This window comes from Colossoma macropomum, unplaced genomic scaffold (genome assembly GCF_904425465.1).
Source record: "Colossoma macropomum unplaced genomic scaffold, Colossoma_macropomum, whole genome shotgun sequence".
NCBI lineage: Eukaryota > Metazoa > Chordata > Actinopteri > Characiformes > Serrasalmidae > Colossoma > Colossoma macropomum.
In genome coordinates this window covers 3033119-3089921 of record NW_023495456.1, presented here as the reverse complement: position 1 = coordinate 3089921, position 56803 = coordinate 3033119, and the positions used below count along the sequence as shown (strand labels likewise).

General features: G+C 42.3%; 3 protein-coding genes across 5 annotated transcripts; 2 read left to right on the top strand and 1 right to left on the bottom strand.

Moving 5' to 3' along the window:
• Nucleotides 1-6289: 6289 nt before the first annotated feature.
• On the bottom strand, nucleotides 6290-11727 carry paqr7a (progestin and adipoQ receptor family member VII, a). 2 transcript variants are annotated; one of them, XM_036562574.1, is made up of 2 exons: nucleotides 11439-11727; nucleotides 6290-9190 (listed from the first exon to the last, which is right to left on the bottom strand). In XM_036562574.1, the coding sequence occupies exon 2, from the start codon at nucleotides 9165-9167 to the stop codon at nucleotides 8097-8099; it is 1071 nt and encodes a 356-aa protein (XP_036418467.1). In that variant the 5' UTR covers nucleotides 9168-9190; nucleotides 11439-11727; the 3' UTR covers nucleotides 6290-8096. The 2 variants fall into 2 exon arrangements, with proteins under 2 accessions (XP_036418467.1, XP_036418466.1); XM_036562573.1 differs by lacking the exon at nucleotides 11439-11727 and adding an exon at nucleotides 10881-11005.
• Nucleotides 11728-19289: 7562 nt separating this feature from the next.
• Nucleotides 19290-37725, top strand: tmem222b (transmembrane protein 222b). Of its 2 annotated transcripts, XM_036562584.1 has the most exons (6): nucleotides 19293-19534; nucleotides 25407-25491; nucleotides 26756-26787; nucleotides 28069-28165; nucleotides 28261-28391; nucleotides 36704-37725. In XM_036562584.1, exons 1-6 carry the CDS (start codon nucleotides 19419-19421, stop codon nucleotides 36789-36791), a joined length of 549 nt encoding a protein of 182 aa, XP_036418477.1. In that variant the 5' UTR covers nucleotides 19293-19418; the 3' UTR covers nucleotides 36792-37725. The 2 variants fall into 2 exon arrangements, with proteins under 2 accessions (XP_036418478.1, XP_036418477.1); XM_036562585.1 differs by lacking the exon at nucleotides 28261-28391 and having other exon boundaries at nucleotides 19290-19534.
• A 6677-nt stretch (nucleotides 37726-44402) lies between these two features.
• On the top strand, nucleotides 44403-49871 carry tpbga (trophoblast glycoprotein a). The gene is made up of 2 exons (XM_036562608.1): nucleotides 44403-44830; nucleotides 46873-49871. The coding sequence occupies exons 1-2, from the start codon at nucleotides 44580-44582 to the stop codon at nucleotides 47720-47722; spliced, it is 1101 nt and encodes a 366-aa protein (XP_036418501.1). The 5' UTR covers nucleotides 44403-44579; the 3' UTR covers nucleotides 47723-49871.
• The last annotated feature ends 6932 nt before the right edge of the window (nucleotides 49872-56803 follow it).

Sequence of the window (56803 nt, the reverse complement as noted above, 5' to 3'; positions counted from 1 at the left end):
GCTAAACCGTTGTAGGCTGAATGGGTGGAGCTAAACCGCTGTAGGCTGAATGGGTGGAGCTAAACTGCTGTAGGCTGAATGGGTGGAGCTAAACTGCTGTAGGCTGAATGAGTGGAGCTAAACTGTTGTAGGCTGAATAGGTGGAGCTAAAACAGGATGGGTGGAGCTAAACCGTTGTAGGTTGAATGGGTGGAGCTAAACCGTTGTAGGCTGAATGGGTGGAGCTAAACCGTTGTAGGCTGAATGGGTGGAGCTAAACTGTTGTAGGCTGAATGGGTGGAGCTAAACTGCTGTAGGCTGAATGAGTGGAGCTAAAACAAGATGGGTGGAGCTAAACCGTTGTAGGCTGAATGGGTGGAGCTAAACCGTTGTAGGCTTTATGGGTGGAGCTAAACCGTTGTAGGCTGAATGGGTGGAGCTAGAAACGTTGTAAGCTAAATGGGTGGAGCTAAAACGTTGTAGGCTGGGTGGAGCTAAACCGTTGTAGGCTGAATGGGTGGAGCTAAAACGTTGTAGGATGGGTGGAGCTAAACCATTGTAGGCTGAATGGGTGGAGCTAAACAGCTGCAGTGCCAGATGTATGTGTTGATATCATTGTTTTGTTTCAGTGACGCCACAAAGACAGTTCATTTAAAATTGGCTGTTAGTAAACATCTAAAATTTTAAGGCGACCTCAGTGGCCGGTTTGGCAAAATGGATGAATGATGTAACAGAGAGTTACAGTCACTACACAGCTAAACTTACAGTCACTACACAATTACAGTCATTATACAATTACAGTCACCATACAGTTACATTTAGTTACTGTACAGTCAGTCATATTCAGTTGCAGGGCAGAGTTTCTGTTTGTGATTGTACTGAATCTGTAAGTGTTGTTTATGGTGTGTGTGTTTTAACAGTGAAGTGAATTTTATAATGTTGGGTGGGGGCGTTAAGTGTGCCGGCTTTGAGCAGCTCTGTCTAAGAAGTGCTCCTGGTTCCCTAAAGAACCGGCGAAAGTATGTTTTTGTAAATGAGATGTGAAAACTACTTCAGAAAGAACCTCCACATCGTGTAAAGGTTCTAAACCTTTTAAACTAGAACATGTAGATTACAGACCCACTGAAAGTCTAACGGTGCAGAGAACCATTCTTATCTGCCTGAACAGGCCCGTCGCTTTATCTGCGAGATCAGCAGAAGCAGGAAGAGCTTTAACGGCTGCAGCTCCCACTGAGCTCGGCTTAAACCTTTTAAAGGGCTCATACCACCGAAAACTCAACCACCTCACTTTCATTAGGAATGAAAGAGTTTGAGTATTAAATAAACACTGTTAATGTCTCAAACCGCACTGTTCGCTCTGCAGCGCGTACAGAAGCCACACAGGAAAAATAACAGTGATGAAAACTCTCTGAATCTAAGCTGAATCTGCCTATTCAGCTTACAGCAGTCTAGCCCCGCCCATTCTCTCTGCAGTTCAGCCTGACCTGCTCTTTGAATGAGGCACAGGGCAGCCAATCAGAACAGAGCTCATTTACATATATCAGTCTTAAGCCCTGTTCAGGCAGGAGTAGTTTGCCTGAGAGGGTGGATGATGCAATTATTACCAGTTTAGGATTTTTACCGTCTGCGTCTTCAGTAAAGATTCCGGTGCCTTTTACCTTCAACAGAACGAGAAATGACCCCAGACTATATTCATCTCATCTGACTCGACACGTCTGTAAAAACAATCTCGTCTTCTGTGGAAACTGAGTTTCTAAAGTTTGGAGGGTTGAAGAAGCTCTTACTCGTGTCTCTTATGAGGCTTATTTGATTTTTTCCGTTCCACCTTAAATGGTGCAGCAGGTATTATTATTACACCTGAGGTGCCAGACCCCAGCTGGCACATGACCGACCTTCAACGTTGAAATGTGGTTGAAATAATGTCAGTTGTTGTTTCAACGTTGAAACAACCGTTAATGTTAAATGGTTGTGAAATAGTTAACAAAATACTCATAAATCAACGTTGAAATTTCAACTTTAAATCAACATAATGTCTTAGTCATCTTGTTTTACAAATATGATCATTATTATTATTATTTTATTGCCATTTTTTATATTTTGATCATAAGAGCACTTCAGAAATCTAAATTTATATGTTAAAAATAGCAAACAACAGAAACAATAATAGTAACAGGCAAATTAAGTTTGCGAAAAAAAACCCTTGCTTGCCGCCCATTGAAACAGCATGAACACTGCGCTAACTGACAATCAGCGCCTCTACTGAGGCGGGCTGAGTGCACCCGTTTCGAGGCTGCCCGAGTGCGCCTGCGCTGCGGCGACGCGCGCGATTCACCAGCGTTCAGTTGAGCGGGAGCAGCGTTCAGAGCGGCTTCTGGAAACTTCGCAGGCCTTCGACACGGCTCGGTGAGTAAGACTTGGTTTATTTGAACTAACTTAATTCGAACTAACAGTTTTAATCGGACATTTACTTGGACTTAATCCTAAAATCGGATAATGTTGGAGTCTTTATACAGTAAATCGAAAATTAGCGCCCCTTGCTCAGTTAGCTGGTTAGCCGGTGGTCTGCCATGGTGGGCTAGCTGGGCTAACCTAGTCACCTCTGACTGTTTCTCTCACAGTGTGAGACTAAATGAAGCAGTTAAAAGGTCACTGATCTAATTACTGTTGTAAAATCGGAGCGACAGTGTTGAATTCATGCTCTAAGTCTAGCTGATAAACTGAGTTGCTGTCTAAGTTGGTTCAAGTTTAGCTAACGTTAGCAGGCTGGCTAACAGCTCTGCTGGAAGTCCGGTTCGGTTCCGGCTAACTTGTGCTAAACTGTGACGAATTTCAGGAAGAATGAGCGAGTGAAGTGGAGTGGACGGTGCTGGAGTGTCCGATAAGCAGAATCTAATCAGGGTTTGTGGTGTGTGGGGCTGTTAGTTTGCTAGCAGGTAACGGCTCCACAGCCCAGACCGGGTCTGATGCTTCACTCAGATGAAGCAGGAATCTTTAGAGGGAGAGACGCGTCGAGTGACTGGAGCCGGAGAGAGACAGAGCTTTGAAGGTGCAGTAACAGAATCAGCCTGTTTAACTGTGAGAGATGAAGAGAGACTAAAAATGATCATGTAGGAATGAACTAACCCTAACCCTAGACTATTTTTGGTTCATAAACTCACACAGATCAGTCATGATTCAGCCTCAAATAAAGAAATTCAAACAAGAAAAGTGTAGAATACACGTCCTTTAATTCTTTAAGAGTAACATTTTCAGACTGTAACAGTGAATCAAACAATACAAACACTAAACAGACTTCAACACTGCACTTTATCGCAATCATCACTATCACTGCAGCGCTTCTTCACCACAGAGCTGGAACATCATCATCTCTTCTACATTTGTGTCTAGAACATCTGACTGCACACAGGTGAGACCGGGTTTGAGAACCACAGCTGTAGAACTGAGGTTCTGCAGAGTGAGATCAGAGAGAGTTTAATGTGATACAATCAGTAAATTAGAAACTCTGAGTCGAACAGTCAAACAAGTCATTTAGTCAAAACTGAGTTTCAGCTTCACTGAAAGTGACGTGTTAAATAACGACACGCTAATCTGTTACACATGTTGACACTTATTATCCATGTTCTTTTCTGATGCAACACATTCTGTAAACGTGTCTCCAACTGAAACTGACAGGTCCAGTCGGAGAAACAATGTGCTATTTTTAACACGTCTGTTTTGAGTGTACAGAAGCGTTGCGCTGATGTTTCGGTGGTTCTGTGTTAAACGCTGTGCACCGTTTCTGACAGCAGAGCTCGACTTTGTGCATTAAAAAAAAACAAACAAAAAAAAAACCAAATAAATCAGTCACAGTTTAAATTCTCTAATTCTTGAACTGAACTTCAGCTCTCTGTCTCAGATTTCTTGAAATCTAACAGTTTTAATCCGATTTAAGAGATCAGGGATCTGTTCACACTTTAATAATCAGATCACTGCAGTAATCTGATAATGATTTATTACTGCTGTGCGTAAATCAGTCAGTGACTGACTGGAACAATAAAGGCTCTTTTACAGTGAACTGCAGTCACGTTATGCCCATATAAGGAGTTCCGCTCTGAGCTGTTCGTCTCTATTAGAACAATTAACTCTCACTCTGGAGAACAACAGTGTTCTAGAGCGGGAACGTTTAGTCTGTTTGTACGTTTCCCCCAAGTGTCACTGCATCCTCTGAATTACAGTTATGTAATTCATATGTAGTTGTAGTTAATGTATGTAGTTAATATATGTAGTTAATGCTAATACTGCTACATGCAGCTAACGCTGGCCGCTCGGTGTGAATCTGCAGTGTGCAGTTTTCACTCTGCTCAGTCGGAACTCCAGACGCCTGCGACCTCTGACCTCCACACTGGACAGACCAGCCGGTCAGTGTGGGAGATTTTGGTGAGGTCAGTCTGATGAGGTCAGTTCACTGTTAGCTCACATGTAGCATTGTTCATATTTCAGCTCTGTAACGAGGTCGTAATTCAGATCCAGAGACGCTCGTCCAGAGAAATCCTGTAACTATGATCAGACACACGACTGCAGGATCACAAATGACCTCAGAGCTGAAAACACTGATTTACTCTCATTACAGAGCCGCTGAGCTCAGCTTCGCCCTTTAATCATCACCTCAGACGCTGACCTACAGCAGCGCTGACCGACTCACGACACGCCAGTGATTGCCTTTCTCTGACCAACACTGCATCTGTGATTTAAATGCGATTATTTTCTATAAAGGGAACCTTCACCCATTTTTTAATATTTCTCCATAATTCAGTGAGATGTAAACAAAGTCATTGGTGTAAACACTACAATCGATCATTTCACACCAAAACTCTCTGAACGACTCTGTTTACATCTCATTTAATTACGGAGGAAAAATTGGTGGAATTCCTCGTTAAGCTACAGGCCTTTTCTTTACACCAGCCTGTCTGTGTTTTCAGACCTGAAGCTCAGAAGAGTCTCAGCTCAACAGCTGTTAAATTTCTACAATGAAAGCTTAAGACGACAAATAAAATGATCAAAATCACAATTAAACTTAAATATAAAAACAATAATAACAAATTAATCATTCAGCCCTGCCGGCCCACACAAAAACCCCTTAAAGTCGGTTCTACTGACCCAGAACACAGACGGATAATTTGAGTGCTCAGGGTGAAAAAGAGCAACAAGAATTAAACTTAATTTAAATTTAATTAAGAGCTCACAGCAAACACTCATCACGATTCAGAGAAAGAAGTTCCAAAAAACACCAGCTTTCAAGTCCAAACAGGGATTAGAACTGTTACTGTTACTGTTTCTCCCATTATATCAAAAACAGGACTAATAAACAGTAGGGGGCGTCAGCGAGCGAGTCCTCAATGAGTGGGGTGAATGGAGCTAAACGGCTAAAAACCAAAAGCTAAAATAGTTTCTAATCACTCAGAACTTTCCTTTTAATTTAGACAGCAGAAGAACTAAACTCACTACAACAGCAGAGAAAACTTACCTGGATGATCCCTTACTACAGCAAACAGACGCCAACATCACTGATACTGAGCGCTGATTGGTTAGCATTACTGCTACTGAGAGCTAATTGGTTAGCATTACTGCTACTGAGAGCTAATTGTTAGCATTACTGATACTGAGTGCTGATTGGTTAGCATTACTGATACTGAGTGCTGATTGGTTAGCATTACTGCTACTGAGAGCTGATTGGTTAGCATTACTGCTACTGAGTGCTAGATGGTTAGCATTACTGCTACTGAGTGCTAGATGGTTAGCATTACTGCTACTGAGTGCTAATTCGTTAGCATTACTGCTACTGAGTGCTAATTCGTTAGCATTACTGCTACTGAGTGCTGATTGGTTAGCATTACTGCTACTGAGTGCTGATTGGTTAGCATTACTGCTACTGAGTGCTGATTGGTTAGCATTACTGGTACTGAGTGCTGATTGGTTAGCGTTACTGCTACTGAGCACTGATTGTTGTTCTGTGTCCAAAAATTAGTGCATTTTTCTCTACTAAAAACAAACTTTTTTAAACTATAACTTCACCCAAAAGCTTCATATCAATCCATTCATTTTAGACTTGCTCTGGAGCGCCATCTAGTGTCTCACAGGTGGGTCTCCTCTCTACATGCTCTGACTGAATCTTGCCGGAACAGATCCTGAACAATGACCATATAAACACAGTTATAAAATACACTGACCAAAAGGACACTGGTAGAGTCTGAGGATAAAGGGGCAGCTCAGCCTACATTGCCCCCCACCCCATCTGTGCGCCTACCTGCTAAAAAAGATACTGACCATTAACTGACCACAACTACTTTAATTAAATGAAACAAAAAAATTGCAGAAACATGAACACTGATAAGTCTGACTGCCCGTTTCAACACCAGCTTTTACTGCCCTCGTCCACTCAGCCTCACCGTTTCCCCTCGAGAGAATCCCTGGCGCCACCTTAAGGACCATGATGTTTATGGGCTGAGGCTACAGGCTAAAGGCTACACAAAGGCCTCTCTGACTTCTCCGAATAATCTGCTATTCACTGAGCCTTCTGAATAATCTGCACTACACTGACTCCTCCAAATAATCTCTTCCTTACTGACCCCTCTGAATAATCTGCTCTTCACTGACCCCTCTGAACAATCTGCTCTACACTGACCCCTCCAAATAATCTGCTCTTCACTGACTCCTCTGAATAATCTGCTCTTCACTGACCCCTCTGAATAATCTGCTCTTCACTGACCCCTCTGAATAATCTGCTCTTCACTGACCCCTCTGAATAATCTCTTCCTCACTGACCCCTCCGAATAATCTGCTCCTCACTGATCCCCTCCGAATAATCTCTTCCTCAATGACCCGTCCAGATAATCTGCTCCTCACTGATTCCTCCAAATAATCTCTTCCTCACTGACCCCTCCAAATAATCTGCTCCTCACTGACCCCTCCGAATAATCTGCTCTACACTGACCCCTCCAAATAATGTGCTCTACACTGAGCCCCTCCTTCTGCACTGTGTGAGCAAAGTGGATAAGAGTGTTATAAACAGTACTGAAACAGAACCATAATGAAACAGAACCTGTTAAACACTGTGCTTGAACGTTTGTTGTTTACACACAAAAACTTATTTTAACGTTTTATATATAAAATTTAACTAAAAGGTCAGTTTCCCCAAAACTCTCCGGAATGCTGTCGGATACGGAATGTCAAATAACTGCATTGTGACATAGTTTGAGGTTGAATGACCGACACAGTCCAGCAACCAAACACAGAAAGAGAAAAATCTACAAACCTCAGTAACAGAGACGTTGGGTCAGTGTGTGAAATGCTGATAAAAACAGAAACCAGTGACAGATTAGTGAACTCTGACCTGCATTAAACTGAAAACAGTAAAAAAAAACAAAAAAAAACCTTATTATTTTTAGTAAATATCTGCTAATTCCAAATTTGATGCCTGTAAGATGTTCCAAATGTCAGAATAGGAGCATCTTCACACACACTTACATCAACTTTCCTTAAACAGCTCTTAATAATTGTTTAAGGAACTAAAGACTCAAAACTGATTCAGGAATTTTTTTACATTCCTGTTATACGAGTCTTCAGCTGCTCAGTCGTTCGGGGCCTTCAGTGCCGAATTTTGTGCTTTGCATGTGCTGCATGTTTTAAAGAGAGGCAGGCAAGTCAGTCTAACACGCACTCTGATTACCAAAATACAGGTTTCCACTGAGCATCAGTCCGTTTCAGATGAGCTTGAGCCCAGAGAAGTCGGCGGCGTTTCTGGATATTGTTGATATGTGACTTCCACTGTGCAGAGTACAGTCTTAACTGTACCTGGAACATTTTAAATTACTCCTGTTTAAACTTTTTTGGAACATGTTGCAGCCATCAGTTTCAGAATTAATGTGTATTTATAAAAAAACAATACAGTTGACAAGATAAAGTATCAAATATCTTGTCTTTGTACTTTTCTATTTAGTTCAAATACAGATAAAAGTGGACTTTTTTGAATTTTTTGTTATTATTTGGATTTTACACACTGTCCCAACATTTATGGAATGCAGGTCTGTAAGTGCACTTGGCGCAAAAGTGCAAACTACTTTCAAACCGTCTTTCTGTCTTTATTTGGCCTTTTTCTCACATTCCAGCAGTCTTTTAACTTTCTTCATCACGCAAGCAGCAATCTGAGCACTGACAGCCGTCGTCACCACATACAGCAGAGCGAAATACAGCGCTGCTCCATCACCATGGAGACGGGAGTAGATGTGTCTCCGGTCGAGGTAGTCCAGGTACGAGGCGTGGATCTGGGAGAGAGTGCAGAGCGCCAGGAACACGTGGAACAGCTGGTGACCCTGACCCAGAAAATCAAAGTGACCCGGGAACAGGCGCTCAGGCAGAGGGTGGGTGAAGAAGAACGCGCCGCACAGAAAAAAGATCACCTGACCGCAGTGGAACATCACTGCACGGTTGCTTCTGGAGTCGGACAGGTACCAGAGCCCAATGCGATGGAGCACGGGGCTGGTGTTCCAAACGTAGGCCAGAGCCGAGGGCACCACCTGACCCACTTTACGCACCCAGGACGGAAGGCTGTAGTTCTGGTACTTTCCGTAGCAGCTGCCCACACAGAACAGGCAGCTGAGCAAACTCGCCACAGGCATGAAGATCCCGCTCACGTGCTGGTACCAGCTTGGCTCCACGGCGTAATAAAAATGCACCACGGCGCTGCCACACTGGTACTGCGCCACGCCCACGTAATCCAGGAAGTAGAAGCCATAATGGACGAGCTCGGATTTGGCGCCGAGCAGGTGAGCCGTGGCGCTGAAGGTCAGGTAGGTTGCGGAGGATAGGAGGAGAACCAGCAGCGGCCAGCTGTGAGGGTCACCAAGAAAATCCACGCTCTCCGCCAGCCGAGCCGTTTGGGCAAGGACCACCAGAGCCCCCAGCAGGTGCGTCCACACGTTCACGGTCTCGTTATGGCGCAGGAACAGAGACAATAAATAGTATCTCCAGCTCTGACGCAGCGGTCGGTAGCCGGTGTGGACGTAGCGCTCGCGGAAGAAGCTGGGCACCTCGGCGTCTCGCACCGTGGCAGGCACGGACGGCACCGCCTCCCTCAGCTTCTGCGGCACCCGCCTCACCTGCTGCAGGTTAATGAACAGCCAACCGATCTTCTCCATCGCTGTGGTTGCCATGTCAACGTGTAAGAGGCAAGTGGCTTTGGGGGGGGGGAGAACAAACAGATATTTAAGAAATGACTTTGACACACATCTTTTTTCTTCACTGTTTCTTCTGTTTCAACATTTCAGAATCCCACCGAGTGCAAACAGAGAACCAAACAGAGAACGAACCAGAGAACGTTTACACCAACACAGACACGGACCTCCGACCAGGATCCACAGCAGAGGAACGTCAGCTGATCTGGGCTTTGCCCTTTTTTGTTTACCCCTTTAAAGGGCCAGATGAACGAAAACTGAATTTTCTCAAATAAAAACTTAAGTAGTATGTAAACATTATTAAAAGTTTGAAAAAGAAATGAGATCAGCAGGACCTGCTGGACTTCAGACAGTCCTTCCAAGTACGTTTGCCTGTAAATCAATTAGCCATTTTTTAAACTCAGAGTTCAGTGAGGGAGACTGTCATTTACAGTGTAGCCAGAACAGAAAACAGGGACTGAAAAAACTGAATAGTAAAACAGATCAAATGCTACAAAATGAAAATAATGAATCCTAATAATAAATTTAAGAGTGAAAAAAAATAAAATCAGAATAAACTAATAAACTTGTACCAGAACAATAACCTCATAAATAACACATTAAATGAGGATAAAATAAATAAAACACATAGTTAATGAAGTGCATACTTAAAGATGGTGGTTCTTGAAGGGTTATATAGAACCATTTTCTTTACTAAAGAACTCCTGCAGGTCGTTTTTAAGAGTGTAAGAACTGTAAATCCCTATGAAACAGCAGGAAATTTGGACCAGTTATTTTTCTGCTGAGGGCTTTTAAACTATCATTATGAACGTTTTGATTGGCTGTGAATGAGAATGAAATAACGTCATCAATGTTATTATTTACATTACTTTTCACTGGTTAATATTGTCAGTAATGCTGGATTTGTTGACTGAGCTGATTGAACAAACATCATATTTCATGCACTTGTGTTTATTATTGATAAAGTTTGAACCTAAATGATCATTAGAAATGAATTGTCTTTTTGGTGCATAAAAGAATAAAAATGCAGCCGTTTGAAGCGGAAAATCTGTTCTCGTCTGTTAATAAACACTGAGCTTCATGTTTTTAAGACATCTTTATCAGCAGCTGTTTAAAAAACTGAAAAAACAGCCAGGAAAACCGCAGAATCCGCCTCCTTCCCTCCTCACTCCTCAGCTCGGGTTCCTACAGGGGTTTAAATGGAATTATTACCGTTAATATTCATTTCTTATTAAATCAGAACAGAAGTCCGTGTAGCTCCAGCTCTCAGTCTGCACTGAACCTCTGACTCAATAAGGCCCTTAAAACAGAACCACCGTTACAGCCCCGCGGTAATGAAGACTAACGGTGGGCCGACTGTTAAACAGCGACGACCTAAAACGATTATCGTTATTTTATCGATAATTTACAGAATAAACACCATCACGGTGTGTAAACATCTGTTTACTGTGAGTTACAACAGAACACAGTAACAACCTGTTAGCTTTAGAGAGCCTGAAAGTGGTTCTCCGTTAGAATTTCCCGTTCCACCTTAAATGGTGCGGCAGTTATTATCATTACGCCTGAAGCGCCAATATGTAAGTGCTGCACCGTTTAAGGTGGAACGGAAAATTCGAAAAGGAAACCAACTTCAGCTCAGAGAAATCTGACTCCCCCCTTCACCCACTTCAAAGTGCAGGACCAGCAGCTCACCTGGCCGCGTTCCTCCTCCAGGTCAGAGCCGTCCAGCAGGTCCTCGCGCTCTGGGCGGAGATGTCTCCTCTGAGCTGAGCTCGAGCTCCTTCCTCCGCTGTTAGCCTCTAAAAGGCTGCAGAGCTGCAGCGCGACCACTGACCGCTATGAGGCGCTGTGAGGCGCTGTTCCCCCCTCCCCCCATTCAAGAACAAATAAACCCCGTCCCCCGCGCTACGATTGGCTGGTAGGTCGTTCCATGAGCGGTCCTCTGCGCCGATTGGCTAATATTCGATCGTCACAGCCAGTCTGCCCATCGCCCGCCCGCATGAATCTGACAAACTGGCCAATCATAGAGCAGAGGGCGGGGCTAATGTAAATATTGGCGAACGCAGCGGGAGAAACACTGACCTTTAAAATGATCCGGATCGACTTTATTTACAAAAACCTGTTTGTGGAGCTGCTTATAAATCGTGTGAAGTGTAAAGTAGTACTATTATTATTATTATTAGTATTATTATTGTTGTTGTTGTTGTTGTTATTATTGTTTACTGCTTTTAGAGGCTGATCCAAACTCACCATTAGCAGAGCAGAGAGCAGGGCGGGTTCCCCTCAGTTTCGATTCCTCTCAGTGGTTCCTCCTCAAGCTCTTAGGCAACGTGCTAAATACAGGGGGTCCAGGGGAGTCTGGGACCCTCTAATTAACCTCTTAGACCCCATTAATGTTTCAAAGTAAAAATTCTGGGGGTCCCTGAAAATGAAATTATTATGACGTTATGCTGTCATTAGAGTAAAGCAGAACCTCCAATACAATCCAGACTCAGTGAAGCTGAGTGTTGATCTGCTTCTCCCACAATCAGCTTCTGTCTTTCTCTTAACTGCCTAGAGCTGCAGCACTGCTCTGCCTCAGGGTGGCGCTGTAGCAGACTGGTTCACCCAGTTGGTCCTTCATAGTCTACAAACTGTAACTCTGCCTGGATTCCTCTGAAAAACTGACGAAACTGCTTTCAGAAAGTTTCTCCTTTAAAGTCTCGGTTCGCAGAGGTTCTTCCTCTAGTTCTTAAGGATTTTTCCAGGGAACGTTCTGGTAAAGAATCAGTCCAGAGTACAAGCTTAAGTATAAGCTCCCATAACGAGCTGCACTAATAAAGTGATGCATTGTTGTCCACATTGGTCAGACAGATCTGTCCACTGACTGGCTACAGCCTCTATTCGGAGGAATTCTGGGTAAAAGAGCAGCTGCACTTAGTCTGCACTGAAAATGAGGGTCAGCCTCAGTGAGTTTCTGAGCAAAAATAAAGGCTGATTGATTGACTGATTGATTGACCGATGTGCTCCCACTATAGGTCACACAGAGGGCACAGAAAGGGCACTTAGATGGCACTACTGACCACCACTGTAAACCCCAAACAGAGATCACTGCGCTGCTTTACTGCTGAGAGCTACTTCAGTAACTCTCCTCTAACACATAGTTCACTGTTGATCCACTAGAGGACGCTGTTCCTCTACAGACACATCTGTCCTGAAACTCTGAGTGATTTTACACTGTAAGTGATTTTACACTGAGTGATTTTACACTGTAAGTGATTTTACACTGTGACTGATGTTTCTGTTTCATCTAAACTGAATGTAAAGCTGCAGATGTTTAGTGTAAATTAATTGTGTATTTTATGTATTTCCTCCTGTGACTAATTTGAGAATGAGGACTTTTTATGCTGCACAATCAAAAACAAGAACTGACCCAAACAGGAACCAATGTAGTTCTGGTTCTAGCTAATTTTCCACCTGGAATTGCAACAATAACTGCTCTATAGCAGCTAATTTGGCTAACAGCTGTTTCGCTCGCTAGTTATTTTTAGCTTTATTTATGGGCTGATATGAAACAGCACAGCAGGTTCTGCTCAGACTGAAGTGCATTTGCACAGAATCAGAGTTCATACTTTTCTCTGCCGAGTGTGAAAACATGTACTAAAACACTCAAAACGCCCCTTGGAGGCTCACGGAGGTGGTCTTCAGCAGGAACAATGAAGCTGGACCTTTCCGTACTGGACTGAGCAACGGAAAAAAAAACACTAGTTTTCAGCTCACATAAAAAAAAATATATGGACATGTATTTGTATTATTTGTAATAAACTCCAAACACTAACATGTATTTCAGAATGTATTACTATATTAACCAAATATATTTTAAAATGCATTTATTTTAAAATGTATGGGGAAATATTACACACAGAAATGTTCCATACAGAAATAACTGTGTGTAAATGTGTTTATCAAATCCATCTGAAAATGTATGAAAATATCCAGAATCCTGTCTGATGCTCTTCACTGTCTGATACCTTTAGAAATGAATTTGTGTTCCAGTATCTTCATTTTAAATCTGATCACATGATCCTTTAACAGGACAGAAGCGAGTGTTGTGGGTATTGATACTCTGTGAAAATGCAGTTATGATCTGATATCACTTCAGTTTAAACAGATCATTTAAAGATCAGCAGTTTTAAAGAATTCTAATCAGATCAGAATCATCTGGAATTCAGGCTCCAGTTTCAGGAACAGAAAAGAAAAAGATGTTTTGTATTTTAATATTTTGCTACTTTTATGTAAAATAATGAACGGGGGGCCATGGGGGGAGCCGTGGGGGATGGGGGGGTTGATGAGGTCATGAGCTGCTGTCAGATCTGTACTCTATAGACGTTTGTGGGAGTGCGTGGGGGTCTCAGCCGTCTCTCAGGGGATCTAATTTCTGCTCATTATAGTCTCTCAGCTGACGTGCAGGTTCCTCTGGAGAACGTCACGCTGACAGCTCTCTCATCTCATCCAAATGGACGTTCCAGCTCAGCCTCAGCATGACCCTCTCACAGCCGAGCTCCACAGTGAGACGCTAAACCATGTGGTGGGTCTGAAACTGTAAATGTTAAATCCAGGATGTTTTGAGTTGTTCTCCTATTTTAAACCTCAGGAACACACAGCGGTCCCCCCCAGAGCTTCATCTGTGGAGGAGACGGTCTAAAAAGTGCATCTTCTACACGCCAGCTTAATCACCTCAGCCTCGTCTTTTAAAGGGTGATATTTCCAGGAGCTCATTCAGGAGGACAGAAAATCCATACTGTCCTCTAACAGTGTCCACAGGAAACAACACAGAGCTTCAGGAGAACCAGAGCAGATACAGACCCTCCTCAGCGTTCCACTGCCACACAAAATCAAAGTGACGGGGGTTACATGGTCCGTACTGATGGGATTGTATTGAGGATTGTATTGGCTGATGATGTATCAGTGATTCATTAAACATATTTACATATTGTAGTGGATGGGGCTTTGTGCATGTTCTATTGGCTCATCTGTTTACCCATAATCCTGTGTGCTGTTTTAGCGTAAACATTGCAGTACATGTCCTGTTCAATTTAAATGTAGACATCACAGATAATAATAAAAATCCCTGTTTTTATACAGAAATATTAACGTTTGATTCATTAAAGTTTACATTAAATTTAAACCACACGGCACTCGTAGGTCCCGCTAAGGTAGCTAGTAAGACTGAGTGAGCTAACTTTCCAGCTTGTGTGGATGATGATGCATTCTGAAATTATGAAAATCGTAAATCTGTACTTTATTCTCACTGTAAGCAGTAAACAGTGTATCAGACTGTTTACAGCCCACAGCTCTTTTTTCTGATATCAGTTTGTTCTTATTTGATTTGATTGGTATGTTTTTTCCTGTATCTAAACTCAGAGCACACTGAGGGTCACTCCGTTGTTCTCTGTTCTAAAGCTGGTCTACGCTATGAATAACAGTGACCCTCAGTGTATCTGAGTTTAAATACAGGTTAAAGAACAGTTTGGGTAGTAACACGTCCTGGACGCACATCCAGTTTGTGTGAGGTTTTCTTTGGATTGGATAAATTTAAACATCAAAACCTAGAAAAATTCGAAGACACTCTCCACTTCAAAACAATTAAAAACAATAAAGCCTTTTCAATTGTTTTAAAAAAGAAGAGCGTCTTGGAGTTTTTTCAGGTTTTTTGATGTTTAAATAAATTTTGGTTGACTGATTCATTAAATGTTCATTACAATTCCTATATTTCCAAAATGACACAGAAACACTCAGCAGCATCGAGCTGAGAGATCCGGCGTGGCCGACTGCGGTGAGCCATGCACCGTTAGCCATGCAGCTCTAATTACCCTTATTATTCTGCGCTACACTGTGGTATGTATGATAATCTATTCGCCTGCTAGCTTTTGCAGTTATTAATTTGCTGCTCCTGCGAAGTTATGTGATTATCTGGTTTGGGGAATTCTCACTGGTGTCAGAAGTGGGATAACTTGAGGCCACAGGAGGAGCTCAGGTGGTAAATTGACCAAAACATTTGCATTTTCAATTCTGTGTGTTGCATCGTTTGTATGAGCTGTTAACGTCATTGTTTTTCTTCTTTTATAAACCCGAATCAGGAGCAGAGCTCTGCGTTACCTGCTGCTGTGGTGCTGAAGCCGAGTTTAGTCTGTGCGGCCTAATCGGACCCCCTGTTCAGATACTGAAGCTGTTTTCCTGCAGAGTCCTGCGGCTCGGCCGTGATGAGCTCTCAGAATCTGTGTCTCCTTCCCTTCGTTTATCAAAGTCTCTATGTTTCTGCTGAGTCGTTTGTTTTTGCTTTTTGCATCATACATCACCTGTCAGGCCTAATGGGGGCCAGTATGCAGGACACAGCGCTGGACTGTTCCCTCGGGCTTAACTCTCCTCCTCCTCCTCTCTTCTTCTCTCCTGTTTTAGGATTGTCACAGACACAGTGAGGAACCTTTAGAACCTTCTTGGTGTTCAGAGAAGATCTAATGATCCCTGTGAAATAAAAAAATGCACGTCTAACAGTTAATAGTTAATTTAATTTTATAGTTATAGTTAATGGTTATTTTTATTTAATATAATCATCATGTTTAAACTCTGAGTTGTGTACCGCTCATTTCATTGCTAAGTTCTGACTGGAAACAAAAGGATTAAAATCTTCAAGTTCAAGAGGTTTTATTGTCATTTCAGCTCTATACAAGTACACAGTGAAATGAAACAATGTTCCTTTAGGACCTACACAGGAACACAAGTGTGAGACAATACAATAAACACATTGCAGACAATACAGAACAATAAATAAATACAAAAGACTTACAATAAATACAGAACAGAACACAGAGCTGTGCAAATGAGGATGGAACGTACTATGACATATTAGCAGTTTAGATATTCTAGCATATATGAGCATAGCAGTCACTGAGGTAGCGACCAGAGCAGCAATATACAGTATACAGTATTTGGTTGATACCGTACTCTAGCAGCTAACAATATTAAAGCAAAATGTGCAAAAATACAAAGTATTCAGTTCAACAGTCATATCAAGTGAAGTGTTTCAGTAAAATGCAGTAACTATATTTATTGTTCATAATTTGGAACTGCAGGAAGTGGAGAGTGAGTTATACCTATATTGTTATGTATGTGTGTGTGTGGGTGTTATGTAGGTGTGTGTGTGTGTAGGTGTTATGTGTGTGTGTGTGTCCGTGTGGGTGTTATGTATGTGTGTGTGTGGGTCCGTGTCGGTGTTATGTGTATATGTGTGTGTGTGGGTCCGTGTGGGTGTTATGTGTATATGTGTGTGTGTGTGGGTCCGTGTGGGTGTTATGTGTGTGTGTGTGTGTGTGTGTGTGTGTGTCTGTGTGGGTGTTATGTATGTGTGTGTGTGTGTGTGTGTGTCCATGTGGGTGTTATGTGTGTGTGTGTGTGGGTCCGTGTGGGTGTTATGTGTGTGTGTGTGTGTGTGTGTGTGTCCATATGGGTGTTATGTATGTGTGTGTGTGTCCGTGTGGGTGTTATGTATATGTGTGTGTGTGGGTCCGTGTGGGTGTTATGTATGTGTGTGTGTGTGGGTCCGTGTGGGTATGTATGTGTGTGTGTGTGTGTGTGTGTGTGTCCGTGTGGGTGTTATGTGTGTGTGTGTGTCCGTGTGGGTGTTATGTGTGTGTGTGGGTCCATGTGGGTGTTATGTATGTGTGTGTGTGGTTCCGTGTCGGTGTTATGTGTGTGTGTGTGTGGGTCCGTGTGAGTGTTATATATGTTTGTGTGTGTGTGTGTGTGTGTGTGTGGGTCCGTGTGGGTGTTATATATGTGTGTGTGTGTGTGTGGGGGTCCGTGTGGGTGTTATATATGTTTGTGTGTGGGTCCTTGACGGTGTTATGTGTGTGTGTGGGTCCGTGTGGGTGTTATGTGTGTGTGTGTGTGTGTGTGTGTGTGGGTGTGTGTGTGTGGGTCCGTGTGGGTGTTATATATGTTTGCGTGTGGGTCCATGTCGGTGTTATGTATGTGTGTGTGTGGGTCCGTGTGGGTGTTATGTATGTGTGTGTGTGGGTCCGTGTCAGTGTTATGTATGTGTGTGTGTGGGTCCGTGTCAGTGTTATGTATGTGTGTGTGTGGGTCCGTGTCAGTGTTATGTATGTGTGTGTGGGTCCGTGTCAGTGTTATGTATGTGTGTGTGTGGGTCCGTGTCGGTGTTATGTGTGTATGTGGGGTGTGTGTGTGTGTGGGTCTGTGTGGGTGTTACGTGTGTGTGTGTGTGGGTCTGTGTGGGTGTTATGTGTGTGTGGGGTGTGTGTGTGTGTGGGTCCGTGTGGGTGTTATGTGTGTGTGTGTGTGTGGGTCTGTGGGAGTTGAACAATCTGATTGCTTGTGTAAAGAAACCATTGCCCAGTCTGGCTGTGAGGGCCTGAATGCTGTGGTACCTTCTTCCAGATGGCATCTTGAAATGGCCAACAGAAAATTGCCCAATCAAGATTATTCTCTCTGCAGTTTCTAGGTAGGTACAGCTGAGCTGCTCTCTTATTGGTTAGGACTTCAGGAGCTGGACTGAAGGCCTTACACATTAGATTAACTACCAACATAATTGGTTTACAGTAGGATGGTAAGAAAAGAGCTTTATGGAGGTTCTACATACCTATCTATTATATCTATTATAAGCTTCAGATAAAACAGATGAAATGACTTTTACAAGCTTCATATGTCAGTGTTTCATCCAGACTGGCTGAAAAATGTTAATGTACACTACCATTAGCTTAGTGTTAACATGCTATTACAATCCCACAGGGACAAAAATTAGCATTGTAGTTAGTATGTCTGTGTTTAATGCCTCATTGAGTGAGTTTTGACCTCTATGGCCTGACCTGAAGCTCTAGCTCTTACAGTGATAGTAATAATAGCATTTTATGAGCACTTTTAATTGTTTTTCACAGATATGATGTATCAGCAGATCACAGATCGCATTCCTCTTTAATACACACAAACACAGATAGGTCCAGTCAAAGTTACAGTCCAGAAATAACAGCAGGATCAGTGTTGCAGACAGTGCAGTCAGGTTCAGTGTGGAGTGTAGATAATTAACATTAATGAATTAATGAGCCAGAATATTTAGGTTAGACAGCATCTGATCACACGAAGGGTGGAACCCAGGCTGACTCAGTTTCCATTCCTAATAGTAATAATAGTATTAATAGCAATTAGATATGGACAATATGACAATATATATCGTTATCTTGATTAATTATGGCACAATACAATACAGTATGCTTTTCTGATCATATGGTGTTTATCGTCAGTGCTTGTAGTCACTGACCAACTACATGTTCCATTATAAAGAGAGTAAAATTAGTCCAGTTTAACTGGATTTAGTGACAAATACTGAATAAAGATCACCGTGTTCAGTTTTTGATAGTATTTTTTTTTTTAAGTAGCTCTACTGGCTCTTTTTTCTCTGATCAGATGTTTAAAAAAATAAATATTGTGATACATTGTGTATCGTAAAAATTTCCTGAAATATTACAATATTTCTGACATATCGCCCAGCTCTAATAATAATGAACCCAGACTTCAATAAACAAATAAAATGATGATAATTAAATCTGTCAATATCACCCAGACCACAACACTTTATGATATAACTGTCTCAATATAATAGCATTTAAATATAACTGTGAAGGTATAATATAATATAATATAAAATACAAATATATAATACAAAATAATATAATATAATATAATATAATATAATACAAAATAATATAATATAATATAATATAATATAATACAAAATAATATAATATCCTAATCCCATAAAAAATGTTATCAGTGCAGTCACAAAAACAAAACAGTGAACTATTTTAGCCTCTGACTCTGTATGTAGTGAAGCTCTCAGACCCGCAGACTGATTATTATACAGTCACTGACTATTTATAGACATTTTCATTCATAATTTTATTTTTCATTCAAGTACATTTTTAATAATTCATCTTATTATGTTACTCTCTGCTCGGCCCCGGAAGCGCGAGGCTGAACGGAAGCGGAACGACGAGACTGAAGTTAGTTTCTCATTCTAACTCTCCGTTCCACCTTAAACAGCGCGGCCACTACATTACAGAGCCGGAGGCGTCAGAATGTGAGCGCCGCGCGGTTTAAGGTGGAGCGCGGAGTTGTGCGGCGAGTGTGGCGGAGAGGAAGCCGACGGAGCGCCGCGGAGCAGATGAAGGAGATGTGATGGCGGATGTGGAGACAGAATCCATGAAGAACTACCAGATCGCTGCGGAGAAGATCGACCCGAACTCGAGCCGGTACCCCTACTGCATCGTCTGGACTCCGATCCCCGTTTTATCGTGAGTTTATTCGGTTCGATTTCACTCATTTCACCCCCGCAGAGCTCGTGACTCTCGCGCGAAGGTAACGAACTGATCTGGTTTAGAGAACCGACCTGGTTCTCCGTCAGAGAGGAACACGTAGAACCTTTTTATACTCAGAACATCGACACTTCTCAGGACATTAAACCTTCTCAGTCCACTTAAAGAGGAACTCCACCCGATTTTCAAAATTCCCCCATAATCCAGTGACTGAGATGTAAACAAAGCCAAACAGAGCAGTTTGGTGTGAAACGCTCTGTTTTAGAGAAACTTACACACTCAGATGTCTTTACAGTGGTGGTGATGGGAACCAGGGGTCGCCATGACTACAACACAAATATAGACATTTTATTTACTATCCAGAACCACCAGTGAACCTACACGAGTCTTCTGAGTTTATATGGAATGTTGATGATGGAAAATAGTGGAAAATCTGAAATAATAAGTTTTCTTTGGGGACTATTTTGCCTCACAGCGCCCTGCATGTATCCCTCCACCATGAATGGAGTTTAAAAATATGATTTGGACTAAAATCTTCTCAAAACTGTTTTACTCTGTTTATATTTTTCCACTGTCACCTTTTCATTTTTTTGCATAATTTAAAAAGCCCTGCTGCCATTTAGATTGTGTTAAAAAATCTGGTTACATTCTTTCTCCTGTAAAGTTATGGAAGTTTGGAGGAACGAGGTTTGTTCCAGCAGTGACAATGCATACATATACATACATACATACACATACATATATACACCGATCAGGCATAACAACCTCCTTGTTTCTACACTCATTGTCCATTTTATCAGCTCCACTTACTATATAGGTGCACTTTGTAGTTCTACAGTTACAGACTGTAGTCCATCTGTTTCTCTGCATACTTTGTTTGCCCCCCTTTACCCTGTTCTTCAGTGGTCAGGACCCCCAGGTACTATTTGGGTGGTGGATCATTCTCAGTACTGCAGTAACACTGACGGTGGTGTGTTAGTGTGTGTTGTGCTGGTCTGAGTGGATCAGACACAGCAGTGCTGCTGGAGTTTTTAAACACCTCAGTGTCACTGCTGGACTGAGAATAGTCCACCAACCAAAAATATCCAGCCAACAGCGTCCTGTGGGCAGCGTCCTGTGACCACTGATGAAGGACTAGAGGATGACCGACACAAACTGTGCAGCAGCAGATGAGCTAACGTCTCTGACTTTACATCTACAAGGTGGACTGACAAGGTAGGAGTGTCTAATAGAGTGGACAGTGAGTGGACACAGTTAAAAACTCCAGCAGCACTGCTGTGTCTGATCGACTCAGACCAGCACAACGCACACTAACACTCCACCACCACGTCATTGTTACTGCAGTGCTGAGAATGACCCACAGACATACATACATACATACACGTATGAGACGTAACATGATCAATAATCTCAGCTGGAATCCTGTTCGGAAAGTAGGGATGATGTTCTGAACTCTGGACTCTGAGCTCAGAGTAAGACGTCAGATCAGCAGCGTCAGCAGTGATGAAGAAGCGCGTCTCTTTTTAACTGAGATGATCTTCAGCTCCGTCCACACAGACGCAGCGGCTGTTTAAGCTGTAACACTGTCACTGTCCACTCGCGTGATGCTCACAATACTTCCCTTCACAGAGGCGTCCGTATTTTCCCACTTTGTGCTGAGGTCAGAAATGATGTAATTCTGAGCTCCTCTGAGTGAAGACCGTATGAACTCTGCAGCAGGCTGGATCTCTCATCTCCTCTGATCTCCTCTCATCTTCTCTCATCTTCGCTGGCCTCCACTGAGTTTCTGTTCTCTCAGTGTTTAATGTTGTCATTGTTGATGTTCAGAGTTCTGACGTTCTCTCTGTTTGATATGAGGTTCCTGCAGCAGTGCAGTGTCACTGTAGCATGTTTTCCCTGCGTTCCCGCCGCTCTCTCAAGCCGCGCGGTGTGATCAGGACTGACTGCCTGCATTATTGATGTGAGTTTGTCTGGGATGCAGGTTGGCAGGTTGAGTTTCTCCACATCAGTAAAGATGTTAATATCTGCGTGTGAACGTTTTTCTGTTAAGCTCCGTCTCTCAGTGCTGCTCTCCTGTATGTGGGTCAGCAGCAGCGTCCAGAAAGCGAGTGGAGATTAATATATCCGGAACAGGACGGTGTGGAGCGGCTGCCCTGCTCCAGTTTAGGGTGAAGAAGCTTCAGCTGGTTCCTCAGTGACGTTATTTAGGGCAGAATCCAGGAACTCCAGGTGGCTCAGGCTCCTCTCAGTGTTTTGGAGGACGACCGACATATCGCTACGTGCATCATTGCTGGGATTTAAACTGACAGTCACATGATGACAGAGTGAAACAAGGGGTGGGCGATATGGCAAAAATGATCATATTACAATATATTTTTATGATAAACAAAATGTATCACGATACTCAGACAAACAGATGCAGCGCAGTGTTAGAGCCACATTCAAACAGCACCATTAAAACTCTTATTCAGCTTTTCAGATTCTCTACTCTTAGAAAAAAGGGTTCTACATAGTACCAAAAAGGGATCTTTGGCTTTTAACAATAGTAGAACCCTTTTTGGCGCTACATAGAACCATTTTCAAAAAAGTGCTATATAGAACCATATACAACACATTCCCTATCAATTTGAAGAACCATATCACCATGCAGAGAACCATTTAATCATGCAAGCGTTCTTTGACTCTTCATGATTCTTTATAGAATCACTTTCTTAACTAAAGAACCTTTGAAGAACCCTCTTTTTTAAGAGTTGAACAGGAGTAATTCTGTTGTGTTTAATGAATCATGTGGTTGGTCAGTGATCTTTAATTATTGATGAATCCACAGTTGCTCCCAAAACCATAATGTGTATCACAATAATACATTTTTTCACGATAAAGATAAAATATCATCATATTGTCCTCTGAACGTCCAGCGAGTGTAATCAGATCTCTGAGAGCTGCAGAGTTTCTGTGTCTGTATAAAACACGTTCCTCTGTTGTTCCACTCAGATACCGAGAGCTCAGTGTTCAGCTGTTTGTGTGTGGAGGAACGTTCTGTAGTGTGGGTTGTGCTTCTTACCTGAGTGCATGAATCTGATGACTGAAGGAGAATCAGAGAGAACTTAGTCTAAACTTGGTGAAGGAGCGTCTTCTGAGGATGTGAGTGAATGATCTACTATTGTCATCAGATATTCATCAGTATGATGTTGATTCTGAGATCATTTGAGGCCGAAACATCGAGCCGGACCTTCTTTTAGAGTCTGTGTGTGACGTTAATACGTAAAGACGTACGACGTGGTGTGAAAAACTCGACGCCTCTGACTTTTAAATGATTATTTCAGGCTTTACAGGCGACTCACAGCAGAACACACTCAGCATATTTTAGCCTGTTTATATTCTCCTCACTCAGTAACGACACTTATTTCAGTTTTAACAACACAAATCTTACATAGTGCAGCTTTAAACAGAGTAACAACAGAGCACAACTGATGTATATATTTTGTGACTAAATAATAACCTGAACGTTTTCAGCTTTCTTAGATTCTTTACGTGTCAAAAGAAACTAAACAACAGCTTATTTTTTGTGTCGACCTTAAAGAGTTAATTATATCACAGTAACACAGACTGAACTGCAGAATCAGGGCCGGATTCACCAAAATGTTCTCAAAAAAAAACTTGCGAAGGTTCTTAAGACAAACTCTAAGAAGTTCATATGAATGTATTAAATGCGGTTCTCAAAAAAACTTTAAGATTTCAGATATTCTCTAAATATATTCTATATAATTTCCTTAATATTTACTAATATAAATCTCCATTGTTCTCTAATGTCGGCTCTGCTGCAGTTTACATCATACCGTAAACACAAGATACATTTTAAATGTGTATTAACTGTTATTTCCGTTATTTAGTTTAATCCACTCAGAGGAGCAAAATGGAGGAGAAATGTCAAACCAAGTGTTTAAAAAAAATTTGCAAATAAGATCTGAAGCTAATGGAGGAAAAAACAGCCAACAGGACAATATCCTCATTAAATCAGCCTGAGACAGAGAGAGACTGTCAGAAGGTTCAGAAACATTTAAGAACAGAATGTTTTCAAGAATAACACTTGTTCTTAGAATCACTCTTAAGAAAAGAGTTAATGAAAAAATAAGAGAATTCATTTTTTTCAAGAATAATAATTTTTCATAACTTTCTTCTTAAGAATGAAGTTAAATAAGACATTTAAGGAGATTTTCTGTCTTAAGACACTTTTATGAGTCCGGCTCCTGAATATTAAACCTGATAATTATTACAACCACATATAAAATGCATCTGAACCTCATGTTCACGCACCTTCAGCGTCTCCATCGCTCTCCGACTGCGCTGTTCGCCGCCGGACGTGATTTCTGAATGAACGTGGATCTGAATGCGCAGTTCTGGACGAATTCCAGTCGTGTGATGATGGTGTGAAGGACGCTCGGCTGGACTGCAGCTCTCTGATGACGTTAGCTGTGAAGAGTTCTGAGCTTTCAGACCAGCTGTGCTCCCGGAGATATGCCTCCTGCAGACTTCAGTTCTGACCCTGACTGACCCCCCATGACCCGTCAGAGTGTCCAGTCTCATCCACAGAGAGCAGATGTGGCTGCAGGTTTTGAGACACAGAGCTCATCTGATTCCACTCGCTTGCTCAGTCTCGGTTCCGAACAGCTGATCAGGTTCTTCTGCTTCGGAATGAAAACCTGGAGCCGCACTGACCCTCAGCAGGCGAGACTGGACACTCCTGATCTGATCGTCCCCTCAGGACTGCTCGATTAGCTGAATGATGGTATATTAGAGTTTGTTTACATTCTGCTTTAACCTGTCTTTAGAGTTGGATCGTATCTGGATTCTGTTTACACTTTTCACCAGATCCGATTTTATATTCCCGCATTAAAAAAGCACATCAACACATTCATTAACCTGCTGTAAACATGGCTTCTCACCAGTTACTACCAGTTTATTATTATTATTATTATTATTATTATTATTGTTGTTGTTGTTGTTATTAAGTGCTGTCAGGTCAGTTAACACTGAATGATGCCGTCTGCACAGCGTTCTCATTGAGGCCACAAATCGGATGTCAATCTGAATTAAAATTTCAGTTTCCCATGATTTGGTCCTTTCAAATTATTATATTATTATCTGACTCAGGAACATATATGAAATTGGATCAAATTTCAATTGAAAAGATCAGAATTGTGTTCACACTGCTCTAAAAAAACATTAAGGCAGAAAATCAGATTCAGCCTAATAATGTGAACACAGCCAGCAGAAGAACATCTGCTCTGAAACTGGACGTCTGAGCAGTAACATTTTCTGAACTGATGAGCCTGAATTCGTTTTTGGAGCATAAAAGCAGAAAATGATCAACCAGCTTCTAAGACTGAACTTTGGAGGTGTGTCTGCAGATTCTTTGAGGAGCTGAAAGTGAGTCTCCTGAAAAGAACGGAAGCTGGAATAAAGGGAGAGAGAGACTCACTGAACACTGAAAGTAGATTTAGCTGTAAATTTAAATGCATTTAAATAATTAAAGGGTGTGTAATGTTTGTACAGCGCTGTAGAAATTGTATTGAACATGTTAATGGTCTGAGGGATCTGACTGATGTAAGATGTGACTCTCAGATTTGAGTTGGTGGTGGAACCTGCAGGACGGTCGATCTTCAGGAGAGTTAGTGACCGCTCTGTAGGCTGTGGTGGGTTTTGGTGCTACAGTGTTAAAGTAAGCAGTATTTATCGAGTTGTCTGTGCTCACTGTGTCCCACAGTAACGACTAAACACAGAGACATAATCACAGCGTGAAGAATTTAACCTCTACTCTGAGTTTAACGCTCTTTTCTGATGGACGTTTCAGATGGCTGTTTCCGTTCATCGGACACATGGGGATCTGCACATCTACAGGGGTGATTCGAGACTTTGCTGGACCGTACTTCGTATCGGTGAGTCGCTTCAGTAGATCTGATATTGTATTAATAAAGAAATGTCAGATAATAATGTGTAGAAAACAGAACTGGCCTTATTTCTAATAGACTTCAGGAAGTTTAATCAGAGTAATCAACCACAGAGAGATTCGCTGATCAGTGAGTGCAGGGTGATCAGACTCATATAACTGATCAGAAACTGATCACAGACTCTCAGTGTGCAGCGTAATCGAGTGGAGAGTGTTCCTCTTTATTGATCTCCCTGCCTGGTGGCCTCGTTACGCTGCTCATTGCTCCTGCTCTACTGCAGCTCTGCTCCCTCAGGATCCACATAAAGTTCAGCTCTGCACTGCGAGAAGCTGCTAGACTGAAAAAGGAAATCTATAACAGGTTCAGAGAGCAGATCTCTAACAGGAGCAGCTCAGCGCTCTCCGTCTCCTCTCTGCTACTGGTCCTGGATGATATCGGGTATCTGATGAGCTCTTAAGGCCTGAAGACCTGCTGGATATCTGCAGTGACCGCTGGAGGAGTGAACTCTTATAAGAGGCAGTTTCTGTATGAAATGCAGATACAGAGAATCGTAACGTCCACAGAATCACATTAAAGCTGCTCACACAGCGAGATCCTGTCTGGAGGGGGTTCCTGCAGCTCTGAGAGCCTCAGTGCGCTGAATGGAGATCAGCGCTGACGGCCTGAACTGAATCCTCTGCTGTAATGTGAGAGGAGAGGATAGTTGACCTGATGTGACTCGGGCCACTGAGCGCTTAAGTGCACTAAACTCACCTCTGCAGACCGCATTTCAGATAGACTGACATCAGACTGTTGAAGTCTCTGGATAAACAACATCAAGGGCAGAGCTGCTTTGGAAGTAAAGATATGATAGCTCAGCAATTTATGAGTGATAAAGAAAAATTTCATCATTTTGTAAAAACTCAGTGTGTGAGTTATAAACAGAGAGGTTCAGAGTGGTTTGGTGTGAAATGGTTCAGGTGTCTTTACAGTGGTGGTGATGGGAACCAGGGGTCGCCATGACTACAACACAAATATAGACATTTTATTTACTATCCAGAACCACCAGTGAACCTACACGAGTCTTCTGAGTTCATATGGAATGTTGATGATGGAAAATAGTGGAAAATCTGAAATAATAAGTTTTCTTTGGGGACTATTTTGCCTCACAGTGCCCTGCATGTATCCCTCCACCATGAATGGAGTTTAAGTTCTCAAAACTATCATAAAATAGTGAATTCATAACCATCTGTGGCTCTGTGTTCTGTTGCAGGAGGACAACATGGCTTTTGGAAGACCAACAAAGTAAGTTAATTGAGTTCATACGGGACGCTTTCCCACAGAGTTTTATAGTCTTTTCTGAAAGCCTACAAGGACGAACAGTCCTCAGATTGTGTAACTGAAGGTTATTCAGCAGAATTATAAAGCAGCTTTTCCATTCAGTGGCTCAGCATAAGAGGGAGATTCAGGTCTGTTCTGAATGTTCACTGCAGGGTTTCACAGCTACAGCGTATTTCTAATAGTGTAACTACAGCAGCTGTACAGCTCACAGATCACTGTACTGAACGGGATCAGCCTCAGAGTTAAACACACAGTACAGACTTTAACTGATCATGGACTTTAGACTAAAATCCTTTTGCGCTGAGTGACTCTAAACCTTAATAATGATTATTTTATTAAAACTAATGATTGAACATTCCATTTAGTCTCTACCAAAACAATCATAACTCTACCTGACTGGACCAAATGTGTCAGTAGTGCCTGTTTCTGTAGTGTCTGTTTCAGTAGTGACTGTTTCAGTAGTGTCTGTTCCAGTAGTGCCTGTTTCAGTAGTGTCTGTTTCAGTAGTGACTGTTTCAGTAGTGACTGTTTCAGTGACAGTTTTAGCTCATTCTGAGCTCAGAAACTCAGCCAGTACAGACCAGCAAACACAGCTTTGAACAGCTGTTCACACAGAAAATCATCATATTTTACATTAAAACACTAAAAAGTGCTGAACTGCAGAAAATATGATGATTCTTAATGTTCCACACTGATTTTCAGACTTTGGGACTCATTTACTTCAAAACAATGGGATCTAACTGCTCACCATGAGGGACAGGGATGCAGCCTCACTTCCTGCTCTGAAATGCAGGGGCATGGCTAAAATAAGACTCCGCCTACAGACTGAAACTGTGTTTCAGTAGTGATGAGCGTTTTTTGAAAGTGTTTTTATTTAGAAATTAAACTCATGACAAATCTTAATCTTTCAGCTTCACTTTTAAAAAATAACAAAATAAAAATGTTTTTTTTCAGAAGTGTAAGTTTAGGGGTTATGGTTTAGGGTTAGGGTTTAGGGTTAGGGTTTGGGACAGACACTCCCAATAGAAAGAACTCTATAAATGATTGTATGTATGTGGTTTGTTACTGTCTCTATTAATGTCTTGGGATAAATAGATCAGAACTGAATCACTGTTGATATCTGAGCTCTAAAATACTTAGTTGTTTTTAACAGTTTTATGTCAGTGTGAGCTGATTCAGCAGAAGGTCTGTGCAGGTCAGTGTGTGTGTGTGAGGTGGTGTTGATGTAAAGGTGTGTTTGAACAGGTACTGGATGCTGGATGTGAGTAAAGTGTACACCAGTGGCTCCAACGCCTGGGACACGGCAGTTCACGACGCCTCAGAGGAGTATAAACACAGAATGGTAAACAGTCCGTTTAGCTTATTTTCTGACCGTGAGCTCTTATTGTGAAAGTTCGTCTGCTCTTCGTCTTACGGCTCACTGCATTCTCTCCTCAGCACAACCTCTGCTGTGACAACTGTCACTCTCATGTTGCCATGGCGCTGAACCTGATGCGCTATGACAACAGCACCTCGTGGAACATGGTGAACCTCTGTCTGCTCGCGCTCATCCACGGAAAACACGTCAGGTCAGAGTCTCAACAGCTTCACTTGGAACCTTCCTGAGTTTAGTGTTCTTCAGGATCAGCAGCAGATTTGGGCTGTGACTACAACATGTAACCTGAAGTCATATTACAGAAACTCCATAACTTTGAAATCTGATGTGTTTAGTCTCCATGACGACCTCAGTACGGACTGAATTTCGGACAGTAGCTGTTCCAGAATAACAGTTCCTAACTTCATAACCTCATCATGAACTCCAGATAAGAAAACAGCATCACACAAACATCCTAACTAGACTAAACCTCCTAAATCCTGTCCTAACTTTAGGATGAACCCCAACAGGGTCCTCACTTCTGTTTAAGGTCCATTTCTATGGTTTGTAGGCAGCTGTGTCAGGCAGAGTTCAGATCCAGCACACCTGGCTCTAATATTCAGAAGTTCCTGAACTTCGTTTCCTGGATCAGGTGTGTTAGATTAGGAGTAAAGATAAACTCTGCAGGGTGGAAGATCTCCAGGATCAGGATTGGGCACCCCTGCCCTCAGGGTTCTCTGTTTACAGGAACATTATAAAAATGGTGATTACCTGCAGGATTACATCACCACTCATCACCAAACAAGATTTTCCTGACAGCAAGAAAGCGATTGGTTTATTCATCCACTGTCTGATTTGTGTGAACTTCACTCCACCATCACTGTTGCCTCTGTGGTTAGCATAGGAGGATCCAAGCTAACTGGACCTTTGGGTCCCAGCAAACATCAGAAGGATAAGTTTGTCCTCTCCCATATAGAACTGCATCTCCAAAATGCTCTCCGCTCTGGAGAACCAAAAGTCTGAGCAGAGGAACTTTCGGTTCTCCAGAACAGAGAGCAGTCCGGTTGCTAAGTTACGACTCTTTGCGCTGAGCTAACGTACTTTACACGAATACGCTGCTCTGAGGTCAGTGTGCTCTGCTTGTTCGGTTCTGTTTGATAAGGCTGTACACTCTTAAAAGAGACAGTTCTTTAAGGGTTCTGTAGTAAAGAAAATAGTTTTACATAGAACCATAAACACTCAGAGAACCCTCTGCATGATGGTGCTTCAAGGGTTCTTTAGTAAAAAAAAAAATGGTTCTAAATAGAACCATGAACACTCAACCCACTGCATTATTAAAGGTTCTTTGCATGGTGAAATGGTTCTTCAGACTGATGGACAATGTCACCGTAGCATGTGTGCTATATAGAACTTTTTTTCAAAAAGCTTCTATATAGAACCATCTACAGTACATTCTCCATCAATCTGAAGAACGATTTCACCATGCAAAGAACCTTTAATAATGCAGTGGGTTGAGTGTTCATGGTTCTATTTAGAACCATTTTTTTTTTTACTAAAGAACCCTTGAAGCACCATCTTTTTTCAGAGTGTGGAATGCTGGAACACCTGTATGTAGGTGGGGTCTTCCAGGAAGCTGATTCAGAGATTAAGGTAGTACATTCTAGCAGCGCCCCCTAAAGGCCTGTGTGGCTCAGTGCTGGATCTCAGAGTGGGCTGATAATCAACCAGGTAGCTGTAGTTACTAATCCAGTTTCCGTAGACTTGGTTAGTTGCAGTAAAGTTTGTTTGATGTTTGTATCATCACAACATTGTTCATTAATTCTTCAATACTGAAGTACTTTTATCCCGGTAATGTCTCGTTAGCTAATCGCACACTGACATAAAATATCAACAGCACTAATTAGCTTATAACAAGTTTGCTTCTAACAAGAAGTTTGACGTTTTGTTTTCACACCAGTTACGAGTGAAAAATGCAGCAGGTCTGTTTTCTACATGCCTTTAGAAGTGAAGCATTTACAGCAAGCAGCAAAAATAGACTCAAAGTCTAAATTGTATTTGGTGCGTTTGGGTGTGATGCACTACTCACTGCACTGAATCTACCTGCACCATCATTAAATAGAAATAGAAAGACATAGAAATAAATCTGTTTGTGAAGTTATACAGTCCTGCTCATCATTATTGGCACCCATGAAGTTTAAGTACATATTGTGGAATATCCCCTGAAAAAATTAATCAACTGAAACAGTTTTTTTGTATAGAGCACTCATATTTAAAACAAAAGAGCAAACTATAAACAACAATTTAAAACAAAAAACAATGTGAGGGAAAAACAGAAAAAACCTAAAGCTTGCTGTGACACTGGTATTGGCACCCTTTACATTAAATTAGTATGGAAACACATTTTCACTCACCTGTGGTAAATCGCAAATGATAATCACCTGTGACAAATTCAGTGCCCATGTGACATGAATTAGCCAATGAATGATGACTTCAGGGTTTTAAAAAGCCATACGTTGGGCCATGTTCATTTGTTGCAATGGTGAAGACAAAGGAGCTGTCTGAGGACATCAGAAGTGCTATTATTAGCAAACAGAAGACTTCCAAAGGGTATAAGGCCATCTCCAAAGACCTTGGTATCCCAGTTTCAACAGTGCGCAATGTTATTAAGAAGTTTGCCAAGCATGGAACTGTCAAGAACCTCCCTGGACGTGAGGGAAAGAGGAAAATTGACAAGAGAAGTCTTCGAAGGTTGGTGCGAATGGTGGAAAAAACACCAAGGCAAACATCCAAAGAACTGAAGGCCAACCTGGAACAGTCTGGGGTCATGGTTTCAACAAGTACCATACGCCGCACACTAAACCATGCAGAGCTTTATGGGCGAAGGCCAAGGAAGAAACCATTGCTAAAGAAAAGACATAAAAAGGAACGACTGATCTTTGCCAAAGAGTACCTTGACAAACCACAATCATTCTGGGACAATGTTTTGTGGACAGATGAAACAAAAATAGAGCTTTTTGGCAATGCAAAGCAACAGTTTGTTTACAGACGGCGCAATGAAGCTTATAAGGAAAAGAACACCCTACCAACAGTTAAGCATGGTGGAGGATCCATAATGCTGTGGGGTTGCTTTGCTGCGTCTGGTACTGGAGGCCTTGACCGTATCACAGGAATTATGAAATCAGAGAATTATCAAGAGATTTTAGAGCGAAATGTCCTACCCAGTGTAAGAAAACTTGGTTTGAGCCGAAGATCATGGGTATTCCAGCAAGACAATGACCCAAAGCACACATCCAAAAGTACATGGGAATGGTTTAAAAGGAAAAAATGGACTGTTTTAAAATGGCCAGCAATGAGTCCTGACCTCATTCCCATTGAAAATCTTTGGGGTGAGTTGAAATCTGCCATTGGGAAAAAGAATCCTGCAAACATTCAAGAGCTTGAACAAACTGCAAAGGAAGAGTGGGAAAAAATACCAGCTGAGAAGTGCAAGAAGCTTATAGATGGCTACAAGAAACGTTTGGAGGCTGTCATCACAGCCAAAGGGTGTGCAACCAAATATTAACAAGGGGTGCCTTTATTGCTGCACATGCTGTTTATTCTGTTTCTTCTTTAAAATTGCAACATGCAAGTTGAAAAACAATGTTTTTTTTGTTGTATTACTTTGGACCTCCAATGAAAAAATCCTGAAGATATAACTTTGGTACATTTACATTTATTTCTGAAGATATTGTACAGGTTATGCAAAAAAGGAAGGGGTGCCAATAATGGTGAGCAGGACTGTATAAGCAGTAAAATAAATAAAATACAGATATTTTAGTGCAGTAACATTAACATTCTCCTACAATAAATACATCAAATATCAGTTTATATCACTCAAATCTGTCTTCTTTTAAAAGCAAATATCTGCTGAAACCTGAATTATTCCCATATCATCATGCATCCGTAGTTTTATCCATAAAGAACGTTTATTCTCAGACAGATTATTTATTCCACTTCTTCTTCTGGACAGTGAGATTATCAGACTCGAGTTTGATCACTTCTTCAGCTGAATGTTGAAAAAGGAAATTCAGTGAAGAAATCATCAGAGGAACTTTGAATATCAGGAAGTTTTGTGTGTCCGTTTCTGAGTGATGTTCTCTCCTCTGCACAGTCTGGTTCCACATGTCGACAGATTAGCATGATGGGCTGAAATTGAGAGCAGAAATGGAGATAAAGAAGATTCTCCATCTTTACTGAGTCGCTGCGTATAATTATTAAAGTGAACATCATCACATCTCAGTATGAGATGAGCTTCAGGAGACGCGGCTGAGCGACAGTAATAGACGAGGATTATAGACGGAATTAAAGCAGCAGTTCAAGCTTCTAGTTAAAACTGATTCAGTGAGAGACCGTATTCAATTATAGTGCTAATATTCAGCTCATTTACATATTGAACACTTTTATAACAGGAATGTGAATCATGATAATAATTTAGGAATGATACACAGTCAAGTCACATTACTGTGACCAGTGGTCTGGGGAGTGTTTTCGTGGCATTCTCTGGGCTCACTCATCCAAGTGGAAGGCACTCTTAACTGATTTGGGAATGAATCCATCCTTGCTGATCATGTACACCCATACATGCTGATTGTCTTCCCTGGGGCAGATGGGCTCTTCCAGCAAGACAGTGCGACACATCACACGGCTAGAAATGTCTGACATTCATTGGAAACACATGACCAGGACTTCCAAGTACAACGCTTGAACCCAATTGAGCATCTGTGGGACCGCCTCAATCATCGTGTTTACTCTATGGATTCTCCCCCACACCCCCTCCAGCAGCTGTGGGATGCACTGCAGTTAGCATGGCTCCAGATACCTGTGACAACCTACCAGGACCTTACTGAGTCACTCCCAGCCTGTCTGGCTGCTGTCCATGCTGCACACGGCGGTTATTCTGGATATTAGCTGGTGGTCATATTAATGTGACTCGACTGTGTAGATTGTATGATCCTACTGAGGAAAAAGGAGAGGATTGGCTCCTACTAATAGCACCGCTTTGCTACAACGTGCTAGCTAAGCGCTAACTAGTGGCTGCCAGAAAGGGACGATAGGGAATGAACAAAAGATCAGGATTGGAGTCAGTCTGGGAATATTTTAATAGATTACTGTTTATAGTACAGTATCACCTCATTAAGAACTCCTTGTCTCCATGTTGGTGGATGAGCTGTAACTCTGTGCTCTGATGGAGCTCATCTCATCACCGTTACTGCAAATACAGCCCTGCAGGAGGATGAATTAATTTATCTCAATAAATGTATTTATTTACCTAAATAAATACATTAAATTATGTCAATAAAAGCTCCTTAATTATCAAACCCCTCAAATTTCCTCTTGGAGGTGTTTAATGAGCAGCTAACAAGCAGCACAGCAGAGCAGCTGTTGATCGCGTCTCACTGGCTGATCTAACGCCGCGTCCCAAACCACACACTTCTGTACTTCACCCACTGCACTAATGAGTGCACTTCTAATGGGATATGCACTATTTTTACACACTATTTAGTGAGCTAATATGCGGTTTGGGACGAGGTGCTAGTAACACAGCGGGAAATCTCAGCTGTTTAGATTTCAGCTTTCATTTGTTATCAATACAGTAACCAATCAAATAAAATCAAGGCAATAAACTCATCATATCAGTTAATATGCTTTAAAATGATATTTAAAGAGTGTTTAAAGTCGTGTGCTGAGTGAACTTGAAGTTGCCGACCAAAATGGTGGTAGCGCAATTGTTACATTATCAGAACACTTTCAACTGGCTGAATTTGAGCTGATCCAGTTCTGATCCTCTGCTAAAGCAAGATTTACACCACCGTCACTGCTTCTCCACCGTCTCACATCCAGCTGATTTCCTCTCAGTCCGTTGAGGATCTGCAGGAACAGAAGATCTTCTCTTACAGACTTCCTGTTACTGTGTGTCGAGTCGGATAGCAGGTTTGCTGATAATAACTCTGTGATGTTCACTGCAGTTTCACTAAACGTTCATGTCAGATAAACCAGTAAAGCTGGTCTAAAACAACAACGTACAGAATATCTCCACTCTGATGATAACACTGTAACTGCACTGTAAACCTAGAACCACAACAAGAACACAAGAACATTTCAGAATCAAAGAGAGGAAGTGAGTCGTGTGTGGAGTGTTTAGCTGAGAAAACAGTATATTTCATATTTCATATTTTTTTTATAATTCTTATAGTTCTTTGAGCTCTGGTTGCTAAGTGTCTGATCGCAGGACTTCATCACGTTCAGAACCCGCTGTTGGCCCTAAATGCACAGCGGACACTGCACAGCCCAGCGCAGCATCACAAAGCGTCACGTAGCAGAGCGCTGCTGTAGAACGCTAACAGGGAGAACCGATAAACGTTAAGTTCATGTTCATTTTTACTCTCCTGCACTGACGGCTGCTTCAGTCTCAACGTTCTGGAGCTGAAAGAAAGACTGGATTAGGAACATGAAAGGTAACAGACTATTAGCACTGATCTGTTCTTCCATAAGACTGGCTGCTACATGTGATCTCCTGTGTCTCTCTGTGTCTCAGTGTGTCTCTCTGTGTCTCAGTGTGCCTGTCTGTGTCTCAGTGTGTCTCTCTGTGTCTCAGTGTGCCTCTCTGTGTCTCTGTGTCTCTTGGTGGTTCAATTTAATGTATTTGTGGTAAGATGCTGATTGGCGAGCTGAGTAATTGAACAATGCTCGTAGTTGGAACTGGTGTGCACCTCCATTAAAACAATGGTTTGGAATTTTGGGACGTGGCGTGTCAGGTGTGCAGTGGCCTGTAAGTGAGCTTTTCAAAACAACTAAACTTGAATCAGCCAGAAACTAACACAACACAATTCAGCAAAAAAGACATGCAGTGAAACACTTTACAGACCGACTGAACTAAACCACATTAAGCTGCCTTCGGGCTGTTTAACTGTAAAAAGCAGTAGGACGCTGGAGGTGGAGTGTGATGGTGAATTCCAATGAATCAATTATACATTTACATCTTACAAGCAGCTGACAGAATAACGAAATAAATACAGAATGAATTAAGTACTGAAACTTGTATGTCTGATCTGAGATTTTGTGCTCTCTTTTCTTCTGTACACAGTGAGGTTCTAAAGTCTGAGAGCACATCGAAAATCTGAGATACTTCATTTCAATCTGGAAGTAAACAACAAAGTTTTAGAATTTTGAAAAAGTAATTCAATTAATAAACTATTTAAATTTAAAGGTGCAGTAAGATTTAGTGTCATTTTGTGGCTGAGTTGCAGATCAGCAACCAGCTGAATCCCCCTCCCTCACCCCTCCCTTTCCAAGTGTGCAGTAGAGTCAGTGTTTGGCTTGTCCACTCTGAGCTACTGTAGAAACATGGCGGCCTCTGTTGAAGAGGAGCCGCTCACTATGTAGATATGAAGGGCTCATTATAAGATAACAAGAACACAAAGATTCATAATTACAGCTGATTATACATTAATAAACTCATGGTTTTGTTACTATATTCTATTGAATAATAGATCCTCCTAAATCTGACACACTGCACCTCTAACACACCTGTGGAGCTGATCGTGTTGAGCTGTTTGTTCCAAAAGCTCAGTTTTCAGTCTGATCTCTTCAGTGAAGCTGGAGTTCAGACTCTCAGTTGTGTTTGATCTGCTGATCAGAGGATTCTGTCTCTGTTGGTGATCAGAGTCGAGTCGGCTCGACTGCTCACTGTCATTAAAGCAAAAGAATGATAAACGCTGTACTGTTCACTCGGACTGTTACGCTATAATAATATAGAATATAATTTTCTTTAATGCTTCTGTGCAGCTTTTTTATCTGACGTAAAATTGCACATCCATCTGCTGTACTTCTGCTCAACTGAAATACTTTGTTTTGTATACAGATCTCAGGGCAGGCCCCCAAGTACGAATTCACTGTTATTCTAACCCGCACTCATCTGTTTGTCTTTTTTTCATCCCTTGTTTCTCCCATAGAGTCCCATTCATTTCCACCCTCATCCAAGCCCTATTATTTCCTTTACATGACAGCCACCAAAGTACGTGTCTTCACTCAGGGCAGATCCTCAAGCTCTAATCCACAGTCATACTGACCTGCACTCCTCTCTGTGTCCTTTTTTCATCCCTCGTTCCTCCCATAGACTCCCATGCATTTTACACAACAACAGTCAACCACTTCGCAACCCCTTACAAACAAATCATTGCAACCGCCTAGCAACACATTAGCAACCAACCGTTATACCTTAGCAATCACCTAGCAACACATTAGCAACCGTAGCAACCGCTTAGCAACACATTAGCAACCAACCCTTATACCTTAGCAACCGCTAGGAAGAAGGTTCAGCTGCACGTTCATTTTATCAGGAAATGCTCTGTTCTAGTTTGTAATGAAAGCTTTTAATTAAATTAGTAAAGTTTTTCTCCAGCTCTCAGACGTTATTCTCTCTTCTGTTCTCTGTATCTGTTCTCTAGTTTGACGTTTTATGTTCTCCTCTGTGTCGGTTCTCTGTAGCTGTGCTGGCTTTCTGAAGACCTGGCTGCCGTTTCTGATCCTGACCGCTGTGGTGGTCTCTCTGGCTCTGTACGTGAACCTGCGGTGACCCAGCAGGAGTGGATGGTGACGGGGGGGGCAGACCCCCACATCCTGACGGAGATCCAGGTCTCCATGAGGTGGGACTCCAATGACTGTCTGCTGGACCTTCTGGACGGAGGATGAAGACAAACCTCGTCCAATCGTAGAGGAGCCCGAGAGGGAACCCTAACGCTGAGCGTGTTTGTGGTAGAATAGAGAACCTGCCGCGGGTTCCTCGTCACTCGGTGGCGTAAAAACTCTAAACTCGTCTTCCGACGTTACGCTTCGGTGCTGCTTTACGGTTCTGTTTGCTAATGAGATTATTATTCTGTCGTAATCTCGGCGTGCAGCGTCTAATTTCACTTAAGTTTGTTTATCTTTCAGATTGAGGTCAGATTAATAATCTCTGCACATTCAGATTATTTATTTTTATTATTTTCTGATCAAATGAAGCTAAAACACTGATCTGTTCCTGCGTTTATCTGATGCTCTAATCTAATTCAGGTTCAGCGCTGCAGTTTGTTTGCGTATCTTTGTTGTGCTGCAGAACAGCATGCGTTCAAGTGCATTAATAATAATTATATATTAGAATATTAGAGCTGATTCGCTCTTTATGATATTAACAGTTAAGTGGCGCCTCTGTTGCTTTAGATTTAAATAATATCTGTACTAAAATGCCAGCGTACATTTAATTTTGGACGCTTCGGTTCTTATTAGATTTACATTTTGCTTACATTCAGAGCCCTGTTTCCATGGTGATGGATCATTCTCAGAAATCAGACATTAAATTACGCAGATAAACAATATTCATGTAATTGATTGATCGGATGTTGCTCTTTATACGATACAGCAAAACAGAAATTACTCATTTTTCTATTTTAAAGTTTTTTTTAATACGTCTCTCCACATGTTTCTGTATCATTTACCTTTTTTTATTCAGAAATAAAGGAGTTTGAATCACTTTTAACTGTTTATTCTTTACTTCAGTCTTTTTGTTGTAAGATTTCAGAGAATCAAGCAAAAAGTAAAAAGCCCCTATGATGTCAGTGTGCTGCAGTTATGACATAAAATTGCAAAATATTATGTTTTCTAAAATGTTTATGTTTTAAATATGATTTGTATTCATTATACAGATCATGAAATAAAAGTTGGAAAACGATATTTACAGATTTGTGAATATCTGGTCACTTAATTTGGAAAATGTTACTAAAAATTAATTTAAAATAAATTAATTAATGTTTAAATTTGGGTGATGTGAGTTCAGTGGTGCCACATATTTGTTGTCAGAAACAGAACCGGATTACAGTTCACTCACTCACAGTTACACTCAGAGGAAAACAGTAGAGTAAACAACACAGAGCGGAATATTTGTTTTTTATAAAGGTAAAAAAATCCCTTTTAAATAACTAAATAGATTGATCTGTGAATCTGTGCTGAGTGTGATGGTGATGACTGACTGACTGACGGAGTTTATTCTCAGGTTCAGTCAGTCTGTTCATTCAAGGTTGGAGTGGAGATCAGTGAGAGTGAGAGGTCAGTTTAGCCTGCTGACGCTGTCGGTGATGATGAGCTGATGGTGTCAGTGGTGAGCTGATGGTGTCAGTGGTGAGTTTGTGGTGAGCTGATGGTGAGCTAATGGTCATAGGGAGCTGATGGTGAGCTGATGGTCAGCTGATGGTGTAGGTGGTGAGCTGATGATCATCTGATGGTGATAGGCAGCTGATGGTGAACTGATGCTGATGGTAATGTGATGGTGAGCTGATGCTGGTGGTGGGCTGATGGTGTAGATGGTGAGCTGATGGTGAACTGATGGTGATGGTGAGCTGATGGTGATGTGATGGTGAGCTGAGGCTGGTCGTGAGCTGATGGTGTAGGTGGTGAATCTGATGGTCAGCTAATGGTGATAGGGAGCTGATGGTGAGCTGATGGTAAACTGATGGTGATGGTGAACTGATGCTGATGGTGGGCTGAGGGTGTAGGTGAGCTGATGCTGGTGGTGGGCTGATGGTGTAGGTGGTGATCTGATAGTGAGCTGATGGTGATAGGGAGCTGACGGTGAGCTGATGGTGATGTGATGGTGAGCTGATGCTGGTGGTGAGCTGATGGTATAGGTGGTGAGCTGATGGTCAGCTGATGGTGATAGGGAGCTGATGGTGATCTGATGGTGAACTGATGGTGATGGTGAACTGATGGTGATGTGATGGTGAGCTGATGCTGGTGGTGAGCTGATGGTGTAGGTGGTGAGCTGATGGTCAGCTGATGGTCAACTGATGGTGATAGGGAGCTGATGGTGAGCTAATGGTGATCTGATGGTGATAGGGAGCTGATGGTGAGCTGATGGTGAACTGACGGTGAGCTGATGGTGAGCTGATGGTGATAGGGAGCTGATGGTGATGTGATGGTGAGCTGATGCTGGTGGTGAGCTGATGGTCAGCTGATGGTGATAGGGAACTGATGGTGAGCTAATGGTAAACTGATGTGATGGTGAACTGATGGTGATCTGATGGTGAGCTGATGCTGGTGGTGGGCTGATGGTGTAGGTGGTGAGCTGATGGTGAGTTGATGGTGATCTGATGGTGATAGGGAGCTGATGATGAACTGATGGTGATGGTGAGCTGATGGTGCTGTTTATCTTTCTGTGCTGTGAATATTTTTGTGTTTAGTCTCAGCAGCAGAACCGGCTGTAACCCGAGATCCCGCGGTCAGGACACCAAATCCGTTACCATGGATCCCTGTCAGAATCAGATCCCTCCATTGTTCAGAATCAAACAGAAACGAGCTGAGCCCCTCCACCCCCGCCCCCTCTCTCTCTCACTCTCTCTCACTCTCTCTGTCTGTCTCTGTCTGTCTCTTTCTGTGTGTGTGTGTGTAAAGTGCTCTAAGTTGAATGGGTGGGGTTGAACTACTGTAGGCTGAATGGATGGAGCTAAACTGCTGTGGGGGGAATGGGTGGGGCTAAACTGCTGTATGCTGAATGGGTGGGACTAAACTGCTGTAGGCTGAACGGGCGGGGCTAAATTTCTGTAGGCTGAATGGGCGGGGCTAAATTTCTGTGGGCTGAATGGGCGTGGCTAAATTTATGTGGGCTGAATGGGCGGGGCTAAACTGCTGTAGGCTGAATACATGAATATATGTAAAGGTGCAGGTTTTCGTGAACGCTTCATTCAGAGTGGGTGTTTTTGTATTTCAGTCTCTGTATACAGACTGTTTGTACTGAGGAGTGAACAGTGAACTGTATGTACTTCAGCAGTGTTTATATACATTATACACTCAATTATTTTTTATAAATAAATTGGCGAGGAAATTTAGTTTTTGCAGCTGCCTAACAACTGCCACACACTGTCTAAAGATTACCACACACAGTGTAAAGACTCCTAAACACCGTCTAAAGACTCAGCACCATCTAAAGACTACCACACACCATCTTAAGGCTACCACACACTGTCTAAAGCAACCACTAAAAGGACCATATTAAAAAATCTCAGCAAATCTGTGGACCAGCTGCATTTTATTACATTTTTACTTATTATTTTGCCACAACCCGAACAGGACATTGTTTATTCAAAATCTGCCAAAACTACAACAGCAAAACAGCCACTGAATACTTATTCATAAATAATTCTAAATTAAAATTAATTGTTTTAGGTAATTTCTGCCTATTTGCTTGAACTGGACACCAGGCATCTTTTCTTTGTGTGTAACTGCTGGCCCACAGATTATCGTTGGGGGTCAGAATGCACACTATGTTGTAGTGCATGCCGGGGACTGTAGTGCATCTCAGGGTGAGACGGGCTAATAAGAATAGAAGATCAAAATACTTTCATGGGCCTGACTTGGCCCGCAGGCCTTGTGTTTGACACGTGGGGTCTAAAGGCTACCACACCTTGTCTGTAGGCTATGGTTCACTCGACAGGAAACTCCATGCAGTGGTGTGCAGCAGCCTGTAGCCAGGATTGCTGTATTTTGTTTGTTTGTTTGGGGTTTTATTTGAATATTTTATAAATCTTATTCTTAATCTTAAATCCAAACATTAGATTTGACTGAGAAAGCAGTTGCTTTTGGTCTGTGTGGTTGTCAGTCGCTGTGTTTGAGTGCACGCGCAACTGCGTCCGATTGTTCGTTAGCAAGTTCAGTATCTACACCATTGTGTGACTGTGCTGTGAGTTTGAGGAGCTGTGAGAGAGTTAGCGGTCAGCATTAGTGGTCAGTGGTAGTGGTTGGCATCAGTAATTGTCAGCATTAACTGTAGTGCTGGCTGATTTAAGATGATTTTGGAGACTGTTTATTTGTGTTTTGCTGAGAGTTAGAGCAGCTCTGCAGGACGAGCGACTGGGCTTTGCCTGCTTGAGTAGCTGCACCGCTGACCCAGTTGCCCGTGATAAATGGTTGTTGGGGTTCAAACAGATAAATTAGTCGTTATAAAGAGCAGAGTGTATTTTTATGTTGTCTCGCTCACTAAAACACGTCCTGATGCAGCGTTTAACACTGTATCGCTACAACCTCTCTTTTCTGAACGGTTCAGTCTGAATGGACCACTCGACTGAATCAGCACTGACACAGTCAGAACACTGTTTAATAAAACAGTGACGTTTTCAGATCTTAGATATTTACAGTGATTCTGTTCTGATCTATTTAAGGCATTAATTAGTTACAGTAATAAACTAAATATATACACAGTCATCATTTATAGGGTTCTTTCCATTGTGAGGAGTCTGTCCTGAACCAAACCCCTAAACTTACACTTCTGAAAATAATACTTAGATTTATCAAGAGTTTATTTGAGCCCCGCCCCTGCATGTCAGAGCAGGAAGTGAGGCTGCATCCCTGTCCCTCCTGGCCACATGGTGAGCAGTTAGATCCCATTGTTTTGAAGTAAATGAGTCCCAAAGTCTGAAAATCAGTGTGGAACATTAAGAATCATCATATTTTCTGCAGTTCAGCACTTTTTAGTGTTTTAATGTAAAATATGCTGATTTTCTGTGTGAACAGCTGTTCAGAGCTGTGTTTGCTGGTCTGTACTGGCTGAGATTCTGAACTCAGAATGAGCTAAAACTGTCACTGAAACAGACACTACTGAAACAGACACTACTGAAACAGACACTACTGACACATTTGGTACAGTTTGGTAGAGTTATTATCGTTTTGGCTTGTTCAATCATTAGCTTTAATAAAATAAAGACAATGAATGTATAGAGTCACTCAGAGTAGGATTTTAGTGTAAAGTCTAAGATGAGTAAACGTCCCAAACATGTTTCAGCTCTGACCTTAATTCTGGTCAGTTCAGTGATTTGTATGACAGACTGTTGAGTTTGGCTGTGTTTCAGTGCCGTCTGCTTCATGAAAACTGAGTGAAACTGTGAGCTTTTTCAGGAGGGCGATATTAAAGATCGGCTGATCGGTGAATCCATGAAGAAGCTTCTGGAATGTGGATTCCTGCAGTTTAACTCTTCACTGCATTATTCTGCTCCGACTGAGCGGTGAAGAGGTGAAAGAGCCTCACGCTCAGCTCAGCCCCTCAGACGCTGACGCTTTACTTTCTCGCATAAAAACTCTTTCACTAACAAGTAATTTCACTTATTTCTGTTCAATAAAATAATTATCAAATAAAAATGTCTTTCTTTATCAGAGTGGAAAATTCTTTTGCAAAAAAACCCGAGAGCTGCGTTTATCTGCTCATCAGCTCATCATTAACCTTCCTGAGCGGAATCAGGAGAACCGCGGTTCTACATAACAGAACTTAGTACAGTCTGGGCCTTGCTTGGTGATTGAAACCCTATATAGTAATTAAGCATAACATTAAAGGAGAATTCCACCCAAATTTGTGCATAATTCAGATGTTGAGATGTAAACAGAGTCATTGAGAGTGGTTTGACATTAAAGGGCCCATATGCTACATTTTTTATACTTTATTTCTTCTATCACTCTTGACAGTTATCAGGTGTGATGAACCAGTCATAGTTTACTTTTACATGATAATTTCCAGCCTTTCTTCATCCCTCACAGTTAAACAAGCTGTGTGCGTTAGTGTGCCTTTAAGACTGATATATGTAAATGAGCTCTGTTCTGATTGGCTGTCCTTTATTGTAACTAATTGTGGAGTTAAGTTGCTGTAAGCTGAATGTAACATATACAGTCTCTCTCTCTCTCTCTCTCTCTCTCTCTATATATATATATATATGTAAACACCAAATACACACTAGTGAGCACACACACTAGGAGGCAGTGAGCACACTTGCCAGGGCACTTCAGTCATGTACTGTCGGCTCTGGGGATCGAACCAGTGACTTTCTGGTCACAGGGCCCTAACCTCCAGCCCACGACTGCCCCCTGCGATGTTTTTGTAACATCTCAGAAACAATTCATTCAAAACAGGCTGTTTTTGCAGTTTACTGTCCATATTTGGACTGCATGGACTGAGAAGTGAATATTATGTTTTATGTACTACATCAAATTCTCATAAAAGTGAAGAAAATTCACTTTTCCATAAGACCGGCCCTTTAATCCTCTCCAGCAAAGATGAAAAGACCCATGAAACCCAGACATCCCAGACTCATGTTGCCAGTTTCTTGGACCCAGACTGAGCCCAAAACAAGAATTTCCAATGCTGATTCATCATTTAGTCCGAGGCCTAAAGGGGAATTCCACCAATATTTCAGCATCACTGCATGATTCAGTGGTTGAGATGATTCAGTGGTCTGAATGTAAATGTGAAGGATTCCTTTGCGGTGGCTGAGCTTTTAGAGGTGGACGTCTGGTTCCTATCACCACTGCTGTGAACAATTTTGACTCTAGAATGACTTTATGTCTGAGTCCCCACCTTTAAAGTTTGAATTCCCAGATCCAGATTAAGCCTGAGTCCAGACTTAAAAGGGCTTGCATTGCAGATACTTTAGACTGGACCTGATCCCAGTCTGGGAAACCAGCTCTTGGGGCAGTGGTCAGTAATAAACATCAGCCTGAGTGCAGTAAGTGTCTAAAGGACTGAGGACAATAAAGCCTGAGCTCAGATAGTCGCTTTACAGTCTGCATTTGTGACACTCGGCTGTCAAAAGACAAACTGCATCTCAAAGAGGCTCAGACAGCTTTAATTTATTAGCTATTGTCCTCCGAAAGCCGCTGGAGTCCTGCTGTGTTCAAAGGGAAGAGGGGGAGAAGGGGGGCGGGGACAGAATGGTGGTGGTGGTGGGGGTCTTGGGGTCCTGCCATCCTCTTCTTACAACCTTAGAACGGAGAAGTTCAGAAATAAACCTTCTTATTGGAATTCTCCGTTCCACCTTAAATGGTGTAGGCTGAGGCGCTAGAATGTAACTGCTGCACCATTTAAGGTGGAACGGAAAATTCCAATAAGAAGCTGGCGAATAAGGAGCCAACTTCATCCCATAATAATCACTGACGGTGCTGCACACTTCATATATTATATATTTATATATATATATATATATATATATATATATATATATATATATATATATATATATAAAACCATTATTGATTGATTAGTTTATTGATAATCATTATAATGTCTCTTTAACTCTCTCAGTTCTTTAACTCCCTCCATCCGGATGAAGCTCGTGGCCCCTCCTCCCCTGTCGACTGTGGGGCGCGAGGCTGCTTTAACTTCATTGTTCAGCAGCGCTCGCGCTTTTCTGATGTTAATCAAAACCCGGCCGCCTCTGCCTGCGCGCGCACACACACGTGCGAACGGAGAAGTTCACCTAAAACCTAGAAGCCGAAGTGCTGGAGTTTTTCTGAGCGCAGGATGAAACAGAAACGCTGAGACGCTTTTTAGGCTCCTTTGTTCAGTTTTTAAGCGAAAATGCTCCAGTTTGGAGTCCTGCTCCTCCTCCTCGCTCAGCCCGCGCGCTCCTCCTCGTGCCCATCGGGCTGCGAGTGCTCAGAAGCGGCTCAGACAGTGAAGTGCGTCTCGAAGGAGCTCCGCTTCGTCCCGGCCGGGATCCCCGCCTACACGCGCAACCTGTTCATCACCGGGAACCGGATCAGCCGCCTGGGACCGGACAGCTTCGCAGGACTGGACAATGTGACCACACTGTCACTCAGCAACAACAGGTAAACGTCCATCAAGGGCTTTTAAAGGGCCAGTACCGCCGAATAACTGAAATAGCTGAACTCTCTTCACTGCTTTTCGGGTTGAGAGTGTATAAACTGTGCTGATATGATAGAACAACATACCTGACACTTTATCACGGATTTGATGATCACTAAATAGATGCCCATGCACTGTCACTTTAAAGTAACGAAAGGGGAATTCCACCCATTTTCCAAAATTTGTGCACAGTGGTGGTGATAGGAACCAGGGGTCGCCATGACTACAACACAAATATAGACATTTTATTCAGGCAGTGAATTCATAACCATTTCATGTAGGAACTTTCTGTGAGGGAGCTTTTAGAGGTGGACGTCTGGTTCCTATCACCACCACTGTGAACAGTTCTGACTCTAGAACGGAGCGTTTCACACCAAACCACTCTGAACGACTCTGATTACATCTTAAACAGTTAATTATGAAGGAATTTCAGAAAATGGGGGGAGTTCTCCTTTAAAAGCCCCTCGAAACACACCAACAGTGTGCAAAAATATAACTGCAGGAAACAATAAGCTATATTTATTTGAGAATTAATCATTTTGGTTGCATCACATTTTTCTCCAAAGCGCACATGAACAAAAATGAGCTGCTCAGCTTTTTTCTTGTAATTAATATTTTAATTTTGTAAAAAAATCATATTTACCTTCTCATATCGGCCCTTTAATGTTATTTTGCAGGTCTGTTTTTCACATATTTTTTGTGACACTGTCAGAATATTTGGGTGGGGGTGTGGGGGTGAGACTATGATCCATCCCTGATAGCACAGGTTCATACACGTTGTGTCCTGACTGTAATTTTTAGGGACACACGATGACGTTAGAATCGTATCAGTATTGGTAGATGTTTGCTTAAAGGGCCGTAACATGAAAAACTAAAATTTGGTGTAGTGTGTAAACACGGTTACTGTTTACCTCACAGCTCGTGCACGAGAGCTAAACCAGCAGAACAGCCTGTTTTAGATTCATCCTTTTTGTGATGTCACATATTTACATATAACTGCCTATTCAGCCTACAGCATTTTAGCCCCGCCCACTCAGAGTTAAAGTTATAAGGAGTGTTTGAGCTCAGACTGCTTTCTGAATGAGACAGCCAATCAGAACAGAGCTTATTTACATATATCAGTCCTAAAGGCAAAGTAACAAAACCAGCCTGTTTATTTGTAAGTGATAAAGAGAGTTTACTTAAAGTGAATTATGAGGTTTTTGGTTCATAGATGGATTAGATGGACAGATAGATAATTAGATATCTTTTATGTCTCTTTTTATATATCTAAGATATGGTGATACTTAATATACGGTTGTATGCAATAGTTTTGATGCCCCAAATTGTTGTTGAAGTTAAAAGCACAACTACTGTTTAATTGCTAAATTTAACATATTTGGGAAAAAAAAAACAACAAAAGTTTTGGCTGTTTTTGCTTCTGTAACGCTGCAGTGACCCTCTGGATTAATAAAGTTCTGTTCATCTGTCTTTCCCAAAAACTTTCTTAATTAATTTGATTCAAATGACCATTATCTTCTAAAATTTAATATATACCTGTTGGCATTTATTACATACATAAAATGACACACAAGAGCTCAGCTGTATACAAATTTACATGATCAAAATAATGAAATATATGACCAGTGTCCTTCGGGATCAGTGAAGATCTATCGAAATATTCATGTTAGGCATTTCTTAGTGCACAATAACACTGGCAGCGTAATGTGAGTGTTGAAGAAGTGAGTATTTACATAGATGTGTATAATACTGCAGCACAGAGAGTGAGAGTTATTGATCTTATTAATAATCAGCGCAGCAGTCGGAGGTCAGTGCTGCCGCAGGCGTAAGGTGACTCATTATAGATCACCTACATAAACCCACACAGTCATCATAAATAGACCTCAGGGGGGAAAAAAACGAGAGAAATGTGGTATATCAGCCCTTTAATTGCCCCAAAGAGCTTGTGCGTCTCTCCCCTCCTACAGCGCAGAGCAGAGTGATGATCCTCTTTTTCTCTCTGCAGAATATCTGAGGTGGCGTCTCACACCTTCTCCAGCCTGCGCAGCCTCAGATCTATGGACCTGAGCAGCAACCAGCTGGCGCTGATCCACCCCGAAGCATTCGCGGTGCCGGGCCGCATGCTGAAGGAGCTGAATCTGAGCAGAGCACTCTATAACCACTCCTCCGTCATGGACCTGGCCACCTCGCTACGCTGGAGTGGCCTGGAAGGCCTGCAGAGCCTGGACCTGTCCGGCAACGGGCTGATCTACCTGCCCCCTCGCATCTTCTCCCACCTGAGCGGCCTGCGACGCCTCCAGCTGGCCAACAACTCCATTGTGTCCGTCTACAATGAGACCTTCTCAGGCCTGGGGCAGCTGGAGGAGCTGGATCTGAGCCTAAACGCCCTGAAAACCTTTGGAGACGAGGGCCTGGCAGAGCTGGAGCGCGTTCCCGGGGCGAAGCTGCACCTCGGGCAGAACCCGTACACGTGCACATGCGGGATCGAGCCCTTCACCGCCTGGCTGAACACGTCACGGGCGCGTGTGGTGGACGTGGAGCGACTGGTCTGTCTGTTCCCCGTGGAGCTGCGCAACACCTCCCTGCTGGTGGGGGGGGCGCTGGCGCTGGGGTGCCACCGGGCCGGAGAGGGTGATAACCTGGCCCTGCAGACGTCCTACGTGTTCCTGGGCATCGTGCTCGGCTTCGTGGGGCTCATGTTCCTCTTTGTGCTCTACCTGAACCGCAAAGGCATCAAGAAGCGCGTCTATGACATGCGGGACGCCTGCAGAGAAGTGTGGGAGGGCTATCACTACCGATACGAGATCGATTCCGACCCCCGACTCTCCCAGGTCTCCACCACCGCGGACATCTGATCTGGACTCAGCTTGGACTCTTTTGATCCTGGGCTCCTCTAAGCTCCTGGGCTTGTTTTCAATCTGGAGGAAATCAGTGAAAAACTCTGTGTCTTGTGTAAATATGAACGTATTCTTGTTAAAGTAGGATTATTATAGGATTTTTCCACTCTATGAAAGCATGCACTGCCTTTTCTCATATTCAGGAGCCGTTACAGCGAGCACACTGCAGCCTCACAGTGACCGGGCCAGCTGGTGGACTGTCCACTTTAAAATAACAGCAACACTTCACTGAAGGGCAGCGTTCATAAGGCTGCAAGACACCTACATTATAACTGACATAAACCATTATAGACGTTTATAAAGGCTTTTTCCAGAGAGCATTAGTCTAAAATGACATGAGAGCTGAAACACTTCGGGGGATTTTTAAAAGCAGGCTTGATGGACTTCATGGCCGCAATAATAGGTCAAATTTCTTCACCTAAAACTTAAAATTGCAGTTTCAAAGTAAAAGTGATGAATCATTATCCTTATCATTATCATTGGTTAAAGCAGATAAGTGACACTTATAACTATAAGCTTGAATAAATGTTTACGCAGTCAGTTATACTGAAAGGTTAATGAATGCCGCCCTTCAGTAAAGCGTTAGGAGACAAACAGACGCTTCCAGCTGTCCATTACGTCCACAGTCTGAGTACAGATAAGTGCCTTTGGTCAACTAGAGACATCTCAACCATCACGCCATTCCGTCCAGATCTGAGAGGCGTTTACAGTCTTTAAAGCAGAGCTGGGCGATATTGTGAAAATATAACATCGCAATATTTCCACGATATATCACAATATTTATTTTTTCAGGTATTTGATCATATTGTATTGGGACATAATTTATCACGATACAAAATATCGTCATATTGCCCAGCCCTACTTTAAAGGGAACTGATTGTTCTCCAAACACACTGATTTGGCCCTGAGAACCGTTCTAATGCATGCTGTCGCCGCATGTTCCTCACAGAGCCGCTCAGCACTCCGTCCCTTTGCCTGCAGGGAGCCCACGAAGAATGCGGCTGCCTTTCTCTCCACGGCATTCCAGCTGGAGGATAACCTTCTCCAAAGCTCTCCGCCTTTGTGCCGGATAAACGGGGAGAGAGAGAGATCGAGAGAGAGACGAGAGAGAGAGAGAGAGAGAAATGAAAAGGAGGATCTTTCAGGGAAAAGGAGCCAGCTGCGGAAATCTCTGCTCCTCTTCTGTTTCTCTCTTTTTTTTCCCCTTCGGAAGAAACTTTGCTTTGTTTTTATTCCTCTCATTTTTATTGTCAGGATGATGAGAAGCAGCCCTGGACGAGGGTTTGCTGAAGACGGCGGTCGGCCACTGGCCCTTTGAAGGCCCGGCCTGGCTCGGCTCCTCCAGAGCTCGGCAGCTTTTTCTGTTTAAGGGACTTTGTGGTGATAAGATACAGATGAAACCAGGGGGCCGCCTCGCTTAAGGGTCCCCTTCCCTTTTTCTGAGTACAGCAGCCAAGTGCACTGTAGTGGGCCCTCCAAACGTGTACCTGATGTTCTACAGAACCAACAGCGTGGACAGAGAACGTGCACAGTGTGAAATGTCTTTTTAAAATGGGAATTATACTCTGCTCACAGAACTGAGGCGATTAAACCCTGAACCACAACACAGTGCTTTAAAAGCCCTTTAGTGCAGGACTGGGCTGGAGGAGCGTCCAGAACCCGACCTGGGCCACTTTTCTAAAGTCTGTTAGCACAAACGTTACTGTAAGAGCGTCACTTTTTTAGAATTCTTACTGAGAATATTTATCCGTGCCTGATACTCGATGCCATAACAGCAGGGCTGAACGATTCGGGGAAAACATCTAATTGTAATTATTTTGATCAATATTGTGATTACAATGAAAATGTGATTTATGTTCTATAAATTTGCCAACAAGACCAGCACGTCCACATTTTTGAACACTGACTGCAGCGTGACAGACTGTTCACAAACTCTCAGTTTTTAGGTTAAATTTCACACTGAAAGGGGGTTCTACCACTTTTTTCCTAAATTCTCCATAATTCTATGTGTGAGATGTAAACAGAGAGATTCAGAGCGGTTTGGTGTGAAATGGTTCAGATGTCTTTACCGTGGTGGTGATAGGAACCAGGGGTCGCCATGACTACAACACAGATATAGACATTTTATTTACTATCCAGAACCACCAGTGAACCTACACGAGTCTTCTGAGTTTATATGGAATGTTGATGATGGAAAATAGTGGAAAATCTGAAATAATAAGTTTTCTTTGGGGACTATTTTGCCTCACAGCGCCCTGCATGTATCCCTCCACCATGAATGGAGTTTAAGTTCTCTAAACTATCATAAAACAGTGTCTCAGTCATCAGGCAGTGAATTCATAACCATTTCATGTAGGAACTTTCTGTAAGGGAGCTTTTAGAGGTGGACGTCTGGTTCCTATCACCACCACTGTGAACAGTTCTGACTGTAGAACAGAGCATTTCACACCAAACCACTCTGAACTATTCTGAACGACTCTGTTTACATATTAACTGTTTAATTATGCAGAAATTCAGAAAGGTAGGTTGAATTCCCCTTTAAAACTTGTTGACAAAGTTTAATGTTGCACAATATAATTAAAATTGCACTGTTTGAATTGTGAATTTGATATAAAAGCACTGAATCGTTCAGCCTTTCATAACAGTCTTTGCAAAAATCTTGTCTTCCAGAATTTGCTGTTGTAGCCCTTTAATATTTTCATAATTAATACAAAACCATCAGCGTGCAGTTCATCCACTACAGCTGAATGTGTCCAAAAGAGAACGTAAGGAATCCTGCAGGTTCTCAGATGGTCCCAAATTTTCTCCCAGATCCGTCTTCATAAGTTTAAGGCATGGTGAGTGAACAGTCTGAACGTCCTTCCTTACGGGCAGAGTTTCTTCTGCATGCTTAATAAAATTTTGAAATGTAAAATTCTGCCTGTGTGTCCTGTTGCTTTGTAATGTGACTGTTTATCTTTGGTTCATTCTTTTATCTGTTCCATATTTATAGATCAGCACGCTCACTTTGATCTTTCTGGGTCTAAAACTGAGGAAACTCACCAAAACAAGCCAGAAGATAAAACTGATACCTCAAATAACATCGGTGCTGCGTGAGCACAGTCCACTCATTGTCCTGCTGTTTGGATTCGACTGTGTAGTTTTCAAAGTAAACCGAATGAAATCAGATATTTACATACAGATAAGAAAACAAGTGTGCAGCGCCGCGGAGAACCGGTCAACTAGCTCATGGTCAGTGCAGAGAAAGGCCTTTGTCTGCTCTGCGCCGAGACGCCTTGTGATAGTAACTCGCTCCGCACTCGTCCACAAAGACTTATTATCCTGTCCTGACACGACCGCGGCCAGCGGGAGAGACGGAGAGCCGACTCGCGATTCGATTCAGACTCGTGAAATTTCAGCCTGAAAAAACTTGGCCGGTTTCTTGGCCGTTTTCATGGTGTGACTCTTCTTAGGGGTTTAAAATATTTTGTGACCCCCTCTTTGTCAACCAGCACCCCTCCCAGCCCCCCATTCACACACACACACACACACACTCCAGTGTACACATTACAGAAATTACATGATGATCAGACAGTCGGTCTGCTCTCTTACTGGACTTGCACTGGACCAACTAGCCCTTCACCTCAAACCTCAGACACAGCCTAAAATTTAGTAGCCAGTCAAGATGCCCCCTTACTGATGAGCTCAGCCAATAGAAATTCAACCGCTTTTGCGGCCTGTAGGTGGAGCCATTCAGCAGAGCTTGTATCGTCAATATAATTTTCTGTGTGTTGAGATGGTTTGTGTCCTGTAGCTCCGCCTTCACGACCCCCAGGTCAAGAATCCCTGCAGCTAATGATAACACCTTTCATTTCCAGCCTCTTGTGTGCAGGTCAGTATTGCAGCACCGTGTTTTGCTGTTCTCCTGCAGCTCCTGAAGCTCGGAGAACTGAAAGAGAACAGCAGTGCAGTAATAACTGCACACAGGGCAGCACAACTGACAGGCAAATTTACACGCGTAAGACTAGAAATGAGAAGTGATGCTCTCCGTCTTAGACATCGGCTGGACTTTTAAAAGTTGTGTAGTGCACACTCAGCTTTACTAACACTTCAGCTGCATTAGCTGTTGTGCTACCTAACATACTTACTATCCAAACCAACTGTTTCAAGTGTTTCTCTTCTCTGTAAACCCTGTATTTAATGTGTGTAGCACTTCATTTCTGTCGCTCAGCCTGAAGGTGTTTCTGTAATTAAAGGCTCTTTATGAAGCCGTGTTGAATGACTGACGCGCAGAGTCGCTCACAGAAGGCTGGAAACGAAAGGTTTATTGTCAAAATTTGACTTCATTTCTTCTAGTTTTGTTGTGACGATGAACATCAGGCAGAGCTAGATAATCACACACGATGAGTTTCTGCGACAAAAAAGCTCTCAAACTCCCAGATCTCCCCCCGTTATCATGTGATACAAACAAACCTGAACTGGACCTGTTTGTGCTTTATTGCAAGAAGTGCAGTGAGAAAACACAGACTGGGTTGAGAAACGCTGAAAAGATTCACTACAAACCGGCAGCTGACGAGCGACTCTGCGAGTGTTCAGTCTCCACACAGCATGAACATCTCTTTTTTCACTCTCTTCCAGCTCTGTCTTTCGCTATTGCCTGATTCACTCGTCCAGTTAAATTGCTGACCATCTTAATTATTATATCGATTAAGTATCAGAATTCTTCTGATCGTTGCCAAGCGGATCGGAAGACTAGAGATTGACTCGTTTCTCCTCTCACACTAGAGGAGCTACCACAAATTTTCGTCCCACTCCCACAGAGAATCAGCACTATTTGTCCCGCTCCTGCCCGCAGTCCTGTATAGCTGGCTTTTATCTTTGTTATACATGGTTAAAAATGACCACTGTATGCCAGACTGGCCTTGATTCAGCTTTATTTTGTGTATTCACCTTTATTAAGAGCTCTGACTGCCGCTGTGCTGTTTCTGTAGCCCACAAGCATTTTGTGTGGCTGGTTGCTTCTATTTAGAATTAGTTCAGAACTTCTATGTAGAATGATTAGTATTTCTCTGTTAGATATTATTTTATACGCTCATTAGATTGTTATTAGAATATGTGTTGTCTCACTATCTAACCACCTGGAAATGAGTGAAAATTAACCCTGCGCCCTAAGATACTGTGGTGGCTCCTGTGGGAATGCAGACCTCTGTCTCTCACTGTCAGATCATCTGCACCGCCCATCACTTCTGATTGAACTCCTGTTCTGGAAAATTGATTGAATCAGAAGAAGCAAATCTGGGTTAAAATCAGGCTAAAAGTCGTGTAGCTCAGCTTAAGTCACAGATCACATTCCTTTAAAGTGTATTAAAGTGTCAGCTGGATTGTTGCATTAGCTCATTATACACAAAGTACAGACTAACCAATGGTCTCAAGTAGATTTCCTCTAAACACCTGCATGTAGCTTCATTTCTGAAGGTTTTTCTGTAATGAACAGCTCATTATTTAAAGAACGTGTTGAACCTGACAGACCCTCCACTAAAGACTCAGTGCTGGACTCTGAGTCATGTGAAGTGACCTGTGAGCGTCTCGTTCATCGGGTTGGGTGAACTCTGTAAGAGAGCTGCTGTCTCTCTCAGTGAGAACACCTCGGAGAAGGTCTATATGGAGGAGTTGTTGCCGCGTGTCGTATCCGGCGCGTTAATTCCTGAGACAGGCGTATTTTTATCTGCTTGGACGGGGGAGTGCTGTCAGGAACTTCATGGGTCAAACTGAATAATGGGCTCCGGAGTGGACACTGGAGGTGTTCTATATCTGAGTCTATATAAGGCAGCAGTTCTGAAATAACCCTCATCTCTCAGTTTAAGTGTTTCAAATCATCTTGAAAGTCTGACCTGGCTTAGCCCCACAAATGTAGCCAAATATTTGGATTTAAAGTGTGTTATTAAGTTAATATATATATATATATATATATATATATATATATATATATATATATATATATGCTTTTTTAATGTGTGAACGTCACACAGTTGAGGTTTATGCTCAGTATGATTTTTTTTTCTAGATGCGATTTTTATCGTGTTGGAACCTTCACATCAAGTCCAGTGTGTTTTTTACACACTCTGAGAGCTCATAGAACGGAAGAGGAAGAAGAAATGGATTTAATGAGTATTAGTGAATGAGCACTACAACTAAAGATGGATTCCACAAGATGTTGGAAATATTGCTTTGAGATTCTGGTCCATGTTGATATGATAGCATCATGCAGTTCCTGCAGATTTTTCTGCTGCACTTTCATTCTGTGAGTCTCCTGTTCTTCCACATCCCAAAGGAGTTCTACTGGTTTCAGGTCTGGTGACTGTGAAGGCCACCGAAGAACACTGAGTTCACTGTCATGTTCATGAAACCAGTTTTAGACTTTTGCTTTGACACGGTGCATCATCATGCTGCAAGTAGACATTAGAAGATGGTAAATTGTGGTCATGAAGGGATGAAAATGATCAGCAACAACACTCAAACAGGCTGTGGTTTTCAAGCAATGACTGATTTTTATTAACAGGCCCAAAGTGTGCTGACAAAACACCCCCCACCCCATTACACCACCTCCACCAGCCTGGACCGGATTCATGAGACCAGACTAGGTTTTTCAGTCTTCAGCTGTCCAGTGTTGGTGAGCCTGTGTCCACTGCAGCCTCAGCTTTCTGGCATTATCCTCTGCTGTTGTAGCCCATCCATCTCAAGGTTTGATGTGTTGTTCGTTATGAGATGCTTGTCTGCTCATCACAGAGTACAGAGTCATCTGAGTTAGCATAGCCTTTCTATCAGCTCAAACCAGTCTGGCCATTCTACGCTGACCCTATCATCAAAAAGCCATCTCCATCCACAGAGCTGCTGCTCACCAGATGTTTTTTCTTTATTGCTCCATTCTGAGTAACTCTAGAGATGCTGTGTGTGAAAATCCAGATCAGCAGTTATAGAAACACTCAAACCAGCCCAACAATCACCCCATGGTTAGAATATGATTTCCTGTATTCTTTCCTGCATCCTTTATCATAGACACTCATGTGACTAACGGATTGCAGCTGCTGGTTAAACAGGATTTGTTTTTACCTTTATTTTTATTGGAGAATCTGGGTTTACATAAAATATGATGCTTAAGAATATAAAATCATTGTGAAGAGGAAAAGAGGAAGGAAAATAAAGGCACTATAAAGAAAAGAAAAAAACAATGTTTCATAGTGTACAGTATGACATCACTGTCTTTAACATTTTGCCTGTATTGTCTTATACTCTAAAGAGAATTCCATAAACCTGTCAGAAAGTCAGTCACCTTTTTGTCCCAAATTCCTTCTGGGGTTACTCCAATAATATACACCAGTGGGTCTGATGGAAAGTCAGTCTTTAAATGGCATATAATTCTTTGAGAATTCAGTCCAAGTATGGCTTTAGTTTTACTCAGAAATTATGAATATGGTCTCCAATCTGACTACAGACCCTCCAACTCAGCTCTGAAGTGTTTTTACCATATTTAGAAATGACCAAGAATGGTTCATTTTCAGTTTCCATCTGAATTCTGTCTTTTCTGTACTTTCTCAGAAACAGGCTTTCATATAAAAGCACAGGAGCCAAACATGTGATACTGCACTGGTCATATGTTAAGTATGAAGTTTGGTCACGCTTTATTTTGATGGTCCCTCATAGATGATCTACAGATACATTAGGAACAATCTCTCTGGCGATGGTTGATTAACAACCCTATTAATGTTCAGGTGAGGTTTAGGAGTAGCTGAGGGTTTAGTGTTGAAGTTAAGGTTAGGTTTAGGTTTAGCTTTAGATTTAATAGAATCAATCACTCTCAACTTCAAGTTCATATGGATGTAATATATTATAGGAATGAATGTTAGTTAAAGCCAGACTGACCATCTCCAAAGCATCTACAGAGGACCATCAGGTTTGAGCTGTGAGTTGATGATCCACCCTGCCTGTCAGTGCCTCTTTTAGTAAATCAGCCTCATAACTTTATAACGTTCTCCCATCTCATCTCCCCCTGATTCCGCAGCTGTGGCGGAGGGTCTTCTCAGGTTCAGTGGAGGCCGATCTGAAGATTTTCATTAGTTTTTCATTAGTGACTCCGGCTTTCAGAGCAGACGCAGCTCTTACAGACCCCCGCAGTCTCTGAAAAGCTCCCCGTGTGCAGGATTATGGCAGCCTTGTTAAAACCAAAGAACATTTTCACCCAATTAGTCACAACGTCGCGATTTGTCTGACGAGCTAAAAATGGTGTTTACACGCATTGTCTGCTCGGACGCCTGAAGATTAATGTGTTCTCCTCTCTCCCCAACAGCCCGACCTGCTGAACACACAGAATAACTCAGCTTCTAATTCTTTCTGTTGTTTTGACGTCAGTGGCTGTTTAACGAGCTCAAAGCCGTCGCAAAGGAAGGAGAGCGACCGCTGTGCTGCTCATCCAGACATCATTCTTTCAGATTTTCATTCTTTCAGGCGGCGGTTTCACTGTTAAATAAGAACGCCCTTCTGCTGCGCCTTCTCAGAAATGTTCCTGTGTTGCAATTAGTCTTTTATACGAAGTTCTTTTGTGGGTTTTTCTTTTTTCATGTAGAAAAACATCTTGGCACCGTTAAGCGTGTTTAATGGGTATGATAGAAAATATGACTTCAAACGTGGATCCAACATCTGCAAAGGATTGAAGATGTCAGAGGAAAAACCCACAACAGTCATCAGCATGACGACAGAGACCTTAGTGGCATCTGACTCTCTGCAGGGTTCGAGGAGCGCAGAGGGACAGACAGCTGGAAGCCTTTTGTTTCCCTCACCAACCACTTTTTATTCGTCCCAAAAGCGCTCTCTCCATCTCTCTTTTCTCTCTGCATTTCAGTCAAATATCACATGACTTTAGATCTGGATCTATGATGCTAAAGCTAACAAGTAACGGATGCTTATACCCCACAAATTAGCATACTAGCTTTTTCTCTCCATTATCACATAATGTTCCATCTGAAACAGGGCAGGGCTGAAATGGAAAAGTATGGAGAACATATT

Bases quoted from the DNA above. Each gene is read 5' to 3' on its own strand.
- paqr7a (XM_036562574.1), bottom strand. From the start codon at position 9,167: ATGGCAACCACAGCGATGGAGAAGATCGGTTGGCTGTTCATTAACCTG.
- tmem222b (XM_036562584.1), top strand. From the start codon at position 19,419: ATGGCGGATGTGGAGACAGAATCCATGAAGAACTACCAGATCGCTGCG. The intron at 19,535-25,406 runs GTGAGTTTATTC...TGGACGTTTCAG, and splicing joins ACTCCGATCCCCGTTTTATC to ATGGCTGTTTCCGTTCATCG. The intron at 26,788-28,068 runs GTAAGTTAATTG...GTGTTTGAACAG, and splicing joins GCTTTTGGAAGACCAACAAA to GTACTGGATGCTGGATGTGA.
- tpbga (XM_036562608.1), top strand. From the start codon at position 44,580: ATGCTCCAGTTTGGAGTCCTGCTCCTCCTCCTCGCTCAGCCCGCGCGC. The intron at 44,831-46,872 runs GTAAACGTCCAT...TTCTCTCTGCAG, and splicing joins CTGTCACTCAGCAACAACAG to AATATCTGAGGTGGCGTCTC.